Source organism: Eptesicus fuscus, chromosome 8, assembly GCF_027574615.1.
Source record: "Eptesicus fuscus isolate TK198812 chromosome 8, DD_ASM_mEF_20220401, whole genome shotgun sequence".
Lineage (NCBI taxonomy): Eukaryota > Metazoa > Chordata > Mammalia > Chiroptera > Vespertilionidae > Eptesicus > Eptesicus fuscus.
In genome coordinates this window covers 53,467,200-53,539,288 of record NC_072480.1, presented here as the reverse complement: position 1 = coordinate 53,539,288, position 72,089 = coordinate 53,467,200, and the positions used below count along the sequence as shown (strand labels likewise).

Below are 72,089 nucleotides of genomic sequence, written 5' to 3'. Positions count from 1 at the left end.
GTTTCTCTTTTATTAGTGTAGATTGGGGAGGGGACAATGAGGGAAGAGGTGGTCATTGAATGTAATTCAATGTAATTCAAAATACATTTCTTATTTTCATATTAATTTTTATTCAAAGTTCTTGTTGCAAAACAAGAAAGAATTTGAGAGCATGACAGAAAGATTTAGCAAAACACAGTAAATTTATTAAAGCAATAGTAGGCGCTCAAGAAGTGAGAGGGGCATGCATGAGGCAGCTGGTCAATGATTCTCTCTCATCATTGATGTTTCTATATCTCTTTCTCTCTCTTTCTCTCTGAAATCAATTAAAAAAATTAAAACTTATAAAAAGAAGAAGTGAGAGCAGATGACCTGGAGAACAAGATGCTCTGATGAGGTCAGGGTGGAAGGTTCTTATTAAACATGAACAAGGGTGTTTAGGGTGATCCTCTGCTTCTGACGAAAATGAGATAACTCCAGAAATAGCTCATCCTTGCCCCTCCTCTCCAACTGTTGACTTACTTTCTTTCTTCCTTTCTTTCTTTCTTTCTTTCTTTCTTTCTTTCTTTCTTTCTTTCTCTCTCTCTCTCTCTCTCTCTCTCTCACTTTCTTTCTTTCTTTCTTTCTTTCTTCTTCTTTCTTTCTTTCTTTCTTTCTTTCTTTCTTTCTGTCTCTCTCTCTCTCACTTTCTTTCTCTCTCTCTTTCTCTCTCTCTCTCTTTTTTTCTTTCTTTCTTTCTTTCTTCTTTCATTTCTCAATTATAGAAAACTAGAGGCCCATTGCACAAAGAGATTCGTGCAATAGGCCTTCCTTCCCTTGGCTTCCAGCACAGGTTTTCCTCTCGCACCTGGGACCCAGGCCTTCCCTCTGGCCGGAGTCTGCGCCTTTGCTGCAGACTCCGGCCAGAGTCTGCTTCTTTGTCTTTGCTGCAGACTCCGGCTGGAGTCTGCCATCTTTGCTCTAGACTCAGGCTGGAGTTTCCATCTTCGTCTTCACTGCAGTCTCAGGCCGGAGTCTGCCATCTTTGTCTTCGCTGCAGACTCCCACTGGAGTCTGCCATCTTCGCTGCAGCCGTCTTAGTCTTTGCTGCAGACTCTGGAGTCTGCAGTCTTCGTCTTCCCTGCAGCTGGAGTGCTGCTCCTGTAGATCCCTTCACCCCCTGCCCTCCTCTCATAGCAGGCATCCTTCTCTGCCCACTCTGCGCCTGGAGCAGCTGGGCGGCCTCCATCTTTGTCCTTCTGATTTGCATATGCCACCCTGATTGGCTGGTGGGTGTAAAGGAGTGATGGTCAATTTGCATGTTTCTCTTTTATTAGTGTAGATTGGGGAGAGGACAAGGAGGGAAGAGGTGGTCAGTGAATATTGCATCTATAATGTTCCAGTCAAGAGAGAAAAGGGGAGAGGTAGAGCTTGAGGCCTTTATTCCCTATTCTAACTATCCAGCCTCAAAAGTATGTTGTAAAATGTTGATTAATTTAACTAAGTATTCACTGCATAATTTTACATTAAAATATAAAGACATGAAAGTAAGAATATATGAATAATTCAAAATACATTTCTTATTTTCATATTAATTTTTATTCCAACAGCCATTAGATTTATTTCTCTCAGATTTTAAGAATAACTCATAGTGAACGCACTTGCAATTCTCATATAAAACAAAAGTTGATAAAAAAAACTTTCTAGATGATATTCCTCTGTGTGCTGCCAGCACGCAGTGTGAAAGAGCATTGGTGTAATTTATTTGAAAAGTCTTCAAGTCATTGACATAAATGGGCCAGGAGCAGTGAGAATAAATTATAAGATAGAGGATATTCAATGGCCATCGGAAACCATGTTATAAAGGTTGGTAGTGGTTTATTTTTTTTTATATTGAATAACAGAAACAAAAATCTACCCTTCATATTTTGAAGAAGCAAAACTATCAAAATTGAAATTTTAACCTATTGACATTGAGCAAGACAAAAAGGCACTTCATTTTTTTAGTTGATACCAATAAAAGTCTCGATCACTTTAGATTATAATTATTTGAAAACCAATGCCTAAAAAATGCAGTTACTTATTTCTACCTCAGTAAATCTTACTATACCTCAACCTCCCATATGTGGGTTCCAGAAATGCTTTTTTCATGCCCCATTTCCACCAGCAACAAGTTGAGATGGCATTCAATATGCTTGAACATTTTTAACTGTTTATTTTATTGAACACTAGTTCTAAACTTAGCTCCAATATTATCAACTGTCCTATCTCTCTTCAAATAGATGACAGATAGATGATTGATGATAGATAGATAGATAGATTAGATAGATAGATAGATAGATAGACAATAGATAGATAGATAGATAGATAGATAGATAGATAGATAGATGATAGGTAGATGATAGATAGATAGATGATAGATAGATAGATAGATAGATAGATAGATAGATAGATGATAGATAGTAGATAGATAATAGATATACATATAGATATAAATATATAGGATCTCACCCAACACTGAAAGAACCCACCTCAAAATTTATTTTGTTGTCTTATGCTTTCCATATATCTTACCTTATTCCTTTAAAAAAAAAAAAACACTCTTTCTCAAGCAGATTATTATAGTCAAATTATCTTATATCTTATTCCTTAATCCCAACAAATCCATTCTAACTTTACATAATTTCTCAAATCAACTTATGCACTTAATCGTTTTTCTTTCATTGTTGTAACTATTACATTTGAGTGCATATTCCCATCTTTCCCAGATTCACAAAATTTCTCTATTCTACTCTCTCCTTTATCATTAAGGTATCCATATATGATGATATTCACTATTTTAGCAGCTCAATTTACCTCATATATTTTTGTTTTCTGCCCAAATAATCACTATTCCTCCCCAACTAGAGTATTCTCAGGATTTTTGGAGTCTACCTTACATTGTGAGCTTAACCTGTGTGATCTTGGTAGTATCTGCCTTCTAATGTGGGTTATGAGTAATATCAGTAAACTTTTAAAAAGCTGATAGTGACTATCATTTTAATAAGCCTGTGCACATCTTTTTACACATTTACTAAATAATACACCACAGCAAAGCAAAAAATGTGCTTTTTATTATTTTTTACACATTAAGGATCACAGGCTTCTCTGCTCTATGTTCATTTCACATCTTTATATTGCCTACAAAAATGTTTCAGAAAATGATCAAAAAGTACTTTTCTCACAAAGGAACATGACCATTTTTATTTCTGCACATGGCTTTTCTAGCACATATTATGACTTTATGACACTTATTTATTTTTTTCTTCTTTTTTTCCTTCTTTATTGATTAAGGTATTACATATGTGTCCTTATGCCCACCATCCTCCCATTGCCCCCCCTTGTCCCCCCATGGCATTTATTTTTTTATATACCTTTGTCCACCTTGATTGTAAACAACCTAAGACCATTAGATGACTATTAAACAAATCTAAAAAAAACAAACAAAAAAAAAACCCCTGAAATTCTTTCATGGCATTATACATTTTCTCTGTATCCCATTCCTTTGGTGGCTTTTACCCCTAGTTTTATTAAGATACTAGAGGCCTGGTGCATGAAATTCGTGCCTGGGTAGGGTCCCTAGGCCTGTCCAGTGATCAGGGCCAATCAGGTTCCCCGCCTCCCCGCCTCCCTGCCTCCCTGCCTCCTCCTTCTCTCGCGCCCTCAGCACCCTGCCACTGCTGCTGGTCACGTGCCATGTTCCACACTGCCCCCTAGTGGTCAGCACACGTCATAGTGCACGATCAAACTCCTTTTCTCCAGGTCGAACTCCTGAGGGGACACTTTGCATATTAGCCTTTTATACATATAGAAGATACTTTACATGTAATATTGTGTAACTTTAAAGTGATTTGATAAACATATATATTGTGACTTGATCACCAAACAAATATTAGTTAACACACCTATCACTTCATATAATTACCATCTTTGGCATGTAAATTGAGAACATTAAGATCTACTCTTAGCAACTTTCAAATATATAATAAGATATTGTTATCTATAGCTCCCATGCTGTGCATTAGATTGCCAGAAATTATTCATCTTATATGAAGTTTGTACCGTTTGGCCAACTTCATTCCATTTCCTCCATCCCACAGGCCCCCCTCAATCTACTCTCTCTGTTTCTATGAGTTTGGCCTTTTTAGGGGTCTCATATAAGTGATATGATACAGTATTTGTCTTTCTCTGTCTGACTTATTTTACTTCACATAATAATCTTTAGTTCCATGCCTCCCACAAATGGCAAGCTCTCCTCTTTTTTCATGGCTGAATAATTGTTTTAAGTACTTCCATGTTTTTCATAGTGGCTGTACCAATTTACATTTTCACAAACAGTGCACAAGGGTTCTCTTCTCTCCACATCCACACCAGCACTTGTCATCTCTTGTCTTTTTAGTGACACTCATTTTAACAGTTGTGAAGTGATATCTCATTGTGGTTTTGGTTAGCATTTCTTTGATAATTAGTTATGTTGAGCAACTTTTCATGTAACCCTTGACCATTTGCATGTTTTCTTTGGAAAAATGTCTATTCAGACCATCTTCCAGTAGAGTTTTTTTAATGATACTCCCACTTATCTGGCTATCTGAGGACCCATCCTATCTATGCTTAAGCTTAACATAAAATAGAGGTGCTGCTTTTGGTATTAATAAGAAATATGTGAACTATTTTATTTGCTAGAAAGTACATTAAACAACACAAATTATCTCAAATATATTACACTAATATATTGGATGGCCTGCCTGTGCATTCTTTTTAAATATATTTTTATTGATTTCAGAGAGGAAGAAAGAGGGAGAGAGATAGAAGCATCAATGATGAGAGAGGCACATTGATTGGTTGCCTCCTGCATGCACCACAACCAAGGCCAGGGATGGAGCTTGCAATGTAAGGGATTGAGGCTGCAACCCAGGTATGTGCCCTTGACCAGAATCTAACCTGGGACCCTTCAGTCCACTGAGCCAAACCAGCCACAGCTGCCTATGCATTTTGTAGTTCATGCATCTATTTCAGTGAATCATCCCCAAACATACAACACTAGGTCTCTGACACAGAACAAATTTTGTTTCCAGATGAATTTAATATCTCTCTATATAAAATACTAATATGCAAATAGACATAACAGCAGAACAACTGAACAACCAACCAAACAACTGAACAATCGGTCGCTATGACGTGCACTGACCAACAGGGGGCACGTGTGGAACATGGCGGGTGTCGGCCACGGCAGGATGGTGGAGCAGGTGAGCAGGGGTGCCAGACCAAGGTGGAGTGCCAGTCGCTGTCATCAGGGTGAGTCTCTGGTGGTTACTAAATATTCTTTGCTTCCGCACGCCACGGTTCCACACTGTGCTTGCACCTGCTGCCAGCACTGGCCCCGCTTGCAACCACTGCCAGCACCTGGCACTGGTCCCAATTGCTCTGCACCATCAGTGGGTGTGAGTGGTGGCTGCCAGCCCTGATTGCCTCTCCCTGTGCCTGAGGGGCGATCAGGGCAGCAGCCACCGCTCACACCCACTGATGGTGCCGGCCCTGCTCACACCTGCTGCTGGTGCCAGCCCAAATCACTCTGCACCACAAGTGGGTGCGAGTGGGGCTGGTGCCATCAGTGCGTGGAAGCAGCGGTGGTGGGAGCGGGGCTGCCAGCAAAGTGGGGACCGGGGGCTGTGGCAGGAGGAGCCGGGCGGGAGCATGAAGGATGGGCCGAGAACTGCAGTCTTGTGGCCCAAAGTTCCTTTCAAGGTGCATGAATTTGTGCACAGCGCCCCTGGTTTTAAAATAAAACACAATTTTGCCTTGAGGGAAGCCTGGAAAGAATACTTTGATTTTGTTTTATTTATTATATGGACAGTGGAAATACTTCCTTGGTCCTGAAAGTTCATAGTCTATGTATTTGAATGTCTAGGATTCATGACTTTTTATATTTAACTTTGCTTTAAAACCTTGGAGAGCACTTAATTTATTTTTTTTAATGTTACATGCAATAAACCTTAATATTTTAAGAAAAATGATCTTAAATATAATAATGATACATGCAATAAACATTAATATCTCAAGAATAACTATTTTAAATATGATAATGTTACATGCAATAAACACCAATTATTCAAGAAAAATGATCTTACATGTAATATTAAATGCAATAAACATTAGTATTTCAAGAATAAAAGGATTTTAAGTATAATAATATTATCAATACTGTACTAAAATAGTATGATATCACAAAAGTGGTAGGAAATATTAAAAATATGCAAATAACAGGATTACTTCTATTATATTCTAGTATATTTTGCCCCCTCTGGCTCTATTTTTGTTCATCAGTTTATGTTGTTCATTATATTTCACAAATGAGTGAGATCATATGATATTTATCTTTCTCCAACTGTGTTATTTTGCTTTGCATGATGCTTTTAAAGTCTATTTTGTCAGCTATGAGTATTGCTACTCCAGCTTTTTTTTTCTTTTCCATTTGCATGGAAAAATTTTTTCCATCCTTTCACTTTCATCCTGTGTGTGTCTTTTGTTTTGAGGTGGATCTCTTGTAGACAGCATATAGTTGGGTCATGTTTTTTTATCCATTCAGCTACCTTACACCTTTTGATCAGAGCATTTAATCCATTTACATTTAGGGTTATTACTGAGAGGTACTTATTTATAGCCCTTTTAATTCTGTATGACTAGGTTTCTTTCTGTGTTTCTTCTACTCAGCAATCCCTTGCAGCATTTCTTGTAATGCTGACTTGGTGGTGATGAACTCCTTTAGTCTTTTTTTTTTTTTTTTTTTTTTGTCTGGGAAGCTCTTTATTTGACCATCTATTTTGAATGATAGCCTTGCTGGATATAGTAATTTTGATCTCAGATTCTTGCTTTTCATTACCTTGAGTACTTCATGACATTCCCTTCTGGCCTGTAGAGTTTACTCCTTTGTAGGTAACAGTTTTCTCTTGTTGCTTTTAAGATTCTTTGTCTTTAATATTTGGCATTTAAATTATGATGTGTCTGGGCATGGGTCTTCTTGTTTGGGGTTCTCTGTGCCTCATGAACTTGTGTGATTTTTTTCTTTACCAAGTTAGGGAAGGTTTCTACCATTATTTCTTCAAACATCTTCTCTATTTCTTTCTCCCTTTCTGCCTCTTCTGGCACACCTACTATTCTAATATTGTTACGTTTCATATTGTCCTGCAGCTCCCTTAAGCTGTCCTCCTGTTTTTTAATTTTTTTTTCTTTCTTTCTGGTTCTCTAATTGAGTGATATTTTTAACTCTGTCTTCTAATTCACTGATTCAATCCTCAACTTCCCCTAATCTGCGGTTATTCATTCAATGTTTTCTTTATTTGTGTTATGTCATTCTTTATCTCAGACTGTTCTTTTTTCATAGTTACTATATATTTTTTCATACTGTTGAGCATTTTTAACATCATTACTCTGAACTCTGCTTCAGATAAATTTCTTATCTCTGCTTCATTTATCTCTTCTTCTGGAGAATTCTCCAGTTCTTTCATTTGAAGGTTGTTTCTTTGTCTCCTCATTTTCATTGACTGATTGGATTTGTGACTATGTTTTAGATCCTCTATCCCTCTCAATCTCTAGTGAAGGACAGTGTTAAAGGCTGTTTCTGACTAATTGGATCAGGCAAAGACTCAAAGCCTCCAGAGACCACCTCTGTCTACAGACTAATAGGATTTTGACTTGAATTGCTCCCAGGCAATCGTCCTCAGGTATGGCGAGAGTTTTTTCATCAGGGGAGGACCGTTGCTTCTGCCTGGAGGCTAATTGTTACTTTTAATTTCTTAAGTGGCCTCAAGGCAAGGTGATTTCCAATAGGGTGTGTCAACTGTCTTCCCCCCAGGAAAGGCATATGTCTATGTGGTAAAGATGTCCTCCACTGTGTGAGGGAATGACTCAGCCCACGAAACTTGGGGTGTCTGCCTTCTGAGCTCTATCCCCCAAGTTCCCAGTTCTGGGTTCTGCTCTCACAGATCTAGTCCACTTCACTCTCTCTCTGCCAGAGCACAAGGTGGGTAGCTCCACATGGAATGTTTGTGCATTGGCCTTTTAAGAGGGTGCCTGAACTTTCAGCTGCCACTCCCTGGCAGACAGCACCCCTCTGCTTTTCACAGCTAGATGTTATATGGGTACCCTCCTCAGTTTGGTGCTCTCTGCTGGGGAGCCCAGTTTTGGGATTAGATCCCAGAGTTCTCAGTGGCACCCCTTCCCCTCCACAGCTGAGATATCTCTCTGGGACTTAAGTTGCCATCTGTGGGTGCACAGACAGCCCTTTCATGCCTCCGCCTCTCCTACCAGTCTCTATGCCATCTCCACATTTGGTCCTTGGGTATCAGGGTTCTCTCCTGATACCCAATAATCAACCTTTCCATTGATTATTTAGGCAGCCTTTCCATATTTCAGTTGTAATTCCAACTTGTTCCTGGGAGCATGTCTATGCAGCATCCTCCTACTCTGCCACCATTTTTAATCCCATGAAAAGCATTTTCTATATTTAACTTTGGTTTTCCAGAAAATGCCACACTGACATTGCTGCCTAACTGCCACTTTAAACTGAAAATCCCAAGACTGATAAACCTTTGAAACTAACTTCAGGATTGGAGAGAAAGAGTATTTTCCATATAAACCTTTGTATTATAACTAAACAACAAAATGTCATATTCAAATAAAGTAATTTACTAATTACTTTTAGAATACTGAATACATGCCAACTATTCTATTAGGTATACAAATATCAACAGATATAATTTGTATCTTCAAGTAGTTCAAGTTCTTCCAAGTTATATAGACATGTAAACAATTAATTATAAAGTAATATGAAAGTGCTTCATTAATTTCATTAACAAAGTTTTATTAAAAAACCTAGGGGTGCCCTAACTGGTTTGGCTCAGTGGATAGAGCATCAGCCTGCAGACTGAAAGGTCCCAGGTTCAATTCCGGCCAAGGGCATGTACCTTGGTTTTGGTCACATCCCCAGTAGGAGGTGTGCAGGAGGCAGCTGATCAATGTTTCTCTCCCATCGATCTTTCTAACTCTCTATCCCTCTTCCTTCCTCTCTGTAAAAAATCAATAAAATATATTTAAAAAAAACCTAGGGTAATCTATCTCTTGGCCCTATATAAATTATTAAGTCTACTGAGTGATCTATTTTTATTTTATTTTTCCACAAAAAAATTAGATTATATGATGATTTTTAACAATTTGACCCAAAGTATTGACACTTAAAATGTATAAATGTATTACTTTTCTATATGCAATTTAGTAGTTATTTTATATCCACTAATTTTATATCCACTATACAATCATTACAATTATAGGAAATGTTTGAATATTCAGTTTGTTTTTTTGTATCTTCTTTCATATGAACTAGTCTCTGAGTGCCCAGGTTAATTAACTAATCACTGCATTGTCAACTCTATTATTCTCTCTGCTGTATCCTATCACTGATTTGTTCTGGGTTAAGATTTATATTTGGAATTGAGAGCCAAGGCTGGAACATGCTGAACAGAGTGTTCTATTTCTGTATGTAATGATAAATGTTGCTCTTGCCCAGAATGACAACGCTTTGCACTACTCCCAATTTGTAAATTGTTCCATTTGCTTGGCATAATAAGTATACTGATGTATTTACTTCTCTACCAAGGCCATGCTGTTCAATTCCCTCCCTGCTAGCCAAATATACCACAAATCATAACTTTCTCATCAGTAGGAAGACTAAGTGTGATCTCTTTCATATGTAACTTCCCTGCTGTTATTTTAAGTTACAGTATTTTTAAAATTCAAGATTAGAAAAAGATTTGTTGTGATCTTTTCACTTATATCAATGACTTAGTCTTAACCCAGCAAACATCCTGACAAAATAATTGTGTACAAAGTACAATCTGTGGAAATGATTTAATGTTTATATAACTATGACTCCGTTTCAAAATGAACTTTCATTTCTTAACTATATTTTTTACACTTCAAATTTTAAAAAGTGCATATTTTGACTTCACATATTACAAAATGAAATGACTCAAAATTATATTCAGCTATGGTACCACATATGACTTTGCTTTCTTTTATCACATTTTCTAGTTCTTTTTCTCTAATAAGCATGGATTGCTTTTACAGTTCCCCCTAAAGGAGCATGCTTCAAGGGAAAAATGTTAGGGAGTTCAGTGCCAAGTGTTATTGGTTTCCCTTATACTATAACATAACCAAAGTTATACACAGTACTTACCATCTAAGTTAGGGGGTGCCAAACTATGACCCATTGGCTCTATTCAGCCCATTGCCTCATTTTGTAAAACAAGTTTTCTTGTAGCCATGCCCATACACTTATATAATGTTTGTGGATTTTTTAGTACTATAATGGCAGGCTTGAGTTTCATTGCCTCCAAAGTTTAATGGCCAATAAAGCCAAAATATTTACTTGTATGGAATTTACTGAAAACGTTTGATGACTTTGATCAAATTCAGAGTCAAAAATTAGAGTTGTTTCTGGTGTTCTGCTATATTTTTTTTTTTTACTTTTTTGGAATTCTTTAAATTATTTCTGCTTTTATTATTCCTAGGGTTGTTAGAAAGATCAAATGAATTAAATAAGCTAATATTTGCAAGTAGTTAAAAAATACATAGTCATTGAAAAAGCCATATAAGTGTTGTTAATAAAGAATGCAAACCAACTTAGTATGTACACTAACTCAAAGGATGCCAGATCAAAGGATGCCATTGATGTCTGTTTAACCAAAATGTGGATGCTAACAGTCTTTGGATATTCATTATAAAGATCAAGACTAACTTTGGCTAAATTGGGCAATTCATGAGAAAGCAAAAATGTGTGTGTGTTTTAAGATAATTAATAATTCATTTAAACAAAAGAAAAAAGACTTGTGACTGATTTTCAATTATAAACATACTAGAGGCCCGGTGCATAAAATTCAGCTGCTGGCTGCTGGCTTCCAGCTGGGCCTGCCAGCCGTGTGGAGAGACCAGGGGAGGTTGGCCAGCTGGGGGAGGTTGGCTGTGGGAGCTCACTGACCACCAGGGGGCAGCTCCTGCATTGAGCATCTGCCCCTTGGTGGTCAGGGCACATCATAGGAACCCATTGTTCCAGTCATTACAGTTGTTCTGGGGTTCCGGTCGCTTAGGCTTTTATATATATAGATTCTAGAGGAAATAGTATCTGATTTTGCTAACTAGTCTGTAGCTAGCAGGCAACAATAGGATAATTATTGATATCCCTTTAGCTGATAATTGAATATATTACAGCAATTTAGTTGGTTGCTTTGAAGTATTACTCTTAATTACATCATATTCAACAAAAGTAATTTTTTGATGTTATAATGCTGCAGTTACACAAAAATAAATATTTTAGACTTCAGAAAAAATTGAAAAGTTTGTGAATAATATTTATTCTTCAAATGTCTGTTCCTCTTACTAAGAGTAAAGTATCTCTAGTCACATAGTTCTATCCAAAGTAATTTAAAAATGACTGTGTTTGGTTTTAGGTGCTCATTTGTGTTAGTGATGACATTTTGATCAGTGAATACAGGATTCTTTTGCATACTTCTGTTCCCTCACATTCTTTCTACACTATTTTTTTTAGGAAGGCAGTTAGGTAAAATTTATCTTTGCACTCATAGAAATCACTTTCTGTTGTTTAGTGTGAGTGTACATTGAAGTGAACAGATTGCTAAAACATCTATGCAAAATTTGGTTGGCTGATTATGAATCTGTTATATGTAGTTTTACAGCATTTAGAAGAATATAAATCAAAGTAAATATGGAAAAATGTGATAAACAATTAACATTTTCATTATGTATCAGTGAATTTAAAGATGGTATACTAAAGCCCGGCCGGAGTGGCTCAGTGGTTGAGCATCGACCTATGAACCAGGAGGTCATGATTCGATTCCCAGTCAGGGCACATGCCTGGGTTGTGGACTCCATCCCCAGTAGGGGGAGTGCAGGAGGCAGCTGATCAATGATTCTTTGTCATCATTGATGTTTCTATCTCACTCTCCCTCTCTTTTCCTCTCTGAAATCAATAAAAATAAAAACACCTTTAAACAAAAAGATGGTATACTATAAAGCTGCATGCATGTTTCTCATCCTCCTTCAATCAGTGGGTTATCAGGGTCATTTCTTCTCATCTGATGGCAACAGCAGATATAATACCACATTACAAATACATTTCAAGCCTCTAATGAAATAATATCTTATGGAGCTACATAAGTCATGTGGATGAATCTAAGGTCCAGAGTTGGGTAAATAGATTCCATTAACCGTGATGCAATGACTAGTCACATGGAGTGTCACTGTGGAAGGGAAGCACTCTCTCCATCTTGGTGATGGAGAGTACAGGATTGAATATTTTTGAAATATAATTTAATCTGTATAGTGTATTCTTTTTTGTTGTTGTTGTTAATCATCACCCAAGGATATTTTTCCATTGATTCTTAGAAAGAATGGAAAGGAGAGGGACAGATAGAAAGCAAGAAACATCGATGTGAGAGAGACACATCCATTGATTGCCTCCCACAAGCTCCCTGACCAGGACCAAGGATTGAGCCTGCAACATAGTTATGTGCCCTTGATCGGAATCTAATCAGGGACCCTTCAATCTGCAGGCCTGACTCTCTATTCACTGAGTAAAACCGGCTAAGGCTGCACAGTGCCTTCTACTCATATCAGTTTAATCACAGCTTCACTATACCTTTATTCCAAGTAGTACCAGAAGCATCACTAAGGAAAGGTAAGATTCTGCAGAGAGTAAGCATTTGTTTTAGAGTCAGACTGGAAAAAAGTAAATTATTTTATACACAGAAATTGCTAATATTGCAGCCTTAAACAAGTCCCTTACATTTCCTGTACTTTTCTTATGTTTAAATTAATAAAAATTTATTTCATGGGGTTTATGTTCAAGATGACCAGATGATATAGATAATATAGATGTAGATATAGACATGTTCAGAGTCGTTTTGGGGCCTTTGGTTCTTGAGTTCAGCTAAGAAAGAACACAGAGCCAAGAACTCTAATGCAAGAGGTTTATTTAGAAAGTCACAGAGGTGGAAGAAGGGAGCCAGCTGGGGCTGGGTGGACTCATGAAACAATCACAGAGGCAAAAGAAGGGGCCTTGGAACTTAGGGGAAAGAAAGCAAAGATGACGCAACTGAGGGAAGAAGATGGGAAAAGGTGCGGGCGTGTTCTAGAGAGAGATAAAGAGTGTGCCTGAAGAAAGAAGAGGGGAAGGTGTGGGCATGCTCTAAGCAAGAGAGTGTGTTGGGCCCTTTGTCTTAAGGACTTTTATCTGTTTTCCAAAGGAAAGAGTTTTAGGGGAGGTCTCAGGGGAGTATCCAATAGAATATTCATCAGCTTTCCAGGTGTGTTCTTTCAGGGTTGTGGTCTCTGCTGATTAGTGGGTGCTAGGGTAGGGGATCATTAGTCATTGCATCTGGTCATGATGTCGACACAGTATCACTTCCTCTGGTTCTGCTGCTTTAGTGGGCCTGGAGCTGAAACACAACTGGAGCCTAGATGTGATATCTAGTTTGACCAAAACTCTGTCTCTATGGTCAAAAGACACAGGGCTTTTATCCTAAGTTGGTTTGATGCAGGCCAGAGCCTCATTGGCCCAGAGGCCTACTGCTTAAGAGGATGGTCATGCAAGGCCTTGTATGAGAGTCACTTGAGGCTATCTCTTGTGCCTCCTATAAGTGAAACCGAAATATGGGGTTTGAGTCCAAGTTCCTTGTCTCACAAAACTGAAGAATGGATTCACAGACAAAAATGATTAACGGAGGCAAAGTTTATTGAGAGAAGCCAGTCCTGGAAAAGGTGCAGCTGGGGTGCCCGGAGCCAGCCAGTGTCTACAGCAGTGATGGCGAACCTATGACACGCGTGTCAGCACTGACACGCGTAGCCATTTCTGATGACACGCAGCCTCTGAGGCGGCCGCATGCCGAGGATGAAACATTTGCTGCTCCTGAGGATGAAACATTTGCGAAATAATGTTTTTTCCTCAAAGTGACACACTACCTGAGTTATGCTCAGTTTTTTGGCGAAGTTTGACACACCAAGCTCAAAAGGTTGCCCATCACTGGCTTAGAGCTTTCTTTCCATGTTACAGTTGAGTGTTAAAGTCTATTAGTCCACGTGAAGAGCCCCACATGGCCATAAGCCACATGGGTGCAGCCACATGCTTCCTGCCATCAACCCAAGAATCTAGCGTGCCAGGGAGAGAGCAAGGGCAAGAAGAAATGCACACTTTTTAATTTAAGGGATAGCTACAGCTTTGCTAGCTCTTGATTGGTCTTTTCAAAGAATTCTGTCTAAGCAACATCCTTGCAATTGATTTATATGTCTTATTGCCTTGTGATTGGTTATCTACAAGCTGCCTGTCTTAGTAACTTTCATATATGTTAAAGCTCATGTCTCTCACATGTTGCGTGCCCTCCCTTCCCCACCTAGTTAGGGTGCCTTAGTAACTCCACCTAGTTGAAAGAAAAAAAGCCCACCCCATCGTATGGGAGAACATATTTGTCAATGTTATCACCAATAAGGGTTTAATCTCCAACATTTACAGGGAACTCATACACCTTATCAAAAGGAAGATAAACAACCCAATCAAAAAATGGGCAACGGACCTAAATAGATACTTTTCGAAAGAGGACATAAGGAAGGCCAAGAGACATATGAAAACATGCTCAAAGTCACTAATCATCTGAGAGATGCAAATCAAAATGACAATGCAGTACCATCTCACACTTGTCAGAATGGCTATCATCAACAAATCAACAAATGACAAGTGCTGGCGAGGATGCAGAGAAAAAGGAACTCTTGTGCACTGCTTGTGGGATTGCAGACTGGTGCAGCCACTGTGGAGAACAGTGTGGAGTTTCCTCAAAAAACTAAAAATGGAACTCCCATTTGACCCCATGATCCCACTTCTAGGAATATATCCCAAGAAGCTAGAAACATCAATCAGAAAGGATATATGCACCCCTATGTTCATAGTAGCACAATTTACCATAGCTAAGATTTGGACACAGCCTAAGTGCCCATCAGCAGATGAGTGGATTAGAAAACTGTGGTACATCTACACAATGGAATACTATGCTGCAGTCAAAAAGAAGGAATTCTTACCATTTGCAACAGCATGGATGGAACTGGAGAGCATTATGCTAAGCAAAATAAGCCAGTCAGAGAAAGATAAATATCACATAATCTCACTCATACCTTAATATATAAAAAGCCAGGGGCTGTCATGAATGAAACAACTGGATGGATGACCGAAGAGCAGGCTGTATAGGGTGACAAGGCCAGCAGAGTGGTTAGTGAGGGACAACCAAACGACTGAACAGCAGACTGCATGTGGTGACCAGGCTTTTAGGGGGGTTAGTGAGGTATGACCAAACAACTGAAAAGCAGGCTGTGTGGGGTGACCAGGCCAGCTGAGGGTGGGGGAGTTGGGCGTGACAAAGCCGGCAGGGGGGGAAGTTGGAGGTGACCAGGCTGATGGGGGAATCAGTTGGGGATGACCAGGCCAGCAGGGGGGTGCAGTGAGCAGCAACCAGGCTTGTGGAGGAGGCAGTTGGGGGAAACCAGGCCCGCAGTGGGGGCAATAAGGGGCAACCAGGCCAGCAGGAGTGTGGCAGTTAGGGGTGACCAGGCTGGCATGGGGGGGGGGTTGGGGGCAATCAGGCCAGCAGGGGGGGGCAGTAAAGGGTAACCAGGCCAGCAGGGGGGACAGTTGGGGACAACAAGGCTGGCAGTGGGGGCAGATGGGAGTGACAAGGCTTAGGGGGCAAGTTAGGGGTGATCAGATAGACAGGGAAAGGCAGTTAGGGTGATCAGGCTAGCAGGGGAGCAGTTAGGGGCGATCAGGCTGGCAGGCAGGTGAGCAGTTAGGAGCCAGCAGTCCCAGATTGTGAGAGGGATATCCGACTGCCAGTTTAGGCCCAATCTCCGGGACATCCCTCAAGGGGATCCTGGATTGAAAAGGGTGCAGACTGGGCTAAGGGGACCTCCCCACCCATGCACAAATTTCATGCACCAGGCCTCTAGTGTGGAATATAATGATCAACATAATTGATGAACAAGAATCAATCCAGAGACAAATTGGGGGGGGGGGTAAGAGATCAATCAAAGGACTTGTATACATGAATATTAGCATAACCAATGGACACAGACACTGGGGTGGTGGGGGCTTGCCCAGGGTGGGAATGGCTGGTGGGGGGGTCAACTGGGGGAAAAGGAGACATGTGTAAAACTTTAGATAATTAATTAATTAATTAATTAATTAATTTAAAAAATGAACCCTCTAGACAGCAGCCCACACAGTCACAGCAGATGTAAGTCCCTGACAAGATTTTGCCAACAACCTTTGTAATTAACAGTCTCTTCTGCCTCCAAATGCCTTCCCTTTATGTGCCACTTACACTAGTATAAGACCTCTGTGGGGCTCCCCCAAACCCCACTATTTTGGTTTAAATTTTCAATCTGGACCCAGCTCAGGGTCCACTGATGAATCTAACAAATGCACGTGTCCCAGGTTCTCACTGTCTGCACTCTACCCTGTCCTTCCCCTATGGCTCTTTAAGGCAAGTGACAGGTATTTCCTTCATCAACTGTGAGATTAAACTTCTCAATTTCAATTTTTTTTTTTTTTTTTGTGGTCTGTTACTGAACCGTGGCTCGCCATTCGACATTCTGTGCTCCACTTAATAAGTGTTAATTTGACACACTCATAACAGGGTGTGAATAAATATTGTGTACTCTGCCTGCTTGAATGAGAAATCAATTCTAGTGCAAACTAAATAAGAAAGAATTGTTTCATGATAAAAATATTAATAAGCATGCAGTATTCAATAGAGCAATAAAAGCATACTCATCTCAAAAAGTATCACAGTATTTCTAAACCTTCCTGTTGCCTTTAATTTGAAAGTGTTTATTGCATGTTAGATTTCTGTTCCTGCCTTGAAGATATACACTCACATTCATTTCTAAGGTAAAATAAATTTTCCCTTATAATACTTCCTAAAAACAGTTGTCTCCCTCATTATTCATAAAAATGTACTGCTGACTTGTGATTAAAGATGGCAGATTAAACATACTCATTTATATCATGTTCCTCTAAAACTCCACTAAGATGATTTTTTAAAGGTATAAACCTGGAAGAAAAATTTTAAAAAAGAAGAGAAGAAAATAAGCAAATAAACAGAAAAAAGGAATTTTGGAGGTTGAAGAGCAGATGCAGGGATGGTCACTAAATTAGCAGCCCTGAAAATGCTGCCTACTCTATTGGCAGTTGGAAAAGTCAATGGACTGCTTGATTTATACTGCACAGGAATTTGCTGTATCAGGTATTCAAGCAGAATCCCACACTAGATGCTCTTTCTCCTATTGCAGTTTTGCCAGACAGTATCTGCCAAGATTATGAATTAGGATAGGTTTGTGTCTCCAGAGTTCTAATCAACCCAAGATAAACCATAAAGTAAGAGGTAAACATGTAGTCCTGGTGCAACAATCCAAACAACCAATATGACAACAATAAAAACACAAAAATTCCTGAAAAACACCGAGCGAGACAAAGACTATAAGGCCAGGGTCTTTGTGTGGTTTAGGACAAGGCAGCAGTTGAGGTAGACAATAAGGTGACATTAAGAGGTTAAGTTGTAGAAAATTTTCAAAATTCACCCATTTTCTTCCTTTTTTTTTTTTTTCTCTCTTTTGGAATGACTACTGAGTGTCTATGAAGTTTGCAGAAATAGCCTTGACCACTGGTGTTGCAGCAGGTGGTGTCCACCGAATAAATATCAAAGTAATATAAAATCACTGGGAAGTGAGTAATAAGAGAAAAAAAGTTCAAACTAGCATTCTGGTATTAGATACTTACTGTTTAACTCTATAACCTAGGAAGGTATGCTGTAAAGGAATGAGCTCCTTTGCTTCCAATATCACTTCTTCCTAAGAGTTAAAAGTGAAACACTTATCATACGGGCTACTTTGTGGAAAAGGCAAACAGGGTGGCCAGCCCAGCAGAAGTCATCACTAAATCTTTTTCATACGTTGTACTTAGAATAGCAGGAAGCAGAGAACAACCAGAGCTGTCACAGAAAGCAATTTCACTCAGATAGTGAAGGGGGAGCCAAGGACAATGAAGACAAGCAGAAGGACCCAGGTTTTGCCAGGTTATCTTTTTTTTCATCTTCAAAACCTTTATTTAATGTAAACATTTTCACGGAAGTCTATCAAATATACCAAAAAAAGAAGGAAAATAAAATAAAAGAAGACACGCGTGGATAAAATACTGAATTTAGCAAGAGGGGGTAATAAAAATCAGTTTCTACAAGATGGCTTTCTTTTAAGTGTTTATGACACACCATACCTCTCCCCAAAATAGTACAGCATCACAATGTACTTAGAAATGTTTATGTTTCCTAGAGGTTTACAATTTTAAATGATAGGAAGTTTCCTTCATAATTTCATCTAGGAAATCCACTGCTTTTGGACAACACTAATGAATTATCACCACCTAATATGATAAAATAAATATATAATATTAACACACATTTTGTTGTATGCATAGTATTTTTTACTACATTTAATTTTTATTGTATAAAAATAACCATTTACTAAAATAATATTTATTATATAAAATATAGAGTAATTTATTTACTGATATTTAGTAAATAAATGAAAGTATATTTCTAGGATACTAAGATTTCTTGAGTGGTATAAAAGACAAAAATATATTATTATTATTTGTTGTTGTTAATCCTCACCCCAGGATATTTTTTCCATTGATTTTTAGAGACAGTGGAAGGGAGGTAGGAGGGGAAGAGAGAGAGAAATTTCGACGTGAAAGAGACACATTGATTGGTTGCCTCCCGCACACACGGGAGACTGATCCTGCAATCCAGGTACATGCCTTTGACCAGGAATCAAATCCACAATGACCCTTAAGTTCATGGACCAACACTAATCACTGAGCAAACTGGCCAGGGCCAAAAATAAATTATTATGTAACTAGAGGCCTGGTGCACAGATTCATGTACATTGAAAGGAAATTAATTAGAAGAAAAATTTTAGAGGCCAGGAAGGGATCACGGAGATTGACCGGACTGGGAAGGACCGTGGGAGGTTGGCTCCAGGGTGTGTCCAGCCCGTCTCACTCAGTCGTGCTTGGCCAGACCCCAGCAGCAAGCTAACCTACTGGTCAGAGCATCTGCCCCTTGGTGGTCAGTGCATGTCATAGCAACTAGTCAAACGGTGGAACAGTCAGAGGGACAATTAGCATATTAGGCTTTTATACCTATACTAATAAAAGCCTAGGTGCCCTCGCACCCTCGTGCCCTCACGTCATCACAAGATGGCCACCCCAATGTCGTCACAAGATGGCCACCCCAACATCGTCACAAGATGGCTGTCACAAAAGATGGTCGCCACAAGACGGTTGTCAGGGGAGGGCAGTTGTGGGCGATCAGGCTGGCAAAGGAGGGCAGCTGGGGGTGAACAGACCAGCAGGGGAGGACAGTTGGGGGTGATCAGGCCAGCAGGGGAGGACAGTTGGCGGGGACCAGGCCAGCATGGGAGGGCAGTTAAGGGCAACCACGCTGGCAGGGGAGGGCAGTTGTGGGTGATCAGGCTGGCAAGGGAGCAGTTAGGCATCAATCAGGCCAGCAGGGGAACGATTGGGGGTGATCAGGCTGGCAGGTAGAAACGGTTAGGGGCAATCAGGCCGGAAGGCAGGTGAGCAGTTAGAAGCCAGCGGTCCCGGATTGCGAGAGGGATGTCCTACTGCCAGTTTAGGCCCTATCCCACAGGCCTCTAGTATATAGATAAGCAACTATAATCTCTTCTAATTCATAATTTTCAATATTGAAATTATAAACTTAAACTTATGGCCATCATTATAAATATTTCATGTGACTATTTCAGGATATTGAGTGCTTGAGATGTACTTTTTATTTATTTTAATTAAAGTAGTACTTTATATTTGAAATGGCCATTTGAATAATTTAAATGTTAGAAAATGAAAATTATGTTTCTAATAGTATACATAATATAAATACCTACATATGGTGCTAAAGTAGGTAGTGTAAATGATAAAGTAAAATGAAATATGCTTTTATACCATCACTAGTGGCCCGGTGCATGAAATTTGTGCATGGGGGGTGGGTGTCCCTCAGCCCGGCCTGCACCCTCTCCAGTCTGGGACCCCTCAGTGGATGTCTGACTGCTGGTTTAGGCCTGATCCCTGGAATTGGGCCTAAACCAGCAGTTGGACAGCCCTCTCACACTCCGTGACTGCTGGCTCCTAACCGCTCACCTGCCTGCTTACCTGATCGCCCCTAACCACTCTGCCTGCCAGCCTGTTCACCCCCAACTGCCCCCCCTTGCCAGCCTGATTGCCCCTAACTGCCCCCTCCTGCTGGCCAGCTCGCCTCCAACTGCCCCTCCTGCCAGCCTGCTTGCCCCCAACTGCCCCCCTGCCAACCTGTTTACCCCCAACTGCTCCCCATGCCATCCTGATCACTCTCAACTGTCCTCCCCTCCTGGCCTGGTCATCCCTAACTACCTCTACCTTAGCCCCGCCACCATGGCTTTGTCCGGAAGGACATCCAGGTCTCCTAGAAGGTCTCCCAGTCTAATTAGCATATTACCCTTTAATCAGTATAGATACAATTATTTATTAAATGACCCACATTATTATAAATTCCAAAATGGTCATTCACATAACTTATCCTATCTAATAAAAGAGTAATATGCAAATTGACCATCACTCCAACACACAAGATGGCTGCCCCCATGTGGTCAAAGATGGCCACCCCCATGTGGACACAAGATGGCCACAAGATAGCTGGCATGTGAGGGCAGTTGTGGGCGATGAGGCCAGCAGGGAAGGGCAGTTGGGAAGGACCAGACCTGCAAGGGAGGGCAGCTGGGAGCAACCAGGTCTTCAGGGGAGGGCAGTTAGAAGTGACCAGGCCAGCAGGGAGAGGGTAGTTAAGGGCAATCGGGCCATCAGGGGAGGGCAGTTGGGGGCTAACAGGCCTGCAAGGGAGGACAGTTAGGGGCAACCAGGCTGTCAAGGGAGGGCATTTAGGGGCAATCGGGCCAGCAGGGGAGCAGTTAGGCATCGATCAGGCTGGTTGGGTAGTGATTAGGGGATGATCAGGCTGGCAGGCAGAAGCAGTTAGGGGCAATCAGGCAAGCAGGCAGGCGAGCCTTTAGGAGCCAGCAGTCCTGGATTTTGAGAGGGATGTCTGACTGCCCATTTAGGCCTGATTCCACTGGGATCGTGCCTAAACTGGCAGTCGGATATCCCTCAAGGGGTCCCAGATTGGAGAAGGTGCAGGCTGGGCTGAGGGACACCCTCTCCCCCCGTGCACGAATTTCGTGCACCAGGCCTCCAGTAATATAATATGTACATTAAGTTAAAAATCACTTAAGGCCTAGGATACCAACTGTGTGAAAATAGATTGCTTTTATGCCAGATGCCTGTGAAGACTGTCATACTTCAAAGACATATGAAACAGTTACAACCCTTCCTCTGATCTATGTAAAAAGTTCTTCTGTCTTTAGGCAAATGGTGAGAAAATAAATGGATTCCTTCAAAGCATTTTCTAATTAGCTATGTGGAACCACACATTTGTAGTCAGTGTATTACATCCACATTGGTTTGAAAAAAGGAACTAATTAGTATCATGTAATATGCAGCACCATTTCTCTCATTTTCAATAACTGAAGTTTTAAGGGCCTTAAGAAATGAAGATAATCTAATTTTTAAAAATAAATAAAAAGCTCAGTTTTAATTAGAAATTGAAATAGCTTTAAGGGCTTACTAAGTAATGAATTCTAAATTCTTCTTATTTAGACAAATTTAATATATAAGTGTGGATAATAAATCTACTATGTGATATCTTCCTTGTTCTTTTACTTTTTCAATGTAAGGAAATGTAAAAACCAGCTTTGTAAAAATGGTATGAAAAGTCTTCCACTAAATATTTTCTTGACTGCAACAAAATTTGATCAATTAAAATACATCTATTTTCAACTATGTGCATGGTGTCTTTTTTTTTCCCCACAAGCCTAGGAAATGTTGTTGTTTTTATTTTAACTTATTGTTGAAAGTATTACCGATGTCCCATTTCTTTGTTTGTTTTCCATTGACCCCCTCTACCCTGTACCCACCCCTCCCTGGCCTTCACCACTCTGTTGTCTGTGTCCACGGGTTATGCACATATGCATACAAGTCCTTAATTAATCATTCTCCTCCCACCTCCACACCCCTTCAATTCCTCTGAAATTCGGCAGTCTGTTCCATGCTTCTATGTTTCTGGATCTATCATGTGATACTTGTCTTTCTCTGTCTGGCTTATTTCGCTTAGCATGATACTCTCCAGGTCCCTCCATGCTGTCTCAAAGGGCAAGAGGCATTATAAAGCATGGAGAAAATATAGCATTGTTTCCATCAACAAATGCACAGAAAGAGAGCCAAATACCATGCCTTCACTTTCTAAAGGAAGCAAAGTATTGTGATTTGACATATACAAATCCAGTCTCACTCCACACTAAAGAAGCAACACCCTCCACACATTCACACACATTGACTGGAGAGAACCTGAAACTCAAATGTTTAAACAGCTTGCCAAAGTCATATAGCTACTTTGCATTACAATAGAATTTGGATGAACCTAGGTTTCTCAAACTGCAAATCCACATACGCACTACGACTACTAGATTGCCACTTTGTAGTACCTTGAATTACCATAACAAGTAAATATATATGCTTCAGTAAAAGAGACAAAATATACCTCTACGAAGTAGAACATGCTAGCAGTTCAGACCCAGGTATCATTGATGTAGGTGTGCGCATGTGTGTGTACGTTTTTTTCTATTACAAATATATTTTTTAAAGTCTGTCAGAAAACAACATTAGAATTAGCTTACATGACCTACTATCATCAGACATAATAAAGAAAAATTTAGATATTTGAAAGTTTACAAAAGGTTAATTGAAATAATAAAATTATAATTGGCCTTAAGCAATTTAGGATTAGAAGCAATTATACAAGCTATAGAATTGAAATATAGTGTGAGCTTTGAAGTATGTCTTGGCATAATTATGTGGAAAATCACATTTTCTCCTATGTGATGAGCAGAAAGAATAACATAGAATCCATTCAAAGGCAACGTTTTTTCTTCACTTGTATAATACCTTAATGATTAAAGAATCAGGAGAAAATCATCTAATAACCTACATGTAGAGATATCAAATTAAGGTTTTAAGTGACTAACATAAAAAAAAAAAAAACAACTCTGCACTGTAGGTAGTGAACATAATTACAGATCATAGCTAAGAGAATATGATTTTGGAAAATTTATTTTTCTGTGAAGAACTTCTAATTTTTTGTTTTGTTTTGTGTGTGTATGTGTGTGTGTGAGAGAGAGAGAGAATTATTTACACATGGATTATTTTTCTTATTCAATCTCTTCAGTACATATCTAAATACAATTACCAATAAGTAAAGTAAGATTAAATTGAAGTGTAACTGGAGCAGAATCATTTCTAGTGACTATTCATATAACACCATGCAAAGCAAGACTCAATGACTCTGAACTGAGAAAAAAAAATGAAAAATACAATAAAATACTTCATTTGAACTGGAGATGGAGCAGAAGCTATTAAACAGCTTCTCAAATATTTTACAGCTTTCAATGAGAAATATATAGAAAAAAATAATTTATGCACCAACTTTTAATAAAATATAATTAAATACTATGCATTTGAATAATGAAAGCACTTGTGACTAAACATTTTCAGATTTCTATCTCTTACCTCACTAGGAAATAACAGTCAATTCCTTTTATGTACCTAAATATTATATTTGGAATCATGCAGAAATGACATTTTTAACATGTGTAGATCAATAGTTTATTGATATTATTTGATTTTTTAAAATATTAAATTACTTCTACAAATTTCATCATCATTAACACATCAGATTAACTTTTCAACTCCTTCCCCTGTTCTAGGTAGGCAGAATTATTTTCTCCTTCCTTATTGACTGTATTGCATTTTATTTATACCCTGGTTTAGTAGCTATCACATTTTACTATAAGGTTTTAAACCTTCTAATATATAGTTTGTGAATTTTCTAAGATCAAGACTAAGTGCATTATTTTCATCAGTTATCTTATTAATGAGAAACATGCCTACCTTATCAGGGGTATGGTACTCACAGTAATTAAAATAATTGCATTTATTTTAATCTCTTATCAGTTTACTGGATTGTGCCTGAACATGATACTAAATATAAACATTATTTCTGCTCAACCATTCATGAAGCCAATATACTTATTTATAAATAAGGGTTGTAACTGTAAAATGAAATGCAACAACAACAAAAAAACTTAATTACACACACACACATCATATATTCTCCCACTTTATTCATGAAATTGTCTTTACCTAGAATGCCTTCCTCTATTACTAGATGGCAAAATTCCACCATCAAGATCCCATAAAAATCAATGAAACTTGAGACTCACTGTGGCAATTCTTATGCATATTCTTCCTCCCCACTTTTTTTTTTTCAATAATATATCCTGGGATCTCAAAAATAGTATCATTTAATAGTTGATTGTTCTTTAAATTTTCAAAAAAAATCTTAGTATTTTTCTTCCTTTCTCTTTCTAACTACACCCTATGTTTATATATTTATGACAGGTCTTGCTGCTTCTATCTGTCAATCAAATATGTAATAGACCTAACATAGGATATATCATAGTAAAAATAGTGGGAAAACTTTTTAATTAAAAAAAGTAAAATAGTAGCTAGTTATCTTTAAAAATCTATTCACCTGCCTAGCTAGTGTGGCTACATGGTTGAGCTTCAACTCATGAACCAAGAGGTCATCGTTCAATTCCCATGCCCAGGTTGTGGGTTCAATCCCAAGTGGGGGTGTGCAGGAGGCAGCCAATTCATCATTCTCTCTCATCGTTGATGTTTCTATCTCTATCTCCCTCTCCCTTCCTCTCTCTGAAATCAATAAAACATATTTTTTAAAAATCTACTCACCTTTCCATGTATTGTAACTACTTATTAGAGTGTCTTCTCTAGTAATTTTTTAAATTGATTTCAGAGAGGAAAAAAGGAGAGAAAGAAACATCAAAACATCAATGAGCCCTAGCCAATTTGGCTCAGCCCTAGAGCGTTGGCCTGTGGACTGAAGGGTCCCAGGTTCAATTCCGGTCAAGAGCACATGCCTGGGTTGCAGGCTTGATCCCCAGTGGGGGGCATGCAGGAGGCAGCCAATCAATGATTCTCTCTCATCACTGACATTTCTATTTTTCTTGCCCTCTCCCTTCCTCGCTAAAATCAATAAAAATGTTTTTAAAAAGAAAAAGAAACATCAATGATGAAAGAGAATCATTGATCAGCTGCCTCCTGCATACACCCGTCAGGAGATGGAGCCTAAAACCCGGACATGTGCCCTGACCAGTAATCGAACCTGTGACCTCCTGGTTCATAGGTCAATGCTCAACCACTGAGCCACACCAACTGAGATCAAACAGTTTTCTAACTTTTCTCTACATTCCTCTGTGGCCTAAATTAAGTGACTTAATGAAATTAATATTTTAGTGTTCATAAAGTTCTATTGGAACACAGTCATGCAAAAATAGACACCCACTTGAGAAGAAAGTTTGGAAGTTTCTTATAAAACTAGGGAGACTTTCTCTGACTGACTTATTTCACTTAGCATAATGCTCTCCAGGTTCATCCATGCTGTTGCAAATGGTAGGAGTTCCTTCCTTTTTTACAGCAGTGTAGTAGTCCATTGTGTAGATGTACCACAGTTTTTAATCCATTCATCTGCTGATCTCACTCATTTGTGGAATATAATAAACAACATAAACTGATGAAAAAAACAGATCTAGAGACAGAGAAGCATCAATCAGACCATCAAAGGGAAGGTAGGGGAGGATTGGAGTAAGGGGAAGAGATCAACCAAAGGACTTGTATGCATGCATATAAGTATAACCAATGGACACAAATACCAGGGGGGAGAGGGCATATGTGGGGGGAGGGACACGGGGGGGATAAGGACACATATATGTAATACCTTAATCAATAAAGAAAATTTTAAAAATTAAAAATAAAAAAAACTAGGGAGACTTATCATACAATCTAGAAATCACACTCCTTGGTATTGACTAAAAGGAATTGGAAACATGTCCACACAAAAATCCGAACACAGATGTTTATAGCAACTTTACTCATAATTGCCAAAACACAGAAGCAACTAAAAGATCCTTCAGTAGATGAATAGGTAAACTGTGGTACACCCAGAGAGGCCACAAAAAGTCATGGAAGAAACTTAAATGTATATTGCTAAGTGAAAAAAGCCAAACTGAGAAGTCTACATGCTGTATAATTTCAACTATATGACATTCTAGAAGTGGTAGAACTAAGGAGACAATAAAAACATCCATACCTTTCAGGGATTACAAGGGAGGGAGGGATCAATAAATGAAGTACAAAAAAAATTTAAAGCTGTGAAATTATATATATACCGTACTTTCCAGCGTATAAGACGACTGGGCGTATAAGATTTTCCTGGGTTAAAAAGTCGTTTTATACACAGGAAAATACAGTATATTGGACTATATTGATGGGATTAGATATATTGGACTACTGTATTTTCTGGCGTATAAAATGACTTTTTAACCCAGGAAAATCTTATACACCCAGTCGTCTTATACGCCGGAAAATACGGTACACACACACATAGCGCCAGGGTCATAACATCCAAAATGACCAAAGGCTTGACTGAACACCAGATTGCATGCACAGCAGGTGAGTGGCCTGAACTGCTGACCTCTTGGAGAGAGAGAGAGAGGCAGGCTGATCAGAAGTGGCAGCAGCTGCTGGCAAGGCCTCTCTCTCTCTCTCTCTCTCTCTCTCTCTCTCTCTCTCCCCCCAGAGGTCAGCAGTTCAGCCCACTCACCAGCAGCCTAGGGAGGCTGCTGATCAGCCCTGCCTTTATGATCAGGCCCGAAGATAGGCCCAGAGATGATGACTGCCATAGAAACCAACCAATCAGAACCAAATCTGGGTGAACTGTGAGGAGCCAATGGCTGCCTAGGAGGCAGAGTTTTTTGAAACTGACTGGCATAGAAACTGACCAATCAGAACCTACTCTGGGTGAACTGCGAAGACAGAACCTAAGGTGGGGGCTGAGGAGGGGTTTTAAGGGAAACAGATGTTTGGTGTAAGGTGTAAGAAAACAGTTCAATTTTCTAATGACTGGTTTGGCAGTATAGCATATGGCTGGTTATCAGTCCAGATACAGGGATTATGTGTTTTTGTCTGCCAAGAGCATCTCCTCCTGCTGAAAAAGGCTCTCCCCACCTTCATTTAAGCAATCCTATCCTATATAATCTATACTAATAAAAGGGTAATATGCTAATTAGATCAGATCAACCAGCCATCTTTCAGACATCTGACTTCCTTCTAGACAAAGCCATGGTGGTGGGGGCTGAGGCAGAGAGGGCAGTTGGGAGCAATCAGGCCAGCAGGGTAGGGCATTTGGGGGCGAGATCAGGCCTGCAAGGGAGGGCAGTTAGGAGCGAGATCAAGCCAACAGGGGAGGGCAATTAGGGTTGATCAGGCAGGCAGGGGGCAAGGTAGGGGCAATCAGGCCAGCAGAGGGGGAAGGTAAGGGCAATCAGGTTGGAAGGGGGACAAGGTAGGGGTGATCAGGCTGGCAGGGGGGCAAGGTAGGTGCAATCACGCTGGTAGGCAGAGGGGTTAGGGGTGATCAGGCAGGCAGGCAGGAAAGTGGTTAGGAGCCAGTCATCCCGGATTGCGAGAGGGATGTCAGGCAGTCAGACATCCCCCGAGGGGTCCCAAATTGGAGAGGGTGCAGGCTGGGCTGAGGAACCCCCTCCATGCACGAATTTCATGCACTGGGCCTCTAGTCTATATACATATAAGCCTAAGTGACCATTATGACCGAATGACCAGAACGACTGGAACAACCAGTTGAATAGTCACTATGACTCTCACTGACTACAAGGGGGCAGACGCTCAATGAAGGAGCTGCCCCCTGGTGGTCAGTGTGCTCCCACAGCCAACCTCCCATGGTCCGTCGCCTCGGCTGGCTGGCCCCCCAATAGGCCTCGATTGCTGGCCAGGCCGAGGGACCCCACCCATGCACAAATTTGTGCACCAGGCCTCTAGTTCTATATAGTAATACAATGGTGCATATATGTGTGTAAAAACTCATGTAATTTACATAACCAAGAGTATCAATGTAGGTTATTCCACTATTAAAAAAGGTACTACCATGGCACAGGATGTCAATAGCGGGAGATATTGTGCATGTGTGGGAAAAGGGGATGTATGGGAGCTCTCTATGCCTTCTACTCAATTTTGCTGTTACCTAAAACTTATTTTAAAATGATAGTTTATTAATATTTTTTAAAATGTTGTGTCAGATGACAAGGCCTGAAAAGTTGATAATGTGTGTTGTCATTAAGAAAAAAAATGTTTTCTAATACATGATTTAAGATAGCATATACAGGGTAGGGCAAAAATAAGTTTACAGTTGTGAGTACATGAAACAGATACTTTATTCTTATATTATTAAATATTAATTATTGTGTTATTTTCCATACAAACAACTATAAACCTACTTTTGCCCCACCTTGTATATTCGTTCTAACCCATGGTTTCATCATGGCATACCCTGTTTAAAGTCCTATGCTTATACCGATTATTTTCAAGACTATTTCCCAAAACAGATCTTTCTCTTGTTCAGCAATGCCGTTGGCCATGACACTTGCTATTCTCATAACCCCCATTTTATTCTTGCTTGGCATTTTTAAACTTCATATGTAAATACCACTTCTTCCAAAAGGATTTGCATGACATTCTTCCCCCAAATGTACTTTTGTCTAAGTTAAACACAAAAATATAATCTCTTAAACCTTAATTTTTATTTTATGGTACTAAGTCAATTAAAAGTATATCATTTATTTTGATTATTTGTTCAAAGCTTGAACAAATTTACTGTAGCATAAACTCTATATAGTAAAAGAACTATTATAAAATTAAATATTATTCTAGTACAATACATCATATATAATAGGCAAAATATAATTATTTTTGAATAAATAAATTAGCTTCCTGAAAGTAAATGCTGATAAATTTGACCCCTTACTTTTGTCCCGATGTGGTCTCTTAGAGCCCTTGGTCACTTAATTTCATATAGTCCTTGTGCCTCTTTTCCATACTCTTTATTCTTTTATTTTTGTTCCTTACTCTACTGGATGTACCTTAGTTAAATGAACATATTTAATAATCATCAGATCTTTGCCAAGACTCTGATATATACTAGGCTCTCAATAAATCTTCACTGAATAATTAAATCTATTTTAATTTCCCTGCCTACATTCTCTAACTATGAAAAATACATTATATATATTTTGTCCTTCACAGAGCTAACACAGTGATATAAATTTAAATAAATGTTCAATAAGTGCTTGTCAGTCATTAAATAATAGTTTTCATGTTCCTGTTCATCTCAAATTAAGGCAATTCCATACTTTCTAGTCAGTAAAATATTTTCATAGGGTAATACAACCATTCTTGCATTTCTTTAGTATTAAAATCTTCAACTCTTAGCTGTCTATGCAATACCCTCCTTTTAAAAACATTTTTAATGATTGATTTTTAGAGAGAAAGAGGAAGGGAGAGAGAAACATCAATTTGCTGTTCCACTTATTTTTTAAAAAATAATTCTTTATTGTTGAAAATATTACATATGTCCTCTTTCTTCCCCCGTTGACCCCCTTAACCCCTACACCTTGGCCCCTGCCCCTGTCTTTTATCACCCTATTGTCTGTGTCCATGGGTTATGCATATATGCATACAAGGTTTTTGGTTGATTAACTCCCACCCACCCTCCCTCCCCCACCTTCCCTCTGAGATTCTGCACTCTGTTCCATGATTCCATGTCTCTGGATCTACGCTGATCATAAGTTTATTTTGTTACTTAGATTCCACATATGAGTGAGATCATGTGTTCCACTTATTTTGCATTCGTTGGTTGATTCTTATATGTGTACTGACTGGGGATTGCACCTGAAACCTTGGTGTATCAGGACAATACTCTAACCAACTGACCTACCTGTCCAGGGATTTTCCATTTTTTAATGGCCTTACTCAATTCAGGGTTATCAAACCTCAAAAAATATTTGTCTTCATAATGACTCTGAACCTTTGTATATCATACTTACTTTATTAACATCTCCTTCTAAACTGTTTTTCTGATTTCAATAATTCTTGTACAAATCAACCAATATAATATTATAAGACAAATATTGCCCAAGCAAAAAATATTAAATTTCTATTATCTAAAAATTACTTAAGTTAAAAGAATTTAAAGACATCCACAGTTGACCTTACATGCTAATCTACAGGTTGATACAATTATTCATATACTTTATCCTCTGGATCTAATAAACTCATTTTTTAAAATCATAAATACCATTTTATCTTACAATAACCAGGTATTTTCTCAATTTCTGCTCTTCTTGATGGTTTCCAAATACAAAATAAAAATATTTTATTCTAGTTAACATTCTTATTCAGATCCTTCAGACATAGTGAATTTATTTTACAGGCTTTCTAGTAACAATTTAACCCAAAATTATTTTGCCCCTGCCAAATATACCTTCCTTTAATCAATTTTTTTTTCTTTCAGAATCCATTTGAAGTTTAAGAGCTCATGATTCCATAGGAAAGGCAAAGCTTTCATCAATTATCAAGCAATAGAGATGAAAAGTGATAGATAAGTGGCAAGAGCTTTAGAGTAGTAAGTGCTTTGAGATTTTAAAAAGTCGGTACTAAAATTTGCTGCTTTGTGCTTAAGCCTTTGGCATGCACAAAGATTTTAAGTATTTTAATGACAGGTTAGAAATTAAACAAATTACCATTATATGCCCAAATATAAAGATTTCATTGATCCAATAAATTAAAAAAAATGAAATAATTATTCTACCTACCTATCACGCAGAAACAATTTTTTTTTTTTACAATGGAGAGTAACTGAAAAAAATTATCTCTGAAATCATTATACAAAAAATAAAATTAATAAGAAAAGAATAATAATATAAAATATCAAAAAATAACTTTAAATAGAATTGACTTGTTTTGACAGAAACCATTGTAGCAAAGAGTAAATCTAATAGGCAATTAGACAGACATGAGCAGTGTAAGAACAAAAAGTCACCCAAGGGAGAAGCCATGGGTGCCTAGCAAAAGGGACCTCCCCCACCAGGGTGACATTTTCATCCCTAGCATATTGCTGGTCATACAGTTTAAACATCCTGATCTTTTGTATTGATGGTCATGCAGTTCAGACCCTCCCCTGACCTTCCCTCCTCTGGCATGTCACTAGTCATGTGGTAGACCCCCTTAGTGGAGGAAGAAGGGGGTGGCGGCGGAGAATAGCTTCATATGTTTCCCTTACAAGACCATGCACAACCACTCCCTTAAGTATTAAGCCCTCAAGACAATGAGGTTCTGGCCCGAATCAAATAATCTCAAGGACAAAGCCTCCGATCTGTTGACCACAGAGACAGAGTTTTAGTCAAGCTAGAGATAACAGTTGTGTTTCCGTTTCAGGACCAGTAAAGGCCAGGTGGGTCAAGGCCAAGGCTGACGTCAAGACCAGCTGTAGTGACTAATGACCTCCTCCTCTGGCTCAGGATCCTGAAAGGAGACCAGGATCCTGAAAGGAGACCAGGATCCTGAAAGGACACACTTGAAAACTGATGAGTATTCTATTGAGATCCTCCCCTGAGACCTCCTATAAAATCCCCACCTTTGGGAAACAGATAAAATCTTAAAACAAAGGACTCAGTGTGGCTCTCTCTCTCCGGAGCATGCTTGAGCCTTTCCCTCTCTGCTTCCCCCAGGCCAGTTTCCTTTGCTTCTCTTTCTCCTAAGCTCCAAGGGCCCTTCTTTTGCCTGGGTACCTTATTTCTTAAGTCTAGGCAACCCAACTGGCTCACTTCTTCCAAAGCTTACTTCTCCTACCCCCGAGACTTTCTAAACAAACTTTCACTTGTATTTGAGTTCCTTGGCTCTGAATTCTTTTCTTAGCTGAACCGAAGAACTGAGGTCTGGCATCTGGTGCTGTTCCCAGTTAACACAACCACCCGATTTCCTACCACATTTTCATTTCATAAGATAAAGTGAATAATCATCAGATAAACTTAAAAATATTCAAAATAATTCATACAACAGAGAAAATAAATAAAAACACATTTTATCATGAATCAAGAACTTTGATATATTCATTCAGAGAATCAAATGAAAAGGGCATGTTTGACTTTTAAAGCAAAACAATTATTCAGAGGAATACTCAAGTCAAACAATAATCTTTGTATTTTGAGTCAACAAAGTTAATAATGAGATACAGAAATTGGAAACTTACATAAAAACAAATCTCATATTTTATATATTGCTCTACAACAAAGTGTTAGCCATTTCTAAAACAGTGTGTCAAATATTTTGAAAGCCTAAAAACTCAGAGGAATTTCTCTGACAGAAGAGATAAAAGTTGATAAGAAAATGTCGACTTGTTTTCTGGGTGATGACCATCTGTCTTTTTCCTGACATCTCCTTTGTCTGCAACATAGCCTTTCATCACCCTTTCTCTCGGTAAAAGAAATAAAACCAATTTGAGTAAAGGATATTAGATATCACATTTTAAAGTATATACCTATTTCAGCATTATATTCATGTAAGTGGATGAAAATATTACTGAAGAAACCCTTTTATTAGTTACTCATACTGACTCATATTAACAAATATTTGCTAATCTTTATAAACACTATACTTTACACTCTTTGCCTATAATACTCCTTTCATTTAAAATGTCAAAACATATCACTTCTGATAAACTATGTGACGAATATCCTTAAGGGTCCAGTTTATTTAAGAAGTACTTACAAATCAAATTATAGTATATTTTCTTTAAAATATGTTTATATATTTTTATTGGTTTCAGAAAGAGGAAGGGAGAGGAAGAGAGAGATAGAAACATCAATGATGAGAGAGAATCATCAATCAGCTGCCTCCTGCATGCCCCCTGCTGGGGATTGAACCCGAAACCCAGGTATGTGCCCTCACTGGGAATGGAACCATGACCTCCTGGTTCATGGGACAATGCTCAACAACTGAGCCACACTGGCCGGGCTGAGTGATTTTTATTTGGGTGGAATTAAATCCCTGTGTTTCCAAAGCCCCTTTTTCCTTAGTCCAGTCATAAAGAAGTGTAGCTGAAGATTCAGTAAAGCTAAAAGCAAAGCCATGCTCAGAGTTTCTGTTCCCTGCAGGAGCAGAGTCCAGTACTGCATTAGGCTAGCTTCAGTCCATTAGTCCATTGAGTGTGTGTGTGTGTGTGTGGGGGGTGGGGGGTGCATGGCCTTGGGCCATGTGGGTGAATGCAGGGAAGCAGGAGCAAAAGAACCCCACAAGCCCAGAGTCACATGAGTCCCAAGAGAGCCTAGAGCACAGGAGAGTGAACCTCTTTTTTTTTTTTTTTTTTTTTGAGAGTGAACCTCTTTGTTTAGGAGGTTAAGTATTCCAAATTTTCACAGGCCTGCAGTGGCCATGCCCACTCCTGCTAACCACCTTTGTCCCCAGGTGTGATTGACAGCAAGCACCTTCACTAGTCTCCCCGGCTTTACTGGGTATGAGTCTATTTTCCTCTTGTCCAGTGTCCTTCCCCCAATGTTTTGCAAGGTAAATGCCTATAATGTCTGGCCTTCCCTTTACTCCTTTCCTATTATTTTGTCTTTATTTTTTAATGTTTTTGTTGATTTCAGAGAGAGGAAGGGAGGGAAAGAAAGAGAGATCAATAGAGAGGAGAGAGAGAGAGAGAGAGAGAGAGAGAAACATCAATCTCTTCCTCTCTCTAAAAATCAATAAAAATTTTTTATTGATTTAAAAAATTAAATAAATCAATAAAATAAATTAATTAAATAAATCAATAAATTTAAAAAATCAATAAAAACAAGTACAGAGAATCATCAATCAGACCATCAAACCTCAGAGGGAAGGCAGGGGAGGGTGCGGGGAAGGGGGAGAGATCAACCAAAGGACTTGTATGCATGCATATAAGCATAACCAATGGACACAGACAACAGGAGCATGAGGGAACGAGCGGGGAGGAGGGTTTGGGGGGGCAATGAGGTGATAAGGACACATATGTAATGCCTTAATCAATAAAGAAAAAGTAAATAAATTAAAAAGAAGAAGCAAGTACCTGTGAATGGATCAAGATCTTATTAAGAATAAATCTCAGGGAGGCTCTTTGGTGGGTGCGACGGTGGCCCTGTTAATGTTGGGGCCCGGCCCGAGGATGATGGCACCCTAGAGCCCGGCCTCACCGAGGCAGGAGCGGGAGTGTGTGGACCAGCCATGTCGGAGTCTACTGCAGCGCTGGGGCACCAGTTTTAGGAGAGGCGTCGACTTTGACTCCTGGGGCCAGCTGGTGGAGGCAATAGAAGAGTATCAGATATTAGCAAGACATCTACAAAAAGAGGCCCAAGCTCAACACAATAATTCTGACTTCACAGAAGAACAAAAGAAAGCCATAGGCAAAATTGCAACACACTTGGAATTATGAAGTGAAGCTTTACAGTCTACACAGTCCCAAGAAGAATTTAAGGAGGATCTGAAGAAGCTAGAGCCAACCCTCAAGAATATTCTTACCTACTAGAGGCCTGGTGCACGAATTCGTGCACAGGTGGGACCCAGCCTGCCCACCCTGATTGGGACCTATAGGGGCTGGGCCCGCTAGGGTGAGGGGATGTGGGAGGTTGGCCACCAATCCCGCCCTGATCGGGGGGCGGGAGGGGTGTGATCGGGGCCGCAGTGCGTGTCAAAGCAACCAGTTGTTCTGGTTGTTCCAGTCGTTCCAGTGTTTGAGTCACTTGGCTTTTATATATCCTATATAATAAAAAGGCAATATGCAAATTGACCCTCATGCCCTCACACAAGATGGCCGCCCCCATGTAGTCAAAGATGGCTGCCACAAGATGGCCGGCAGGGGAGGGTTGTTGTGGGTGATCAGGCCAGTAGGGGAGGGCAGTCAGGGATGACCAGGCTGGCAAAGGAGGGCAGTTAGGGGCAATCAGGCCTGTAGGAAAGGGCAGTTAGGGGCAATCAGGCCTGCAGGAAAGGGCAGTTAGGGGCGATCAGGCCTGCAGGAAAGGGCAGTTAGGGGTGACCAGACCTGCAGGGGAGGACAGTTAGGGGTGACCAGGTGGCAGGGGTGAGCAGTTAGGGGGGACCAGGTGGCAGGGGAGGGCAGTTAGGGTGACCAGGCCTGCAGGAAAGGGCAGTTGGGGGAGGACCAGGCCTGCAGGGGATGGCAGTTAGGGGCCACCAGGTGGCAGGGGAGGGCAGTTATGGGTAACTGGGCCAGCAGAGGAAGGAGTTAGGGGCAACCAGGCCTGCAGGGGAGGGCAGTTAGGGGTGATCAGGTGGCAGGGGAGGGCAGTTAGGGTGACCAGGCTGGCAGGGGAGGGCAGTTAAGGGTGACCAACACTGCAGGGGAAGGCAGTTGAGGGGGACCAGACCAGCAGGGGCAGGCAGTTGGGGGGGACCAGGCCTGCAGGAGAGGGCAGGAGGGTGACCAGGCCTGCAGGGGAGAGCAGTTGGGGGCAATTGGGCTGGCAGGGGAGCAGTTAGGCATCAATCAGACTGGCAGGGGAGTGGTTAGGAGGTTATCAGGCTGGCAGGCAGGTGAGCAGTTGGGAGCCAGCAGTCCCGGATTGTGAGGGGGATGTCCAACTGCCGGTTTAGGCCCCATCCCTGGGGGATCTGGCCCAAACTGGCAGTCGGACATCTCCCAAGGGGTCCCAGATTGGAGAGGGTGCAGTCTGGGCTGAGGGACACACCCCCCCCCCCAGTACACAAATTTCATGCACCAGGCCTCTAGTAGAGATAATAAAGAATTCCCATTTGATGTTCAGCCTGTCCCCTTAAGAAGAATTTTAGCACCTGGTGAAGATGAGAATTTGAAATTTGAAGAAGATGAAGAAGAGGGTGGTGCTGGAGCAGGGTCTCCTGATTCATTTCCTGCTAGAGTTCCCAGTACTTTATTACCAAGGTTGCCATCAGAACCAGGAATGACGTTACTAACTATCAGAATTGAGAAGATCCGTCTGAAAGATCCCTATATCACAGTCAATGTAAAGGATCTGAATGGCATAGATTTAACTCCTGTGCAAGATACGTCTGTGGCTTTAAGAAAAGAAGATACATATGTTCTTTTTAATGGGGACATTGAGCTCCAGAAGCATGTTGGAAATTAACCAAAGGTGCAGCTATTTTCTTTGAATTCAAACACTACAAGCCTAAAAAAAGGTTTACCAGTACCAAGTGTTTCACTTTCAAGGAGATGGATGAAATTAAACCTGGGCCCATTGTAATAGGTATACAAGAAACCCACTGATTTTAAAAGAAAGAAATTGCAATTATTGACCAAGAAACCACTTTATCTTCACCTACATCAAACTTCGCACAAGGAATGAACCTGACATGAATAACCTGGAACTTCTGTGAATTTTACCACTCACTAGAAACATCGTAGCTCTGTGTAGAATCTTCTCCCTTCAGCAGGCAGGAAGCAGGCCGTGCCAGGCCAGTGGGCCAGAGGGAGTCACTGCAAAGCTGTAGCACAGAACCCCTGTCCAGCATGTCACTGACATGTAAGACTCCTTTGGATACAGGCTTATTGTAGGTTTTGAAACATGTTTTTACTTTTCTGTTCAGTGTAGTTAATATTCTCTTTTCTAATTAACCACTACTGCCCTGCTTCCTGGGACAACTCTGCTGTGGGTAGGATATACGCATCTTCAAACTTATTACAGCGATAAGAATGCACTAGCGTTTACATGTCTGTTCCCTTCTGCTCCGCTATGCTCTCTTGGTTTTTTGAATTAATGTCAAACTTTGGGCCGATGTGGGTAGGATAGTATGAAACTGCTTTGGAGAGTTTGGACCAGTTATGCTGTCCAAGAAGTAAATTCTAGGCTGCTCCTTGAAGGTGGCCTAAGTTCACCTGATTTTATCCTTTTCCTGCTTAGAGTGTGCCTTGGCCAGATCGGTATCCACATAGGAGTGTTTCCACGTTGTAGCTGTGATTTTTCCAGATGTCAAGGTTGTTTCTGAAAGCGAGCATATTTTTAGTCATGTTGATTTGCTGTTCTTCTGCATCACATTGTTATTCTTTCTGATAGTGATTCTAGGGTTAACGCGGAACCATCTCAGAATAATTACTAATTTTTAGATGGGTTAATAATGTCTTCTAAATCATGTAATCTAAAAATAACTTGAGTCAGATGCTAACGAGATACTGCAGGAATAACTGCTGGCAACTGATTGTGAAACCTGGAAACCTGCATACCTCCTATAGCAATGAGTACGCGAGATTTGGAGATACTTTATCTCTTTTTTACATAGATAGATAGGATTGCCATTTATTTCCTGTTTCGATATATCACCATTTATCTATATGGAAATATGCAGGTCATTAGCTTGTTACAATCTGACTATTTACATTATTTTTGACTTAATGGGGCATAAATAAAACTTTCATAGTATACATTAAATCTGGGGTGGGCTTTCTGTGGGTTAGATGTAGAGCCCACATATTTAATATCACTACTTTCAATGACCAATGCTAGCATGAGGGGAATGTGGTACAGTAATTGGCCTATTTTTAAACTAGTGTGATAACCTGTCATACTGCTCAGTTTGTTTGCTTTTTAAAGTAAGTAACCACAATTAAGTTGTCCTAGCTCTTGCACTTCAAGAGATCTTGTCTTTCAGTTGTCTGTTGGGTCAATTCTGTTTACTGAGATGGATGTCACAAACTTTAGAAGCCTGAAAGAATTCTCAGCCAGATTTAGTCTGGTCTCTCATCTTGATTAATTTCAAAATGGTACCATCCACAATAGCTGGAGGGGATGAGGAATTTCCTTAAATAACTTTGTTGTTCACTCAACTCTTAGACTGTGAGTTGTCAGCCCCCAGACTGTAAGCTCCTCAAGGGGCAAGAACCGCACTTTCTCGATGTCATGTAAACTGAGGTGCGGGGCAGCACTCTGTACCCTGTGGGACTCAGGACCTTTTGTTTGATGTTGCTGACAAGACCTAAAAAACTCTCCCTCAAAAAAACCTACTATTAAAATGTAACAAAATGCCCAGCCAGCGTGGCTCAGTGTTTGAGCATTGACCTATGAACCAGGAGGTCATGGTTCAATTCCTGGTCAGGGCACATGGCCAGGTTGCAGGCTCGATCTCCAGTAGGGGGCGTGCAGGAGGCAGCTGATCAATGATTGTCTTTCATCATTGATGTTTCTATCTCTCTCTCCCTCTCCTTCCTCTCTGATATCAATAAAATATATATATATATATAAAAAAGTAGCAAAACTGAAAAAAATAAATCTCATTCTATATTGTCTTCTATTTTCGTTTTGCTTTATTTTTGCTTTGTGGAAATCTAGAACTAGGAATACAAACAAATAAAAAGCAAAAATATACAACAAAATATACTGAGCTCCATAAAAATAAAGCAAAAATTAGTATATTTATTGAATCAAATCCATGATAGTTAAATTCAGTTAATTATGATACCACAAGTTTACCAATTTGTATTCATTGTAATATTGTGTGTACACTTTTGTTTAATGGGTTTGAACATTTAGTGAATCAACAATCTTAGGCATGATTTTAATGAACTCCTTAGACATTTAAAATTTTTCAAATATATTTAAATACTGGAGAAACTTATGTTTTTTATCATGCATGAGGTATACAAATATTTAGAGAATGATCTATTTTGTCTTATTTAAAGAAGTTTATTTTTTCATTTGACAAATTGATGTTTTCTTTCTACCTAAGTCAGCTCCCCCTTTTTTCTTCTGAGCTAAGTAGTTCTTACCTAGTTCAACACCACCAAAATCTTTTCTAAATACTCCCAGAAACAGAATTAAACACTCTTTCCTCAATGCCTTGAGGACACATTATTTTATACCACTGGTTTATGTCAGCTATCACACTAAATTACAGCTGTGTCATTTATTATTTATTTATCTATTTATCTATTTATTTATTTATTTATTTATTTTATCTGCACCCAAGGATGTGTTTATTCATTTTAGAGACAGTGGGAGACATACAGACAGAGAGAGAGAGAGATGGATGTGTGAGAGAAACATCAATCTCTTGCCTCCCATATGTTCCCCAACGGGGGATTGAACCTACAATCTAGGTATGTGCCTGACCAGGAATTGAACATGCAATCTTTTTTTATTTTTTGTTGTATGGGATGATGTTCCAACCAACTGGACCACCCAGCCAGGACTGAGTCATTGCTTTTAACCTTCTCATAATCAGGCAACATCTTAAAATCAAAAGTGTTATATTCTTATCATAATTACAAATTATTAGAAAATGCCTAACTCATAATAGGTGTTCTATAAATATTAATTAAAAGAATGTTTAAAGTGTTTTAATATATTAATAGTTCTGTTGAATTCTTTCAGGTATTACTCAACACAAAACCATTTCAGCTTGAAAATTAAGAAATGCAATATATTTATTAATAGACATTTTTGTAACCTAAAAGCTAAAACAAAACAAATAAAATAGGCCTAAAAAGTGACAATCAATTGTACTGTGACATTTAAGTTACTTACTAAATAACTTTGTTCAAAAGATCACTGTAGATTGTCTACAATTAGGACAGTTTCTAGTTTTTGTCCTTCATATATTTTCATATATTTTCAATACAATGTATATTGTATCTGATGAATGACCCACATTCCAGAAAAATCAAGACTACAAAATAGGGGTTGAAACAATCAGGTCCTTATTCATAGATGATATTTTTTCTATAACAAGATAACCACTTTTGATGTAATTATGGTAACTAATTTCCTTTGTCATAGATGATCTAGGGCAGATATGAATAAAAGCAAAAAGGTGTGGTAATAACTATAGCTGCATAGTCTAGTTAGTGATGTCATGAATGGCCTCTTTGTGTAAAAGAGGCTACCAAGGATCTTTGCAGTAACAACATATATTCTCAGAATGTTATTGAAGAGTTGCTTTATAAATATATCTTATAAAGTATACTGTAATTTTTATGTCGTATACATTCACCCTTCATTGATTCCTAATCATTAATATAACATAAATGCACAAATAGAGCACAAGAGATTCATATTTCTGCTACCATAACAGTTTAATGGCAAATTCACCCAAGTTATTTCTTTCAATATATAGACAATCGATGTATTCTTATAAAAACTTGATTTAACCACACAATATAATATAAAACAAACTATCAATTAAAATAATTAAAATTTATATTATTTGGGTATTGTATTATCACAAGAACATATTTAAAATTTTGCATAATGCTTGTTGTCCTCTAAATGCTTTTTTGTAGTGATTTTTGTTTTATGTATAATGAATAAATTTAGCACAGTGTGTGTGTGTGCAATTAATGAGATAAACATTTGAGAACTGAAATGAAAATATTTGTTTACCATAAGTTGATGTGTTTTATCATTTTTGAAACTGCATTACAAATCTCTCTTTACAGAAAATAAATACAATGTCAGTTTTTGCAATGTAGATAGGATTTTTCTAATTAGTCAAGTTAATCTTTTTATGATACAGGAAGTGACAACAGAGATATGTCTTCTTTATATCTAATCAGTCAATAATACAACCTGTGGTTTTTATGTCAGAAAAATGTCAATTTAGTTTAATGTAACATTCTTTTAAATGAACATTGAAAGGTGCATAATGAGGGTACTACTAATGATGTGATGATATATTTGAAGCATTTCAGAGATCCTCTTAACGGCAAATGATAATGAGTTTAATACTGGAAAGCAAGTGACAACTTCTCAATTAAGTATTTGATAAAAAAAAGTAAATGTCTTGCTAACTGTAATAGACAAATAAAAAACATTATCTGGAGACATAATGGGTATTAGCATTTTAATATCTAAGACCATTAAAAGGAAAATAATGTTGTAGCTTAGACATTTTAGAAAAATTGAAAGATATTTGATAGAGAAAGCTCATTGAAGTATTAAAAACTAACAAAAATCTAGAATGCATAATAAAATTATACTGGCATACATGTATGTCTGTATATGCACACTCCCTAAGTAAATATAATTAAATTTTATAAATATCAGAGCACATTTACAAGAATTAATTATCTCTTTCTTTACTAAAATATGCAATTTCAACAGAAAATTTGCAAGCAATGTTGTCCTGTTTTGAGTATTCAAGGATGAATCAGGCCCTACCCAGTTTGGCTCAGTTGATAGAGCATTGGCCTGTGGACTGAAGGGTCCCTGCTTCAATTCCAGTCAAGGGCAACATGCCCAGGTTGTAGGCTTGATCCCCAGTGGGGGGCATGCAGGAGGCAGCCAATCAATGATTCTCTCTCATCATTGATGTTTCTATCTCTCCTCCCTTCCTCTCTGAAATCAATAAAAATATATTTTTTTAAAAAGATGAATCAGGCCAAGTTCTTAAGCAGAAAGGGATGGCTAGAACTAGGTGCTTAACATATCATATTTTAAAATTATTATGATTCAATATAAAAATACCACTGCGATGTGATTAAAATATAGAGATAGTCTAATAGTGTAGAAAATTGGGGGAGGAATTTCATAAATCAGTGACATTTGAAGTATATCTTCACAGATAACTAACATTGCTCATTTGGCAGCTCTTAAGAAACAAGGATGAAAATGTTCATACAGGTGGTGATGTTAAAGGATCAAGTCATTTATGCAGCTATAAAAAAGAAGGGTCTCTTATCCTTTGAGACAACATGAAAGGACCTGAGAGTATTATGCTAAGTGAAATAAGCCAGTCAAAGAAAGACAAGTATCACATGATCTCACTTATATATGGAATCTAATAAACAAAATAAACAGTTGAACAAAATAGAACCAGAGACATTGAAGCATGCAACAGACTGACAAATTTAGGGAGTTTGGGGGTGTAGGAAGAGATTAACCAAAGAACTTATATGGATATATGCATAATCCATGGACAGACAATAGTGTGGTGAAGGCCTGGAGAGGGGGTGGGAGAGATGTGGGAGAAGCTAATGGGGGGAAAAAGGGGAACATCTGTAAAACGTTTAACAATAAAGATAAATTTTTTAAAATAATAAAATAAAATGTTTGGGTGAATTAGAGTACATGAAACATTGGCAAAGCTGAAGTTGTATGTTAAGGGATCACAAAATGAAAGGTTTCATATTTCATATGCCATACCAAATAATATTATCATATAGTCAGTGAGGTGTCTTAGAAGATTTTAAATAGGAGACTTGTATGAACAGATTTGCATATTGGATATTTTAGCACAATGGAGGATTAATTTATGAATTTTTGTCAGAGGCTATTAAAATAATTTGGCAATATCATGGCAAAAGCAGAAAAGGATGGCCATAACTGGATGCTTAACATACAGTATATAAATTAATTTGTGACACAGCACATGAACGGAAAGAATTGGTGAAAAAGATATTCAAGAAGGGTAGCCAACTTGGGAACCAACTGATCATGGTAAATGAAAGAGTAGAATTTAAGGATGACTGTGATTATATTTGATCTTTCAAGACAATCTGGATAAATAAGCATTTTATTACTCCAGCTTTTCTCTAAGACTTATGACCAATGAATGGACACCCCAGGAACAAAATTTGAGTATATTTATTTTATTTTCCATACTACCCAGTGGTTTTACATTTTTTAAAGCGGCAGAATAGTCCAGGTGGCATGGCTCAGTGGTTGAGCATCCACCTATGAACTAGGAGGTCATGGTTCAATTCCCGGTCAAGGCACATGTTCAGGTTGCAGGCTCAAACCCCAGTGTAGGATTTGCAGGAGGCAGCTGATCAATGATTCTCTCTAATCATTGACTAGAGGCCCAGTGCATGAAATTCATGCACAGGGGCAGGGGGAGGGTGGCCCCTAGCCCAGCCTGCACCCTCTCCAATCTGGAACCTCTTGAGGGATGTCCAACTGCCCACTGGGATCAGGCCTAAATGGGCAGTTGGACATCCCTCTCACAATCCAGGTCTGCTGGCTCCCAACTGCTCGCCTGCCTGCCTGCCTGATTGCTCCTAACCACTTCTGCCTGCCAGCCTTATCACCCGCTAACCACTCCCCTGCCAGCCTGGTCACCCTTAACTACCCTCCCCTGCGGACCTGGTTGCCCCTAACTGTCCTCCCCTGCAGGCCTGGTTGTCCCCAACTACCCTCCCTGCTGGCCCAGTCACACCTAACTGCCCTCCCTTGCCAGCCTGGTTGCCCCTAACTGTCCTCCCCTCAGGCCTAGTTGCCTCCAACTACCCACCCCTATTGGCCCAGCCACTCCTAACTGCCTTCCCTTGCTGGCCTGGTCCCTCCCAACTGCCCTCCCCTGCTGGCTGGCCATCTTGTGTCCACATGGGGGCGGGGGCAGCCATCGTGTGTGTTGGAGTGACAGTAAATTTGCATATTAGACTTTTATTACATAAAACTAGCGTTCCCGTTGCAGGAAAAATCCTGCAATAGGATTTCCTGCTGCACTTTACCCCGCCTCCCCTCCGCCCTTGTCGCCTGCCCCGCCTTCTCCTCCAGCCCGCCTGCTTTTCCCTTCGCCCCGGCCCTGACTTCGCTCCTCCCTTCTCCTCCCCCCCCCCTCCCAGCTTGCTTGCTTCTTCGAAGGTTTACTCCCTTCTGCAGCTCTTGGCTTCTTTTGACGCTGTCTTGATATGCAAATTAGCCGCCATCTTTGTTGGGATAATTTGCATACTCGTCCTGATTGGCTGGTGGGTGTGGCTTGGCTGGTGGGCGTGGCTTAGGTGTAGCAAAGGTGCGGTCAATTTGCATATTTGTCTATTATTAGATTAGATGTTTCTATCTCTCTCCCTCTTCCTTCTTCTCTGAAATAAATAAAAACATATTTTTAAAAAGCAGCAGAATAACTTAACCAAAATAAATTGTAAGTCACTTGAAGATATAAATTATTGGGGAAATCTTCCCTTTGAAGCAAAATATGGGAAGACTGGCTTTAAATCATGTATCTCATATATATATATATATATATATCTATATTTATATATATATATATATTTATTGATATTTTACAGAGAAGAAGGGAGAGGGATAGAGAGTTAGAAACATCGATAAGAGAGAAACATCGATCAGCTGCCTCCTGCACACCCCCCACCGGGAATGTGCCCACAACCAAAGTATGTGCCCTTGACGGAATCGAACCTGGGACCCTTCAGTCCACAGGTCGACGCTCTATCCACTGAGCCAAACCGGTTTCGGCTCATGTATCTCCTTCTTGCCCATAATCCTTTCAGATGGTTCTACAGAACTTTGTGTCAAAATGTAGAGTAAGTAGAAAACTGTGAACTGTATCACACATTTATTTTACATACACTGTTTCATATATATGTAAATATATCAAACATAAATGAAATATGCATAACATACATATAAATATTTGTATGTGTATACATATATACATACATACACACATTCATATGGTTCAATGCCTCTTCTAAATTAAGGTATGTATATACATATGTGTGTATGTGTGTGTATACAGATGCACACATGAATATATTTCATCTCTGCATGGATGAAGGAATATATATCTATCTGTTTATGTGTATATATCTATACTGTATCTGCATCTATATTTATCTATATACAAAAATCTAAGATAAACATATGTGTGTATATATATATATATATATTTGTATGTCCCAGAATTTTTAAAAAGTAAATATTCTCTGTCTTGGGTTAAATTACCTCTAATTCCACAAAATACAAAAATTAGATCATTCATGTGTTTACAGTCAATCTAAAATCATATTTCAGTTCAAATCTTCTATAGAATGGATTGATTACTCTTCTATTCAGTAAGACATGGCATCATCTCATTTCACTGTTAAATATCTGGAGTTATGTATGTTTACTCAGCTCTGTTAAGATATAACTTATATTCAAAATATAAAATGTAAATACTCATTATTATACCTCATCCATACTTTGGGTAAGTGATATGATGACACAACATTTCTATGCAGAGAATACTGTTTCATTATTATCTAAACTGTCTATTATTAACTATAATGTACATAATTATAAGAAATTAATTCAGTTTATCGTGAGATGAAGTACCAATAAAAATTTTAGTTGACACTTTAGGAACACCTTTTGTCCAGTACAATTATTTTTTCTAGAATATTCACTTGTTTCAACTAACCAATTTAAATTCGTCTGAAAACTTGACTACTATTTTACTGTCAAATTTATTACTCTAACAATAATCTTGTTTTACCCTGTAAATATTGGTGGAAGGGATTATTTGCCTTCTTGAGTAGGTCCTGAGCATTCCTGGTGGTAGGCTGGATTTAGATATCGTAAACCCACTTCCCCACAACATGGGTACAAGACAACTCAAACAATTCTTGTTGGGGTGAGAGGGCAGCTGCTGTCGGCCAAGTCTCAGTTTAGCGTGATCTTATAGAACCACCCAGAAGAATGAAAATATGATTGTTCTGTCAGGTCAATCAAGCACCAGGTATCTAAAATCTACACAGAATTAATCAGAGCAGCAATCATTTTACTAGATTTTATGTACATATACCAGCTAACTCAATTAAGTCAGGTTGTTGTTTTTTTTTTGTTTGTTTTTGTTTTATATATTTTATTGATTTTTTACAGAGAGGAAGAGAGAGGGATAGACAGTTAGAAACATAGATGATAGAGATACATCGATCAGCTGCCTCCTGCACACCTCCTACTGGGGATGTGCCTGCAACCAATGTACATGCCCTTGACCAGAATCGAACCCGGGACCTTTCAGTCCACAGGCCGACGCTCTATCCACTGAGCCAAACCGGTTTCGGCTAAGTCAGGTTTTTTTAATCTATGTGCCAACACTTTTAAATTATGCTTAGAAAATCATTTTTCTGAGAATAAATTTAGCCTGAATTTTTAAGATATGATTGAGAAATGTACTAAAAATAGTTAGAAACACTCATTAACCAGAAAAAATATTAACAAGCAAACATCTTAGCCATTGTTATTACCAGCCATTAAGTGAGAAAAGTGACTGCAAATTTTAAAAATAAATTTGTTTTGTGTGATTGATCAGATTAAATTCACAGCGTATATCATATCTGTCTATGAGCATAGCAATACTTGGTAAATGTAGTGAGGGAAGGGAACATGTTATCATTTTTTTTAAGAAGAAATTAATTAATTTGATGACCATATTCATTAGACATATTTGATTTTTAGGTTGTAATCTTGCTTTAAAAATCATCACTACACAGTATGGTTTGTTCATTCCATATAAAATAAAATAGAACAGTGCAGCAACTGAAAGCAGAAAAATCATGAAAGTAAAAGAAAACCTGTTTAAATGTCAGAAGGCAGCTGCTGCTTTGTATTCACTTATGAAAAAGGTGTATAACTTAACATAAATATACAAAAAATGGAATGCCTTTTATGTAATCTAATGCTGCCTTTATGAGATATATTTGTTTTATAATTCAATTAAATTTCTTATAAAATAATATTAGCTTTCTGCTAGTAATTGATAGGATAGTTGCTATTTAAATAAATGGGTTCAAATTTATAGATTATTTCTAAGTAACATCCAATTTATTTTTTCACTGTTTATTACCTGTTGAGAGCATAGCAATAATTTGGTCATCTATAAGCTAGAAAACTTTCATTAGAACCAGACCGTGCTGGCACTCTGATCTTGCACTTTTTCAAACTTAGGCCTAGTCTCTTTGATACTTTGTTTCAATGAAGATGACTACTAAACACTTATAGGCTCAGTTGTTTCTTCCTACTAAATTTAATTTAGCAGCACACAAAAAGCTACTGTGCCAGGTTGGCATAGCTCAGTGGTTGAGCATTGACCTATGAACCAGGAGATCATGCTCAATTCCCAGTTGGGGCTCATGCCTGGGTTGCAGGCTTGATCCCCAGTATGGGCATGCAGGAGGCAGCCGATTAATGATTCTCTTTCATCGTTGATATTTCTATCTCCCTCTCTCTTCCTCTCTGAAATCAATAAAAATATAATTTTTAAAAAGCTACTGTGATTGCCTGATAAACAATAAAGTATGTAGATATTGAGTTATAATGCTATACACCTTAAATTTGTATATTGTTGTTAATCAGTGTCCTCAATAAGTAAAAATAAATAATTTTTTTTTCCAAAGCAAAACCCAGGATACAAAAGAGTTATCACTGTCTGCATATCAGAAATTTTGGGAATCATAATAGATATATATTAATACATTCTACTTTTATATTATATTATAACTAGGGGCCCGGTGCATGAAGATTCGTGCATGGGGGGTGGGTCCCTCAGCCCGACCTGCACCTTCTCCAATCTGGGTGCCCTCAGGGGAGCCCTCTCCAATCCGTGAATTTCTGTCTGTCTTTGCAATCATATGAGTGAATTGTCTGAGACCCCAACCCAGTTTTGTTTGATACTCACAGAATAACAGAGGTCTTTTTTTTTTCTTTGCTCCATTGGTGGAGATTTTCTAGAAGTTGCAGGATATCTTCCCTTTAATTTTTCCTCGACACTCTGACTTTACTTATGTCTCTCATCTTTGCTTCCCGCCATCCCCCACCCGCAACAGTAACTTGCTCCAGGCTCACTTTGCTCTAGTGTCTAGGAGATCCCACAACACATCTGCCACCAGAACTATGATTCCCAGCATTCCTGGTGCTCCCCACACTCTGGGCTTCCGCTTCCAGTCCAGGGGCTGCCACCAGAACTATGATTCCCAGAATTCCTGGTACTTCCCGCACTCTTGGTTTCCACTTCAGGTCCAGGGGCTGCACAAACCAAGTGGACTGTGAACTCCAGCCGCCCCCAGGCTGGGCTGACAGGACCGGACACTCCAGCGGCATCCCTGGGACCCAGCCACTCGGCACCTGCACATGTGCACACTGCCCACAGGCCCACCATCTTTGTCAGGTTAATTTTCATACTCACTCCTGATTGGCTGTGTACCATCAATTTACATATTTGTTTATTAGTAGTATAGATATATTGTAGTATACATATATAAAAATCTCATAATGTGAGTAGCACTCCATTCCTACAATTCTTTGTTCAAAAAATGAGTAATCCTAACAGTCAGTTAGGAATAAAATCAGAATGGAATAATTTTAGTTCTTTTCTTTTAACATGTTATGAAGTCAAGTCAAGAATGCAGTTCAACCTATCAACTTAAAAAGCTTTTGAAAAATATAATCCATTAGGAAAGCTATCAAGTCATTTATATTTCCATTCAGAAATAAAAGCATGTCATTTAATATACCACAAACACTAGAGAATATCATGTATTGTTATATCATATATAACAATTTAGACCACTTTATACACTAGACAAAACTGAAAATGTTCAGTGAAGTTGGCTCTATTTCCCAGCTTCCATAGATTGCAAAGTCTACCTAGTGATCACATTAAATTATTGCATTCTACTAGTATTTCTGAAATATCCAATATTGTGTTTATTTACTTTCGCCTCTGCATGCCAGGCAAACAAATTCTAATTTGCATGGAGTTTTTTCCCCTGGACACAGACTTTGATGTCTTCTTACCTAATAATAGACAAACATATAAATTGACCATACCTCTGCTACACCCACCAGCCAATCAGGAGGGAATATGCAAATTAGAAGGACAAAGATGGCGGCTGCCCAGCTGTTCCAGGAGTGGAGTGGCCAGGCAGGGCAGGATGCCTGCTATGAGAGGGAAAGCGGGGGGCAAGGGGATCTACAGGAGCGGCACTCCTGCCCCTCAGCGAAGACAAGACTGCAGACTCCGGAGTCTGCAGCAAAGATGAAGATGGCAGACTCCAGCTGGAGTTTATAGCAAAAACGATGACGGCAGACTCTGTCTGGAGTCTGCAGCGAAGCAGCGAAGACAAAGATGGCAGACTCCAGCCTGAGTCTGCAGCGAAAACACTGGCCAGAGCAAAGGCCTGGGTTCCAGATGCCGGAGGAAAATTGGTGCTGGAAGGAAGGCCTATTGCACGAATCTCTTCATGTAATGGGCCTCTAGTCTTATAATAATATTTCATGCAATTAATAATCAGTTGCTAATAAAAATTATTAACTTGAGTTATCTACAATTTTAATATCCTACATCCTTGTCACAATAATTATTCTATAAGTTTTAATCAATGCTTGTATAATTTTGTATTTTTATGGATTCTCATTGTGTGACTGCACACATAATATGAATTAACACTAATGTATAACTTCCTACATATGTCCTCAAATATATCTTTTGTTCTGTAAGGGGCTTTCACTCTTATCTTGATATTTAGATTGATGTTTCACAATAAGGAAAATAAATAGATACCCAAAGTTTTAAAGAGAAATGACCAACACATCCATGTCAGGTTTAGTTAAAGATAAAAATAAAAGCATTCCAGATATTATCACCTTTTTATTAGATTAAATCCATTTAAAATAGCAAGACATAAGGTCAATATAATTCGGTCAATCTTACCTAATAATAGATAAACATGTAAATTGACTGTACCTAGGCTATGCCCACAGCCAATCAGAGTGAATATGCAAATTAACTCAACAAAGATGGCGGTTAATTTGCATACATACCTGGGTCCCGGGAACCTCCTCGGCACCCAGGTCAATCCCAACCAGCCATCAGGCGGAGGCTTTAGGCTTGGGAAGGGGCCAAGCCAGCAATGGGAGGGGTGGGGCCCCCTGCCCAAACCTAAAGCTTGGGCAGCCCGAGCTCGCAATCAGAGGGGGCAGGGGCCGAGCCTGGGATCAGAGAGAAGGGGGAAAAATCAATGGAAACATATCCTCAGGTGAGGTTAAAAATAAAAATAAAGAAAGAAATGTCATATACTATGAAAGACACATCTTGAAAATGCCTAAAGAAAGTTGTCATTTTTTCATGGTGAAGGGACTGGAGTCCGTGTTGATGAAAATAACTTGGCAGCTGCAGTGACTGGCTGTGGGGTGATGGGGTTGGTGCCTTCCCTGATCAGCCTGGTTGCCTCCCACAAAGGGAGGCTAGACTGCGGCTTAGGTCTGCTCCCAACAGACCTAAGCCATCAGTAGGACATCCCCTGAGGGCTCCCAGTATGTGAGATGGAGCAGACTGGGCTGAGAGACCCTTCCCAGTGCACGAATTTCATGCACTAGGCCCCTAGTTAACTATATATTAGAAATAAATAACCATATTTTGAAGACCCCATTCACAATATCATTTAAAACGACATAGGAATAAAGTTAAGACAAAATGTGCAAAAGATATATAATGGAACATATTAAATATTGCAATCACATTTAAAGAAGTCCTAAATACTGAGATCATGGATTGGAGAACTAAATATTGTTATGATCGCAATCTTCTCAAAGTTTTTCTGTAGATGTACAATATCATCCGTATCTTAATAAGTATTTTGGATAAATTAAAAGGTTTACTTTAAGATTTATATAAAATGGTAAATGCCCTCAAAAAACAATTTTGAAAATGAAAATCGAATTTGATTTGTACATATTGATTTCAAGAATTTTTATAAAGCTACAGTAATTGAGGCAGTGTGGTTTTGGCATAAGGACAGACATATAAATCAATGAAATGGACTAGGGCATCTAAAAAGAGGCCTTGTGGGATGTTGAGCCAAGGGCAGACCAGAAGGGGTCAATGGGGAAAAAAAAGAGGACATATGTAATACTTTCAACAATAAAGACTTAAAAAAAAAGAGGACCAGGCTTAAGTGGCCTAATGATTTTCAAAAACATTCTCCAAAATCTATACTAACAAAAGGGTAATATGCTAATTAGACCAGACATCTTCTGAATGTCCTTCCAGACAAAACCATGGTGGCAGGGGCAGAGGCAGAGGCAGTTAAGGGTGATCAGGCTGGCAGGAGGGAGCAGTTAGGGGGCGATCAGGCTGGCAGGGGAGGGCAGTTAGGGGGCAATCAGGCTGGCAGGGAAGCAATTAGGGGCATCAGGCCAGCAGGCAGAGGTGGTTAGGGGCGATCAGGCAGGCAGGCAGGCAAGCAGTTAGGAGCCAGCAGTCCGGATTGCAAGAGGGATGTCCAACTTCTGGTTTAGGCCCGATCCCTGCCGGTAGTAGGACATCCCCCTAGGGGTCCTGGATTGGAGAGGGTGCAGGCTGGGCTGAGGGACCCCTCCTCCATGCACAAATTTCGTGCACTGGGCCTCTAGTAATTATATGAAGAAAAATGTTTTGTATAGAAGTATGAGTTCCTGCAATCCCAATAATTTTGGTTATGTAGGTCTAAATTGAGGGTTACAAATCTGGACTTTTTTGCTTCCTTTTTTAGGGGAGGGAGGAAAACTGAGGTCCAAGCAATAACATTGTTAAGAAACTTAGGCAAGCATGGCATTAAAGAGAAATGGTCAGTATATAAGACCTCATGATTATATCTCATTTCACCCCAAAAACAATAAAGACATTCACAAATATACTCCCACTAGATGTGTCTGGGGCAGTATGAGAATTTCCACAGGATGATTGCAAAAACTGAGCTTCAACTGTTTCTCTATTCTAACTTTTCATCTTCCTTAGACCGACTCTTACCTTGTCTCTAGTCTACACTTTTCCCATTACAGTTTACTCTCTACATATCAACTTTTGTCTAGATGAGTGAATTAGTCTCCTTGCACATCTAAACCAATTCTCAAAAGTATTTCAGATTGTCAGGAGCCAAGAGTTGGTCAAAGGATTAACTCTGACCTTCAGTAAGTTACTGAAACAGAAACTCATGGAAACTAGGCCCACTTCCTCTTGGACAAAGCATTCCTTCTGTAGCCGCCCTTCAACCGCCACACCCTTTATCTATAGTCAGCACCCTTTACGACTTTAGCCGATTATCTAGGTCAGCCCCCACCCCTCCTAGGCATCTCCCCTTCTAGAAACCACATATAAGGAACGCTGTAAAAAATAAAATTTCGAGGCTTGATCAGAAACCCCTTTGTCTTGCCTCCATTCTTCTGCGTCCCTTGTCTGTCTCTCATTCTCTTAGGTGCGCCGCCTCGGTACCCCCGTTAGAAGACCCCGCTGGCCGGGGCATCAGATCATGCTACTCTTCTCAAAATTCTTCAAAAGTTATTGTCTCACTCAAGCTAAAACACCAAGTCCTTACTTTGAAGAGGCCATACTCCCTGGCCAAGATCTGCCCTACTCCCTGCTTCCAAGACCCTACCAAGTTCTCTGTCCTTCAACTCTACTAGCATTTCTGTTATTCCTCCAATCTTTACAGGATGTTACATTTGTTATTCCCTATGAAATGTTCTTCCTGTAATCATTAGGGAAGATACGCATGCAATGAATACGCCAATATTTCTTAAGTTTTTCTCAGATATGCCTTCCCTGAGCCATACTATCTATAATAATAAAAATGCAATATGCTAATTAGACCAGACATCCTTCCGGACAAAGCCGCAGTGGGCGGGGCCACATCAGAGGTGGCAGAGGCAGAGAATTTTGTGCATCCAGCCTCTAGTCTAATATTATCTCCCCTGGCACTGGCTATATAACACATGAGGCCCAAAGCAAAATTAAAATATGTGTCTCCTTATTCAAAAAGCATTAAGAATTTCAAGACAGTGAAAGCAGAGCATTAAGCTAAACACAAGGTTCTTCTGAATATGGAGCCGTGTGTGACAGCATAGGTCAAATGTTTCTAAAACTGGCCCTGGTTTTATCATCATCCATCCTTTTTATTTTCTAACTTCTTAATTTACTTTAGTCACATTCACATCACTTAATGGTTCTTGCCATGTCATTTATTTGGTTATTATCAATTTCTCTCCAGTTGTATGTACCAAAAAAATGGGATTTTTTTTTTTCCCCACTGCCACACTCACAGCACTCTGAGTGGTTCATGAAAGTAGTGGACAATCAGAAAATACTTGTAGACTGCATAATGTATAAAAAGAAAAAAAAATTCTTAACAATATATTTGAATCACTATAGCTCCCTACACTAGTGTTACCAGGGAAAATTCAAGATGGAAGGATATATTTTTAAAGGAGTAATGATAATTTAATGTAAAACAAAGTAGCTTATCTTTCATGATAAACTCTGGTTAAAACAATATTTTAATAATAAATTAGCTGAAAATGGTTTTATTTGAAAGGTTTGTCTTGCTTTAGATAAAATTCTGAAATTACACATTGTAATAAATGATTTAAAATGTCTTCTACTGACATTCAAATTTAAAGTTTTAGGCTAGGCTTTGTTTTAACATTAAAAATGTAAAACTTGTGAATACTGCAATAGAGTGTGAAGTGACACATTTAATTCCCATCAGATTCCAAACTTCCAATCTTACAGATCATAGCTGTAGGGCATTTTTAATAACTTTGCCTGAATACATCTCTTCTGTTGCTTTTAGTCTTTGTGAAAGTTTTTAATTTTACAAGAAAGTACACCTTTTAATATTAAAGTGAGTAGACTATATGATCTCTATCAATCCCTTAGGTAATACATTTCTCAAGTTTCTGAATAATTATGACCTTGGAGATGATGAGAAAACTAACAAAATCTATGGGGTTTTAAAGCTTTTAAAATCTTGTACCCTTGCTCCAGTCAGATGTCTCCATGGCAAATCCGCTTGTGGTGTGAATGACAATTAGACATGTTGTATATTCGGAGAGTGATGTCCTGTGTTACAGTGTTGCAAGTACCAACGATATAAAAGCAGAATAATAGCCAATTATTATGTTAGTTTTATCACAAATATGAAGTAAATAAATATTTATGTATTAAATTAAAAATTTTGATATGTATATCCTAATATCTATAGAAAAATTTAAGGATCAGGAAGGTACAAAAGAGAGTTAATTATACACATATCCACATATACACATACAGGTGTCTGTATATACATAAAGCAAAATAAATATGTTGCAAAATTTCTATTTTATTGAGTTATAAATACCTTTTTGTCTAATTTTTGCAATATTAATTATCAACTATGCTCTGTGAAACCATTTTTTCTGATAAATAATAGTCTCCTTTATTGATATTTCAGTCTGCTTCTAATAACTACTTATATCATTTTAATTATTTAGATATATTAGTTTATGATAAGACTTAATGTCTACTTAAAATGTCAACATATCTTAGTCTCCCCCATCTTTCCATAAAGACTAGATATATGGTCCCAATAGCTCTGAGTGAGACAAGAAAGACAAATGCTTTCTCACCACTTCTTCCTTCTTCTTGCTCCTCAGTTGTTTTGAAAGAAAGTGTTTGTTTATTCCTTATTTTCCTAACATAGTCTTTAATCATCTATTGATTTGCAGTTTCTCTGTGTAGGGACTTTGTGTTCTCAGAATGACAGGCCTAGAAAATCCAGCCCTCCCCAAAGGGTGCACTGACAATTTCCGGAGGGCCTGAGGAAGCTCTCAGTGCACACAGGCTAGTGGACATGTGCATTGATAGTGTCAGCTATTGACTGACCTGCATGGTCACTTACACTGCCTTTGGGTCCAGGCTCTCCTACCCTGGTGTGTAACCCGCTCTGTAACCAGAGGCACAACTCTGGAGCCTCAGGCAAGACCATCGAAAACCAATTCACCTGCACTAGCGTCCTATACTCTCAGAAAAACTGTGTTTCTTACTCACCAAACATTTGCAACATAGGCAGCTCCACTAGGACTCTCTCAGATCAGTTCCTTTCCTCCTTATTTCTCCATACGTCAGCACCTTTTCAGACCAATGGTCATCACCAGCAGCACCTTGTATACTGTTAGAGGCTGCGTGGCATGTTTCATTATATGCAATTGAGAATGAAAGAAACTAAACATTGCATCCCTTTCTGATGGTGAGGATAACGGTAAGAGATCATTTCTTCTACATAATTTCCACAAATCCATATCACACTAATAGAAGATGTCTATCTTACTATTTAAAATGATTTTACATCTTTTGATATCTGAATAATACTATTTCTTTAAACTCTGTCATGGGGAATTTAATAATTGGTCCCCAATAAAGTGCTGTAACCACTTTATTTTTAAGATACTTCAGGCAATAACATATTTCAAATGCCAACTGAAGCCTCTTTTACTAATACCAGTAAAAAATATCTGTCTAAAAACAACAAAAAAATATATAAAAATTTGAGAATATTCTGCATTAGAATATATTGCCCTATGATTTAGTAAACTTCATGACCATCAATGCCTTTGTAATGCTATTAAACCTCAGGTTCCATAAATGGAATCCTGCTTTGTATAAGAAAAAGTTGGCTTAAATTATGTATAAGATCCATATGAAAATAATGAAATTGTGCTATTTATTTTCCTCATACAACCTCTAAATTTAATTAGTTTAAATGGCCAAATACTTGTCAGAGCAGTGATTTTCGTGCATTATGAAGATTTAGATGTTAGTTGAGACAGATGAGCAAACTAAAAAGATGGAGTTAAAAAAAATAAACATATGCATGAAATTTTTAGAAGCCTATAGTAAAATAAGCTCATGTTTATTATTTCTCTCCTTTGATATAGCTTGAAAGCAAAATGGTATAAAAGTAAGTCCTCACTTATCTTAGAGTTGTCAAATTCTTAAAAACTGACTTCAAGAAATGGTGTATAATGAAACCAATGTTACTATCTACCTAATAAAAGAGTAACATGCTAATTGACTGTACCTTCACGATGCCCACCAGCCAATCAGGAGTGAGTATGCAAATTAACCCAACAAAGATGGTGGGTTAATTTGCATACACAGGCACCGAGTGGTTGGGGGTGGGGCAGAACCAGACACTTGCATTGTCGCTCCGGGCCTATGGGCAGCGTGGGAAGGCAGAAAGGTGGCTCTGGCCAGAGCGAAGGCGCTGCCAGCAGCCAGGGGAAGGAAGGCCCATTCTTTCATGAATCTTCATACATCGGCCTCTAGTAGACTGATAAAAACAAAAGTTAAGTTCCTAAGACATTTTTTTTTAATGTGTACATACTTTTCTCTTCTTTTTTTTTTAAAAATATTTTTATTGATGTCAGAGTGGAATGAAGAGGGAGAGAGAGAGAGAAAAACATCAATGATGAGAAAGAGTCATTGATCAACTGCCTCCTGCATGCCCCACACAGAGGATTGAGCCCACAACCCAGGGATGAATCCTAACCGGGAATTGAACTGTGACCTCCTGGTGCATAGGTCGATGCTCAACCACTGGACCACGCGGGCTGGATCTAAGACATATTTCTGATCACAAAAAAATCACCAAACATTTAAATAAGGATCCAAGACACGTAATAGTAAGCATCAAAATAAATGTGAGCTATACTTACATTTAAGAAAGGTTAATAAAAGCAAGGAACAATTAATTTCCAAACTGCTTGTTCTAGTTCCAAGTTGGGAGTGGCTAGAGTTTCCCTGAAGATTAGAGTGCAAGTTGGGAACCAGCCCTGGACAGACCGACCTTCCGGCACAGGGTGCACTCAAACACCTATACTCACACTGGGACCACTTCACCTAACATGCTCATCTTTGGGAGGAAACTGGAGGACCTGGAGAAAACCCACACAGATATAGGGAGAATGTGAGAACTGTACGCAGACAGTGGCTCTGCCTGCGAATCAATCTTTTTTCTCATCAGTTTTATAACAAAACAATGTCACTCAAAGACCTGCTGTATTATACCATGTCCTTATGTTAATGTTACAAATAATAATTTCATTGGCTTGCTTTCTACAAATTTCAGAAGTATTGCAAATATTTATTTTTAAATATCTGTATAGGAAATTATTATTTGTCATCAATTACTCCTGAAGAATTTCCCATTTTAAAATTTGAATGTTTCTCCTAAATACACTAAGGCCCAGAAAAGTATGTACTTGAAAGTTCTTGTTTTGTGTTTGTTTGTTTTTTGCATCATATATATTTTATTATTTTCAATTGAACTATGGCTTCTTAATAAGAAAGTATTGCACATTTAGAATTTTGCTGTTCACCTCTACACACATGATGGCTAACTCAGTAATCTATTGCCATAATGTGCTGCATAACAAACAATCCCCAAGCATCCGTGGTTTACTACAAGAAGAACTTTTGCTCATATATCTGGGAATCAGCTGAACTACCCTAGGGTGACCGGGGTTTTCAGAGTGTGTGCACATTACCATGCCCTGTGATTAAAAACAATGGAAAACTTCAATAATTCAAGTCAAGAAAGTCTACTAATGGCCTAGCTAGTTCAATATCTTCCTATTGGTTGTGTTTCTCTTTGGAGAACCCTGCATTAAATGTTCATGTTTGGGCAAATTTCAGATTGTGCTTCCTTTTTAAATTTTTCCTTCTTCAACTATCAACCCATTTTAAATTCCTATAATTGATATGTTTGAAGCCTGTATCTTTAGATTTTTGTTCACTCTCTATGTAGCTGCTGAAATCAGTTTAGATGCATTTGACAAAACCTTTTTCTCCACAGATTTTCTGTAATATAATGAAATGTTAATTAAATTAAATCCAGAATTATTTATTTTCAGACATTGATAAAGAAAAATAATTCTTGTATCATCTATATCAGTAACTTGTTAGACTTGATTTAAAATGTTTAAGTATTTTTCTCTAATGTTAATTATGGTTAAGTATATACTTAATCACACTACACACAGAAATGTGTGTTTGTTTGTGTGTGTGTGTGTGTGTGTGTGTGTGTGTGTGTGTGTGTGAAATGCATGATTTCCTATCTCTGAAAATCAGCCAGCATAGAATTACTATCTAACAAAAACTTTTATTATGCTTTTCTGTTTATCTAAATTTTTTAATTACACTGAGTCCTTTCTTATATTTTGTTCTGCTTTATTTCCTCAGAAAATAAATTAAAGAAATCCTTTTTATTTTAAAATTATTTTTTGATTGCATCTTAATCTTAACTCTTGTTTTTTATGTCAAGAAAAAAAGAATAATAAAAACTCTCCTTTCAATTTTACAGTGCTTGACAATAGAATTTATAATAATTAACAACATTTTATAATTTATTACATATAATTTTATTTTGAGACATGAAATAGATTGCATAATTAGTAAGTTATCTGTATGCATGTGTATCAGTCAGGGCTACATCGGAGAAACAGAACCAGTAGTCTATTTTATGAGACTCATTTGTTTTTCTTTTATGCATAATAGGTCCTTAACTCCAACTGCTAAAATTTGTTTCTCTTTGGTTTTCTTTATCAAATTGAATATAATTATTGCAATCAAATAAAAAATCTGGAGCCAAAAGATCTTGTAATAACAACAGTTACTATTATACTTTGGCCTGGATTTTTCTGATCATGCAAAAATATTTAATTAAAATTGAATTATAATACTTCTTCAATTTGTACTTATTAACTAACCAAAATATTAAATGACATATTTCACTAAACTTTTACATTTTTATTCCATATTCATAAGTTTAAAAATAAATAACTTCTAATTTTAATTTCCAAATGAATCCTCTGTTTGCACATTATTAGATAAGCACTTTCAGAAATGTCTTCAGAGAAAACCTAAAGAATTTTAACCACAATTATAGACTCTAGTGTTTTGTGTAATCATTGATTCAACTAAACTCTCAACATAATTTTTAAATGGGTGATTTAATTCCCTTCAATTATCCTACATTTGGTAAAGTTTTATAATTTTATTTTTATTTGCCTTTTACCCATTCATTATAGGAATAATCCCTTTAGAGAGTATGACCTAGTTAATTAAAATCTTTAGGGAGTAATGCAAATATTTCATTTAAATTCTGATTATTTAAAGACTAATTAGAAAGTCCTTTTTGTTACCATGATCTGGGGGGAGGAAGAGAATCTAAAACAGAAAACATATTAATAACTAAGAAAAATATAATCTATAAATTATTTACAATAATTGATTAAGTTATATTTTCTTTCTGTAATCATGTTAGCATTACTTTTATAGAATGAAGAATATGTAAATAAAATTTACATATATAAATGCATATAAGTTTATTAATGATTAACAAATGCTGTTTGATTGTAATAGCATTTGTTACATTAAAACAATCTTTGAATAAACAGTTCAATTAATGACTATTTTCACTTAGGTAACTATTTGATTTGAATTTTCACCTTTTATTTTCAAATAATTGTTTTAATTTTCACTCAATAGAAAGTGCACCTACAAATTTTAATTTTAATGGATCTAGAGATCTCATGACTTAACATTTTTAAGAGAAATATGTAAAAATGTAAAAACAGAGGGGAAACCAAGATGGCAGCATAGGTAAATGGCAGTACTCAGATCCTCCAACAACCACATCAGCATTACAACTAAAATACAGAACAACCATCATTTGGAACCTCCTAAAATCTGGCTGAATGGAATGAACTAGAGTGTTAAAGAAGAAAGCTCGTTGAGACTGTTAGGAGGGGTGGAGGCATGGAATGGGCTGGCCCAACACCCACGTGTGGCGTGTTTTTAATCGGGAGGGATATTTGGCTAAGGAGGTCTCCTGTGAGGAGAAACAGGTCCAGCCCCACACCAAACTCCCAGCCCAGGGTTCCAGTGCCTGGAAGAGAAGTCCCCACAACTAGGAGCTGAAAAACCAGTGGAGATGGTGGCTGAGTGACAAGGAGGCAGCTGGAGACCCAGACAGCTCCTCTTAAAGGGCCGGGGCACAGACTTACTCCTTCTGAGTTCAGCGCTGGGCAGCAGCTTGGGGGGAATTTGGGGCATACAGAGAGGAGCTGAGTTGTCTGGCCTTAGGACAGGAACTCAGGGGCAGCTTTCTCCCAGACCAGGGTGCTGGGACCTCCTCCCACAGAGCTGACTGTTGGGGGCCATATCTGAGTCTCCATCAACCTGGCTCATACTGTTCACCCTATAGAAATATGAAAGTACCCTTATTCTGCCTGCCTTTCTCTAGCCAGTGGTCCTGGATAATTTTCTTTGTAATGCTTGTCATTACCTGAAATAACCTTAACAACTATTGACTTCCAACTAAAAGAGAAGTTTTACAATTGCTATTTCCTTATTCAGTTATCTTACTTTTTAACCTTCCGTCCCTAAAATAGTTCCTGACAAGTGATAGGAGCTCTTTAAATATTGATAAAATTAATTAGTACAAAATACATATATGCTTTGATCTTCAGTTTTATGTGTCAACTCATCAAGGTTAGAGCACCCAGTTATTCAATCAAGCACTAATACCAGTGTTCTGTAGAGGTATTTTGTACTTGTGATTGACAGCTGAAATCAGTTGATTTTACAGAAAGGGAGATTACATTGAATAATCTGAATGGGCATGATCCATCCGTTTAAATGCCATAACTGCAGAACTGAGGTTTCCTGGGAGAAGAAGTTCCACATTGATCTGTAATCTCACCTCCTGACTCAGCTCCTTTCTACTTTCAGCCTGCCATTTTCGGTGATCTGCCATGTTATTCAGAATTACTTATCCAGCCAAAATCACAGAAGCAAATTCCTTAAAATAAGTCTCTCTCTCTCTCTCTCTCTAATAAAATAAAATGCCATTTTTAAAATTAAATTCTGTTATGTTTACTCTCTGAGCATAATATCTCTAGGTAGAGAATAAGAGAAAACATGAAAAAAGATATTGAGGTATATTGTTAATAATAGACTGTGATTGTACACATTATACTGTAAATGAGCCTTTTCTATTACTCCCACAATATAGATCAAAGCTTCAACTCAAACTAAAATTTATTAATAAGAAATCATGAGGAAAATTAGAATATAATTTATGATTTTAATAAAAACAAAAATATATACTAAAACTTGCAAAATTAGTGCTCAGAGAACAATTTATAGCTGCAAATGCCTCTATTAAATTAGAATAAAGGTCTAAATCAGAGGCCAATCTTTCAATTTCTAGCTTAGAAAACAAAAAATAAAAATAAAAAGTAACACAAAGCAAAATAATATTTAATGAAGTTGAAATAATTTGAAAAGATTAAAAAAACATTGAGTGCTAATATTCTTAGAAATTAAATGAAATGCAGAATTGTCTAGTAGAAATTTACATATGAATCTTATGCTCATAATTATTCATTGTGTGACCATAGATTGTCAGATGTAGACAAAATTAAATTTACATACAGTGTTTGGTGACTGACTGCTAGAGCTTTCCTCTAGCCTCCAATGAAGAATGTCAGAGTGTCATCCTTTAGTCGTTGAATGTTGCCACCAAGACAGACCAGATGCTGAGAACTGGCACATTCTAAGCATTTGGAAATATCATTTATTAGCAAACTATAAACTCAAAACATAAATATTAATTATATAATCAACATCCCAGACTAAATCATTTGGTGGGAGCTTCACTGAGGTCAGCATGCTATCCTCTATCTTTTGCCTGTGAAGTTGAGCGGGTAATCCCAAATCACTAGAGATACTACAATTAAAATCTTCTTTAGCTGGTGCTGAGAAGAATGGCTCTGCTCAAATAATGCTCCATGTCGCAGACAAAAGTTTGTTAGTAAAATATTCAATAACAGAAGGTTTGAGAGGCTTAAAGATATGGCAGATTTTAAAATAAAAAGCACTTATGAATATTTTGTTTTTAATGTACTTATAATGTGTATATGAAATCAGTTCATTCGAGATGAAAATATCACGAGTAGTTTGAAATTTGTAACAGAATAATTTATGTAGAAGCATTTTAAGTTGAATTCTTACAATGTTTATTTTCAACATATTGAAATATCTGAAGAGATTTAACATTTCCCTTATTGGTAAGGTTATTTTATTAGCAGTATGTAGTACTCAGGAGGTTTTGTTTATTAAGACATAAAACTGAAATACTTAAAATAGAATTGATTTATGAATGCATTTATGTGTTTTAAGATATTTAATTAGCTCAGTATTTAAATGGGACTAACTACTCTTAAGGCATTTTAAACTTAATGATTAAATAATTTTAGGTTTATAAAAGATAAATAAGTTTGCAAACTTAATTTTGAAAAACAAAAAAAAGCCTAAGTTTTCCACTGCCCTGTGATGTTTTAGCTTAGAGAAGGAAGACTCTCTTGTGCCATCCCCTAAATATTATGATTCGCTTTCTCCTTATCATAGCACTGAAAGTCACAGATCACTATCGTTCTAATCCAGAAAAGCAATTCTAAGAGGCTGATGACCAAGGCAAATATTAGTAAGTAGTAAAGTCTTATTCTAGGCTCTGTGGTTTCAATAGTTGTGTTTTTCTACAATTTTGAGAGTATTTAACATTATTTGCCTTATATGGGAAGTAGAAATCCTGATCAAGCCTGAAAAATAATTAAATGCTGTGAAAACTGCCATATAAATACAGAAGAACAAGAGAGAGCAAATCAAAGTTAATGGGCTTTCAAATTCAGAATTCCTTCTCAAATAATCAATGAGAACTGATACACCTGAGAACAAGGGAGAGTTTATCCAATAAAAAGGTAAAACAAATCAAACTGATAAAAGGATAACCAATTTTCAGGTCTTTCCAAAATATGGTGTTGCTTTTAGCAGGAAGGACTGGAAAATTTAGCATTCCAAAATTCTAATAAAGGATACCTTACAAGATCCAGCAATGATCTTGTTGGGATTTGAATTTATCTTTGGTTGTGTTTGTATCTCTAAACCTAAATGATTCCTTTTTTATGGCAGTCACAAAATTGAGCTTTTGATAGTTACTGGAGCAAATCTATGCCAAATAGATTTTCTTTTCTTATTTTTCCCTTCCTTCTGAATTAATCAAGGATTTTTATATTCTAACCATGATACATCATTCAGGTTTAAAAACAACAACAACAAACAACAACAACAACAAGACACTCTCTGCTCATATTCCCTATTTCTGATTGAAAGTTTTAAAAGTAATTTTCACCAGTGAATTTTCTCAGCTATAATATTTTGTTGTTTTGGACTTATGTCATCTTTTGATTCCCAGTCTATGCACATAGCATCTCCCTCTCCTTTGAAAGAGTAGATCATGATTTTTTTTAATGTGATTATTCCTCCTTCAATCAAATTATAGTGTACTAGTGACCTGGTGCACAGATTCATGCACATTGAAAGGAAATTAATTAGAAGGTGGCCGGTGGGGTGGGACTGGGCGAGATAGGCTGACACGCCCTGGAGACAACTTCCTGCAGTCCTTCCCCAGCCTGGGGTAGCGCCGTGGCTCAAAAGGCATCTGTGGAGTGAGCGGGGTCCCTCCGGCAGGCAGGGTTCCTCAGCCTGGCCTGCAGGGATCGAGCTGAAACCGGCTCTCCAACATCCCCTGAGGGGTCCCGGAGTGCAAGAGGGCACTCTGCAAAGTTGCTGTCATACAGGGTATGGAACACAAATGCAAGTGTGCAGTAAACCAGATTCGGGCCAACAGTGCCCCAGCAACAACATAACCCCATGGCTGAAGGTGGAATCACATGGCCCCATGAGGAATTGGGCTCCCTCCTCTCTGGTTTTGGGGTGTGTCACCTGAGAAGCACCGCTGCCAAGTCACTGCAGCTCTGCAGCTCCTGCATTGAGCGTCTTCCCCCTGGTGGTCAGTGCGCATCATAGTGACTGGTCAGATGAACACTTAGCATATTAGCCTTTTCTATATATATACTAGAGGCCCAGTGCACAAAATTCGTGCACAGGGGGGAGGTGGGGGGGGGCCTTCATCCCGACCTGCACCCTCTTGCAATCCGGGACCACTGGCTCCTAACCATTCACCTACCTACCTGCCTGATCACTCCTAACTACTTTGCCTGCCTGCCTGATTGCCCCTAACTGCCCTCCCCTGCTGGCCTGATCATCCCTATCCACCTCTGCCTTGGCCCCTGCCACTATGGCTTTGTCCAGAAGGAGGACCAGACGACTGAAAAATGTTCAGTCTATCCAGTCTAATTAGCATATTACCCTTTTATTAGTATAGATAGATATACTTCACTAAGAAATCTATAAAGACATATTATTGTTCTTTCAGATTAAAATCATTTATACTTTTTTCCATCTTTACCAGACTACTGGAGTTATAAAGATGAGAAATGGTTCCTAAAATCCATTTGACCAAAGTATTTGTCAAAGTAAACCTTAAATGACTTTTTAAAAAAAAATTTCCTTTACTCTATTGATCTGTAATGTCCCCAAACAGAAATAAAGCAATAAATTAATAAGTAAACAAAAATCTTGGAATTCCTACAAATTTGGAATAGAAAGCAGCATAGATTACTCTCATGCAATCTATCATGTTAAGTAATCACCAATGTATATCCCTTTGGGCAATGTTTAATGCTATTGCAAAACTATGAGTTGCCCCCTTATGACTTAAGCCCCTATGACTAAGCTCTTGTAACTCAGTCCATAACCTTTCTCAGACACAACCAACAATCTCTGAAATCAGTTATTCAAATTAACATTTTTTTAGATTACGAACAGCAAATGGACCCTTCTCCAAATTAAGACATTTTTCTTGATTGAAGTTGTAAGGACCCTACCAGGTTCTCCCAACCATCTATGCCACAATAAAATGCCAAGACCTTAGAGTCTAAAAAAAATCCATCATACTATATAATAAAAGCCTAATATGCAATTCAAACAAATGGCAGAACTATGACGTACACTGACCAGCAGGGGGCAGATGCCCAATGCAGGAGCTACCAGCCCGCAGGCCCCAGGCCAGCCAAGGCGGGTGCCAGTGCCTACCTACCCCTCCACCCCCAATTGCCCTTCTGGTCGCCCCACAAAGGGAGATGACCAGCAGCAGCGGTGGGGGGCGTGGCCAATGAGTGGGCAGCGCCAGGCCTAGGGACCCTACCCGTGCATGAATTTCATGCACTGGGCTTCTAGTACTACATAAAATTCTCTGAACCAGGCAACAACTCAAAAGACTGGTCTCTGTTTTATCTGATCATGATGCAACCCTATAAACATAAACATGGTCAAAGAAACAGTATGAATTTGAACTCTTAAGGCAAAATCAGAAATCATCATAAAGGAAGGTGACTTATTTGAGAGAGGATCCAGCTTTTGGGGGGGGTGAATTTGAAAGTAATCTTTTGTACTTAAAAGTGACTAATTGTCTTTCAACTACTTTTAAACACAATAAGATATACAATAAACCACTCATAAAATTATATGAAATGCAACTCAACTTTTAGCTTAATACCATTGCAATTATGTAGCCAGAATGAAACAAATTAGAAATAAACAAAATAATACATAACCAAATGACAATTTTATAGTCAATTTTTATTTAAAAATGTCTTCTAGACACTATAAATTTGAATGAAATAATTGTTTTTATTAGATAAAATGATAATTTGCATATATGTAAATATATATTTGTATATATGTATTAATGCAAAAACATACATATTTACTTATATATGTACTAGAGGCCTGGTGCATGAAATTTGTGCATGGTGGGGGGGGTTCCCTCAGCCCAACCTGCACCCTCTTCAATCCAGGACCCCTCAGGGGATGTCCGACTGCTGGTTTAGGGCAGTTGGAGATTCCTCTCGCAATCCAGGACTGCTGGCTCCTAACTGCTCACCTGCCTGCCTGCCTGATTGCCCCTAACTACTATGCATGCCTGCCTGCCTGATCTCCCCTAACCACCTCTGCCTGCCTGCCTGATGCCCCTAACTGCCTCTGCCTCAGCCCCGCCACCATGGCTTTGTCCAGAAGGACGTCTGGAAGGACATCCAGAAGGTCTAATTAGTATATTACCCTTTTATTAGTATAGATGTATAGACTATGTATACATAGACTTATATATACAAGTATACAGATATATATGCATATATATTTATTATTTGCTCATATGATCATATTTTCTTCTTTTTTGTTGTTTAGATTGTTTCTCTCATAATGTAGAATAAACTTTTTGTCCCTGCACAAAAACTATTATCCTCATTTCAAATAGTTTTTTTCCTAAATACTTTAGGAGACCTCTGAATGGCCCAAGAAAAGCTTGACTCATACAAATATACAAATATTGCCTCATCAAGTTTATATATTATATTTCCAAGATTCATTGTTCCCTGTTAGCCCCATTCTGCTTTATTATTTTTCATTTTGATGCAAACCCCCAAAAATCATTAAGTAAAATTTTAGAAATCTTGTAATTCTGAGGACTTCTTCAAATTTGGAAAATAATATGCTGCTGTAAATTAAGTATGTTTAACACCACTTAATTATTACACTTAATCCTTAAATTTTGTTTTGGAATAAATGCCATGCACCTAAACAATGCCATCAACAACAAGTAAAAAGTTAACCCCAGGGTTTAAAGTCCCATACTAGACATAGAACGACTGTGCACTTACTTTGAGGTTGTGAGAATGCACCCTGCTATATTTAATGTTACAGAAACTGATCTATTTGACCAGGGCATTATGCATGGGACAAAACTCTTCTAAATTCCTCATCCTATAAATTGAATTAACATAGTTCGAGTTTCCTCTTACCAAGCAATGGTACTTCTACCTTTGTAATGCTCTCAATGCAATAGCTATACCAGTAACAGTTGTATATTGCTAGGAAAATCAATTTCAGTCAGTATATACTAAGCCAAATACCCATTTAATATCCATAACTACTATAATCCCAGATTCTCCTTTCCAATACAATAATAACTATAACAACTGACTTTTGGATCTGGGACTGATCTGGCTCTGTGGCAAAGCCCTGGAATTGCTGAAGCATTGGTTGTGTGAACTATATCATAGGGGATACCAGCATGACTCCATTTACAGTAAGTGCCCTATAGAAAATGTTTTCTCAGATAAACAGTACTTGCTAATCCTACCTAATAAAAGGGTAATATGCAAATAACCGTCATTCTGCTACGCCCACAATTGGGCAGTGGGAGGCTGGGGGGAGGGATCGGGGTGGCCTATCCGGCCATTGAGAGGCGCAGGGGGGCAGGACTCCCGCCCCCCACGCCTCTCAACGGCCAGATCCACGGCCACGGAGGGGGGCTGCTGCGGACACCCGGCTCCCCTGCCATCGAAAGCGGGGAGCTGGGTGTCCGCTCCAGCACCAGGCCAAAAGCCTCCACCGGAGCCTTTTGGCCTGGTGCATGAGCGGACCCCCTGCCATTGATTGCAGGGAGCTGGGGGTTTCTTTGGCCTGGTACACCAGTGGACCCCCTGCGATTGATCACCTGGGCAGGGAGCTGGGGGTCTGCTTTTAGCCTGGGCAGGAGCGGATCCCCTGCGATCAATCGCAGGGAGCTGGGGGTCCGCTCCTGCCCAAGAGGCTTTCGGTCTGGGCAGGCCTGGATAGGGGCTGAGCCGGTGATCAGAGGGAGCTGGAGAGGCCTGCCCAGGCCTAAAGCTTCAGCCAGAGGCTTTAGGCCTGGGCAGGGCCCAGCCCTTCATTGGTGTGAACTATAGAGGAAACACCTTTTCTGACTGCACATTGGCTAAGCTTCCTGTTTGCCACTGGTAATATTCTTAGTAACTTGAGTAATAAGAATCCAAAAAGGTGATCTAGGGTTTTTCCACCACACTTCTGGAGAAAAAAACAAAGGTCCGCTGCTGGAAGGCTAAGAAATGTCATATTCTGCCCTAGCCGGTTTGACTCAGTGGATAATGCCTCAGCCTGCAGACAGCAGGGTCTGGGTTTGATTCTGATCAAAGGCATGTACCTAGGTTGCAGGCTCCTCCCGGGCCAGGGCCCAGATCAGGGCTCATGCAGGAGGCAACCAATCAAAGTGTTTCTCTGTCTTTCCCTTTCTCTTCCACATTCTCTAAAAGTCAATGGAAACATACCCTCAGGTGAGGATAAAAAATAAATAAAGAAATGCATATCCTATGAAAGACACATCTTGAAAATGCCTAAAGTAAGTTGTCATTTTTTCTTGGTGAAGGGACTGGAGTCCGTGTTGATGAAAACACCTTGGTGGCTACGGTGACTGACAGTGGCTGCAGCAGTGGGGTGATGGGGCTGGTGCCTTCCCCTGACCAGCCCGGTTGCCTCCCACAAAGGGAGGCCAGACTGCGGCTTAGGTATGCTCCCTGTGGGGCGCGGGCCTAAGCCATCAGTAGGACATCCCCTGAGGGCTCCCAGTATGTGAGAGGGGGCAGGTTGGGCTGAGGGACCCCTGACCCCCAGTGCACAAATTTCATGCACTGGGCCCCTAGTGTTGAAATAAAATGTTAGTCCAAATTGGTGTTGCTCTTGCCCAGGTGCCACGCTGGCAAACCAATTTTTTTTTTTTCTTGTAAATGTTCTGCTTTACCGGAAATGCAATATATTACGCCAGGGATCTCAAACATCAAATTAAATGTTGCCTCTATTCAGATGGCCCTTGAACAGCAAGGGTTTACCAGTAAACTGCGTAGATCCACTTGCTCATAGAAGAATATTTTCAATAAATGAAGCTGGCCTTTGTATCCGTGTTTTGCATTCTCAGGGTTTGTTTCGGCAGATCCAACCAATGGTATATTTTTCGCACAACTCCAGTTTTCCAACTGGGGACTCCCAACTGTGATTCCCAACTAAAAATGGAAAATACTGTTTTCGGTCGCCGGGCCATTGTAGTTACGTTTTGGAGGAGTCAAAAGTTATACACAGATTTTTCTACTGGGTGTGAGGTGGTGAAGGTCAGTGCCCCTACGCAATTCCTTGTTTACAGTCAATTGTACTTATTTCTTTATTTGTTCTCACTTTAAACAAAGTTGGTGGTATGACACCAGACAATAAGATATTTTCTCTTTCTTGTATTACATTCTTTATCTATAAAAGCTTTCTGCCTTCCCTATTTTGTTGTTCTCTTCATGAAGTGTAAATAAATTTTTTATGACCTAAATTGTCTTCTTTAATAATTTCTTAACACTTTTTGGTGAAGAGTAATGGAATCTGAAACTGATTGCTAAAGGAAACAAGATGCAAAGAGCTAATAAAAAATTAAAGACAGCCTTACCCAGTGTGGCTCAGTGGATAGAGCATTGGCTTGCAGACCAAAAAGGGTATCAGGTTCAATTCCAGTCAAGGGCATGTACCTTGGTTGCAGGTTCCTCCTGGCCGGGGTACTAGTCGGGGCTCGTGCAGGAGGCAACCAATCGATGTGTTTCTCTCACATCAATGTTTCTCTCTGTCTTTCCCTCTCTCTTCCACTCTCTAAAAAAATCAATGGAAACATATCCTTGGGTGAGGATTAACAAACAAACAAAAGATTAAAGGCATAAGAGTTACCTAAAACAAGAGTGTGATATATAGTATATAGAGTATCATGCCATCTGCAAATAGTGACAGTTTTACTTCTTTCTTTTTATTTTGGACCCCTTTTATTTTTTGTTTTTTCTTGCTTAATTGCTCTGACTAGAACTTCCAATAACCTGCTGAGTAACTGGCGAGAGTGGGCGTTTTTGTTTAGTTTCTGATCTTAGAAGAAAAGCTGTCAGCTCTTCACCATTGAAAGTGATGTTGGCTATGGGTTGTCATATATGGCCTTTATTATGTTGAGTTACATTCTCTCTATATCCACTTTGCTGAGATGAACAGAGGAACATTGTCCTTTTATATTTGCTGTCAAGAGAGCTTAGTATGAAATTCTAGTTTTTAGAAAGCCTTTAGACAAATGTTAGTGTTTCTGTATCATGGGATTTCAATGATACAACTTTGAGTCCAGTGATCACAGAGTGAAAAAATACTCCAGTGAAAACATTTCTTCTTGCATCACCAAGCATACAATGTTTAAGGCCCAATCAAAAGGTTGTTCTGTTCTCTCATATTCTGGAATTATTATTTCCCTTACTTTTCTATATCTTTCCAAATCTGTCTGATTATTAGATTTGGTAAATTTAGTTTCACTTCAATTCTCACAATGATTTTTATAGTTGTCACAATGATATTTTGACAGAAATATGTTCACGTTCCCCATAGATATCTAGCATTCTGGATGATAATGCCAACGCAGAGCAATGATTCCGCCAGGTGTGAGGGCTCTTCAGTTTTCATAGAGAGATGTTTATATATCCTTGAAAACCCCTCCTTTCTGACAGTTTTGACTATCCCAGCTATATGTCAATGTGACTGCCCAGGTATAAGCAACTTATGAACATTTGCTGAATGTTTACAGCAAGACTGGTTGAATAAGGTAAAGATTATATACTAGGAGCATTTCAGAAGACCCAGATTTCAAACTTGTCTGATACATAATTCCACAACTATGCATATATATTTTTGTTTTATTTGCAGCTAAAGACTATCTTGTACAATTTTCTTTCATCAAAGTACATTATTTAATTCTGCCTTCAGAGATTAAGATGTTTTGGTATTCACTCTGGTGTTCCAGAAGTGATTAGTTATGCCTAGTATTAGAATTTACAGACTAGCTGATCTCTGAGTCTGATTATTAAATATGCTCTTATATTTGCATCATTGTATTGAAATCTCATTTTTTATTATCCTTTACAATTACTAAAGTTAGCCTTTCATTGTTCAACTTGTTTTTCAAGTGTGTTTTGTTAATTTTTATAGCTCATTCCTTTTTGCTATAAAGGTGTCAAGTATCCTATATAATAAAAGCGTAATATGCAAACCAACTGAACAGCTGAAAAGTGGAATGACCATCCAGACAACCATCTGGGACCACGCTATGACACCCACTGGTGCCAGGACAGCCAAGGCAGGTGCAATGTGATGCGTCGGGAACCCAGCCATCGCCCCATGATTGCCCCACAGAAGGAGGCCCAGGCCACCAACTGGCAGGCTGCAGCAGGTGGGCTGGGCCTCCCTTTGCGAAGGAAGCCAAGTCCTGGGTACCGGCAGCTACAGGGAAGCCTGGGTCCTGGGTGCTGGTGGCTGGAGGGAAGCCCGGATCCCGGGTGCCGGAGGAAAGCCAGTGCTGGCAGCTGGGAGAAGGAAGGCCTACTCCTGCATGAATTTCATACATCGGGCCTCTAGTCTATACATATAGAAGCCTAAGCGACCAAAGAACCGAACAACCAAATGACCATTTGTCCGGTCACTATGATGCGCACTGACCATCAGGGGGCAGACGCTCAATGTAGGAGCTGCCCCCGGTGGTCAGTGCGCTCCCACAACAGGAGCGCCACTCAGTTGACTGACAGGCACCAGACACTGGGCTTACAGCTGGCAAGTGCAGGTGCTCTGGCCCGAGCCTCTCCCACTCTGCAGCAGCACTATACCAGGCGAGGCAGGCACAGCGGGGCTGGGATGAGCGGGAGTGGCACGGCGCCCAGCCCAGGCTCAGGCTCCTCCCCAGCCTCCTGCCACTTAGCACACTACTACATTCCTTGGGGGATGTCAGACTGCCGGTTTCGGCCCTATCCCCACAGGCCAGGCTGAGGGACTTAACTAGTGCATGAATCCGTGCACTGGGCCTCTACTTACCCCATAAGTCCTTAGCTTGTTTGTAATAAAGTTAATACTTGCATGTAGTAATGCAACTGTCTATAACTGCTATCACAGTATTAGTCCCATCATATGATTATTTCATTCTTCATTTTCCAGTGAGGGTGATGTTCATAAAACTTAAGAATTCTCTCCAAAGATCATAAATAGCCCTGATGATAACATAATAAAAAACAAAAAAAATAAGGCCTTAAAGGACCATTAAGATCTGAATCCCTCCTACATTTGGAAATGTATAACACATATCTTACTCTCATTACTACTGTCCCTTTGAAATGTAATTCCTAGAGGAATTTTAGTTGTAAACATATTTTCAATATTTGGAATTTACTCTGGCCTTTACATTTCACAACAACATGGACCATGTCACTTTTGTTTTTGATAACATAGCATGCATTTTTCATAGTAGGTGGGGTAGGCAGCATAATGACTCTCCAAAAATATCCACATCTTCAGAATGTTTTAATATGTTGTCTCACATGTCAAAAGGAACTATACAAATGTGCTTACATTTATGATTTTGAGATGGAACAATTATTTTGGAATATGTGGATGGGCTCAATGTAATCAC

General features: G+C 38.8%; 1 pseudogene; it reads left to right on the top strand.

Annotated features, from left to right (window-relative positions):
• The first annotated feature begins 33,509 nt into the window (after window positions 1–33,509).
• LOC129149968 (axin interactor, dorsalization-associated protein-like) lies at window positions 33,510–36,650 on the top strand (annotated as a pseudogene).
• The last annotated feature ends 35,439 nt before the right edge of the window (window positions 36,651–72,089 follow it).